Source organism: Miscanthus floridulus, chromosome 18 (assembly GCF_019320115.1).
Source record: "Miscanthus floridulus cultivar M001 chromosome 18, ASM1932011v1, whole genome shotgun sequence".
In the NCBI taxonomy this organism is placed as follows: domain Eukaryota; kingdom Viridiplantae; phylum Streptophyta; class Magnoliopsida; order Poales; family Poaceae; genus Miscanthus; species Miscanthus floridulus.
In genome coordinates, this window is record NC_089597.1 from 53607830 (window position 1) to 53668430 (window position 60601).

The 60601-nt window shown below is 46.7% G+C and overlaps 4 protein-coding genes and 1 pseudogene across 5 annotated transcripts; all 5 read left to right on the plus strand.

Annotated features, from left to right (window-relative positions):
* The first annotated feature begins 13886 nt into the window (after positions 1-13886).
* Positions 13887-14575, plus strand: LOC136523849 (glycosyltransferase family protein 64 C3-like; annotated as a pseudogene).
* Positions 14576-14901: 326 nt separating this feature from the next.
* On the plus strand, positions 14902-30621 carry LOC136521442 (uncharacterized). 2 transcript variants are annotated; one of them, XM_066515182.1, is made up of 33 exons: positions 14902-15244; positions 16117-16178; positions 16318-16410; positions 17804-17975; positions 19795-19910; positions 20013-20099; positions 20179-20295; positions 20382-20445; positions 20526-20668; positions 20783-20830; positions 20897-20965; positions 22581-22656; positions 23190-23320; positions 23572-23631; positions 25365-25434; positions 25505-25569; positions 25640-25701; positions 25788-25911; positions 25978-26035; positions 26137-26249; positions 26645-26722; positions 26825-26887; positions 26980-27075; positions 27387-27496; positions 27976-28165; positions 28300-28414; positions 28518-28630; positions 28704-28781; positions 29512-29589; positions 29671-29802; positions 29879-29932; positions 30007-30087; positions 30204-30621. In XM_066515182.1, the coding sequence occupies exons 1-33, from the start codon at positions 15127-15129 to the stop codon at positions 30252-30254; spliced, it is 3087 nt and encodes a 1028-aa protein (XP_066371279.1). In that variant the 5' UTR covers positions 14902-15126; the 3' UTR covers positions 30255-30621. The 2 variants fall into 2 exon arrangements, with proteins under 2 accessions (XP_066371279.1, XP_066371278.1); XM_066515181.1 differs by lacking the exons at positions 14902-15244; positions 16117-16178 and having other exon boundaries at positions 16266-16410; positions 25975-26035.
* Positions 30622-36561: 5940 nt separating this feature from the next.
* Positions 36562-37026, plus strand: LOC136523850 (uncharacterized). Its single transcript, XM_066517392.1, has one exon. It carries the CDS (start codon positions 36562-36564, stop codon positions 37024-37026), a length of 465 nt encoding a protein of 154 aa, XP_066373489.1.
* Positions 37027-37221: 195 nt separating this feature from the next.
* On the plus strand, positions 37222-38184 carry LOC136523852 (uncharacterized). Its single transcript, XM_066517393.1, has one exon. It carries the CDS (start codon positions 37222-37224, stop codon positions 38182-38184), a length of 963 nt encoding a protein of 320 aa, XP_066373490.1.
* Positions 38185-38499: 315 nt separating this feature from the next.
* LOC136523853 (uncharacterized mitochondrial protein AtMg00860-like) lies at positions 38500-39291 on the plus strand. The gene is made up of 2 exons (XM_066517394.1): positions 38500-38714; positions 38910-39291. The coding sequence occupies exons 1-2, from the start codon at positions 38500-38502 to the stop codon at positions 39289-39291; spliced, it is 597 nt and encodes a 198-aa protein (XP_066373491.1).
* Positions 39292-60601: the final 21310 nt, after the last annotated feature.

Below are 60601 nucleotides of genomic sequence, written 5' to 3' on the forward strand. Positions count from 1 at the left end.
AATCTATCCTAACCAAAATAGACGATCTATCTAGTGGTGTCCAGAAATTCCAGAGAACAAACATTTCGGGAGACTAACTTTAAACAGCTATAACTCTTAAACCTTTTGGCCTATTGCCCTAAAATTTTAACAAAAGATAGATGAAGATGTTCCCTACAACTTTGTTATTAACCATTTCTACAGCAAACATCATTTTGACTATGCAACATACCAAACCAGAATCTGTCCGAAAACCCATCTAACTTGAATTATAAAGCAACAATATTTTTACTACATGTAAGCATTCCAAATTTGACATCACCAAGTATACCAACAGTTCAATAACATCAAATACATTTAAGAAAACATAATGGTAAAGCCCAAATTATTTATTTAAAAGCCTTTATCAATTTAATTAGATAATTAGAGAAAATAACAAACATATAACAAATGTGCACAATAAATTCTCATAAAATTACAGTGGTTTTCAAGTGCTACCAATAGATTACTGTAGCATTTTCATGCCATTTGACCAAGTATAACATCCTTTACAAAAATGACAAGCTAGCAAGGCCTATTTTAGTGAAAATAGTAAACCCTATAGAAAAGTGTCAAACAATAGAATATATATTTTTTCTAGCTTCACATTAGTGCCATACTACTGTACAAAAATTTACATATCAATATGTTACATATTTTTATCCCTACAATTTTCCTCAGAAACTACCATTTATTAATAGATAAATAGAAAGACCCTACTTCAATTAAGTTTACAACAAGTTTATTATTTTTTCCTAGCTTGAGAATGTCAACACAAGTCCAACAAAATTGGAATCACAATTTTATGAGTTTTCTAGCTCAAGATATCTATTTTACAAGATTACTAACCTTTAAAAAGCACTTATTTAAATATATTTTAATGACCAAGAAAAATACCATAAACTATACATTTCATATTTTTACAAAACACTACACTTCATGAAGAGACGCTCCCTTTCTCAGTGGCATCATCAGAGCCCGCTGCTTCAGTCATACCAGCACAGCCTACAGCAGCTCTAGTTCCTGATCCGACCCAGACTGCTTCAGCATCGCTTCCAGCTACAGAGGGCCAGACAGCTCAGAGCTCAGGATCAGATGATGATGGCACCCAGTTCCACCTCGCTCCTTGTACCTCAGTGCCCAGCTCATCCGCTGCAGCCCCGCCGACCGACCCTTAGGTTTTGGTGTTTGACGCCAAAGGGAGAGAGGGATCGAGTATATTAGACTTAGGGGGAGCGACATATCTAGGGAGAGCTTAGTTATTATATGCTTATCTATTACATTTGGAGTTTTATGTGTGATACTTTATGCATTTATGTTTACTACTATATCTATGTGATAGTGATATCTACGTGATCATGATATGTGACATGTGTGCTCTCTACTTTGAATCATTTATATGTCATATCACTTGTGCTATGCTCATTTGCTTTTGCTTCCGCGTTTTACCACAATGCAAATGAGCTTCATTACTTGTACTCATGCTTATTTCATATCTTTTGAGTACATCAGGTTGGCTTGGGTCATATAAGCTTGTCTAACACTTTTATTCTTATTGCCAAAAGGTTATATGAACCAAGCATGTTAAAAACCTTATCTCTTTCACATACTCGAGGTAGTATTGTCATCAATCACAAAAAATGGGGAGATTGAAAGCATCTAGGCCCCTAGTTGAGTTTCGATGATTAATGACAATATGTGATTACTATGACTAACATGTGTTTTGTAGAGGCAAATAAGTTAGATCATGGTAATGGAGATCGATTGGGCTATCATGATGGTCATGCCCCTACGATGGAAATTGTTTTGGTTTTCAAAGGATGGACGACAAGGTTAAGGATGGACAAGTTCTAAGTGTCAAATGAAGTTGGAGTGACACATAGAGTAGTTTAGGACATTGTTTTTCCTTTAGCCATACTATTAAGGGGGGTACGGACGGGTAGCTTGACCTAGGTGAGTCTAGTGGGTTAGGTGTGGTGCACACTTGCTAAAACTAGCGCTAGGTAACTCCAAAATAGTCCTTAGATCCAATGGAGCAAACTTCATTCACATATGATCGAGAGTTGGAAGTGAATGGAGGGTCAAATACTGACCGGACGCTGGCTTTGGTGTGATCGGACGCTGGCTCAGAGTCCGGTCAGTTCATTTGACCAAGGTGAAAGCATCTGGAAGTGACCGGACGCTGAGACGTCAAGTGATCGGACGCTGAGGGCCAGCGTCCAGTCAACTCCAGTAAGGTCCCAGAGAGGGAGAATCCTGATCGGACGAGTCTGGTCAATGCTGACCGGACGCTGATCAGAGTCCGGCTACTAACCGAACGCTGCTCAGCAAGTGACCAGACGCCGACATCAGTAAGGTTCTAGTGAGGGGAAAACATGACCGGACACGTCCGGTCAACACTTAACCATTGGAGTTTGGGGTGTACTGACCGGAGCGTCCGGTCACCCCGTAGAGGCACATAACGGTTTGTTTTCTAGCCGGTGTTATAAATACAACCTCCACACGTGTGTGGGGGTACTTTTGCTCATTCCAACAGCTGAGAAACATATTTGAGAGTGCCAAGAAGAGCAAGGTCCTAGTGAGGTGATTGAGATTTGAGAATCCCAAAGAGAGCCCTCATTAGTGAGATCAAGAGTAGCAAAGTGTGCATCCACCCTTCTCATTAGGCTTGTCATGGTCAAGTAAGAGTTCGTGCTTGTTACTCTTGGTGATCGCCATCACCTAGACGGCTTAGTGGTGATTGGGAGTTTGGTGATCATCCGGCGGAGCTTGTGGGTGACCCAACTCAAGTTGTGAGCGGTTGTGGGTCATTCACCGCGATGGAGTGTCAAAGAATCAACCCATAGAGAGCACTTGATCCTTGCGCGGATCAAGGGGGAGCTACACCCTTGCATGGGTGCTCTAACGAGGACTAGTGGAGAGTGGCGACTCTCCGATACCTCAGCAAAACATCACCGCGTTCCTTCTCCTCTCTTTACTTTAAGAATTTACTTTGAGTAATTCAATACTTGTCTCTTACATTCCTCGAATTGCCATGCTAGAGTAGGATTAGAACTTAGGGTGCTAAACTTTTGTACGTTAGATCAATAGAAACACTTTCTAGGCACAAGAGGTTAATTGGGCTAACCATAGGATTTGATTATTGCAAAGAAATTTGTAATTAGCCCAATTCACCCCCTCTCTTAGGCATCTTGATCCTTTCAATTGGTATCAAAGCCTCGTGCTCACGTATTTAGGCTTAACTACCTAGAGCAAGATGTCTCACAGGGATGGACCTCCTCCTATCTTTGAGGGAGATGATTTTCCTTATTGGAAAATTCGCATGGAGGCGTATCTAGAAGCTCTAGATGTTGGTATTCTTAGAGTAGCCTCACATGGCTTCCCAAAACCTCGGGATGCTACTCACCTACAAGGCGATGAGGTGAACTATGAGAAGTGGAATGCAAAGGCTTGAAACACCATCTTTAGAGGCCTTTGCAAAGATGTGTTCAATCGGGTGAGGAACCACAAAGACGCCCGTGCACTATGGTCGGATGTTTGTGCGCTCCATGAGGGAACTAAGAGTGAGCGTGAGGAATACTATCACCTTGTCATGAAAAAGCTCAACTCTTTTGAAATGCTTCCTAAAGAATGTGCTAATGAGATGTATTCACATTTGAATGTTCTTGTAGATGAAGTCAATGGGCTTGGACTCACTCAAATGCAACCATCCAATGTTGTAAGAAAGATTTTGAGTGTCCTCCCCATTGATAAATATGGGCATATTGTGACCGTGCTTCATCAAGGTGATCTTTCCACCACTACACCGATACAAATCTTGGGAAAGATCAATGCTCATGAGATATACATGCATATCACGCTGTAAAATGGCTCATCCTCTACCAAGAAGAAAGATAAGGACTTAGCATTCAAAGCTAGCCAAGAGAAGGGTAAAGCAAGACTTGAGTATGAGAGCTCAAGTGATGATGAAGTTGATGATGAAAGTCTTGCTCTCATGGTGAAGAAGATCGCCAAGATGCTAAAGAAGCTCAACAAGAGTGGCATCAAGTTTGATGGCAAGAAGAAGAAGTTCTTCACTAGCTCTAGAAGGAAGCCAATCTCCGAGATGGATTGCTTCAATTATGGAGAACTTGGTCATTTAGCATACCAATGCACTAAGCCCAAGAAAGACAAGTTCAAGAACAAGTACAAGGGAAAGAAAGATGACTCAAGTAATGAAGAAGAAGAAGAGAAGAAGAAGAAGAAGCCATATAAGAAGAGAGATGGCAAGAAGAAGGACTTCCACAAAAAGAAGAAGAAGAGTGGAAATGCATACATTGTCGGTGATTGGCTCACGGACATTGATTCATCTAGTGCCTCATCCGATGATGATAGTGACAACGAGAAGGTGGCTGCAATTGTTATCAACTCTTCATCATCTTCATCGCCACCACCGCCATCATCCTCTACACACCTATGCCTTATGGCCAAGGGTGACCGCAAGGTATCTAACAATGATGATAGTAGTGATGATGAGCATGCTAGTGATGATGATAGCGATAGTGATGATGATGAATATGAATCACCTTCTTATGATGATCTTGCTAGATTGCTAAAACAATACACTAAGATCATTATAAAAACTAGAGCTAAAAATGATTCTCTTTTAGCCAAATGTGATATAGCGGAAAAGGCTAGTGTTGAGCTTAAAGAAGCAAATGATGCTATATCATCCAAACTCAAGGAGCTCAAATCTTCTAAGAAAGAGCTTAAGGAAAAACATGATAAACTTGAGAGGACACATAATGAGCTCATCACTAGCCACAACAAGCTAAGAGAAGAATACACCACTCTTAAGATTAATCATGATAATCTTGTCATTGCTCAAGAATTTTTATCCGATGAGCCACATGATGCTACTAACAATGTTGTCAAGATTGATATAGCTACATCATGTGATGATTTGATCATTGAGCAAAGTTCTAGTAGCAAGGGCAAGCAAGTGGTTGAAGCCGATGATTATAATGAGTTTGTCAAGCTCAAGAATGATAATGAAAAGCTCAAGAAAGATCTTGAAGAACTCAAAACCACCAAGTCTATTGTGCTAGAAACTATTGTTCATGATGATGGTTTGATCCTTGAGAATGAGAAGCTCAAAGATGAGAACAAGAAGCTCAAGGAAGAGAAAAACAATGATGCTCTCAAGGAAGAAAACAAGAAGCTCAAGTTGGAGAAAGAGCATCTTAAGATTGGATTAAGCAAGTTCACTAGAGGTAAGCATCTTCAAAGTGAGCTACTAATGAATACCATCATGAAGATGGATAGAAGTGGCATTGGGTACTTGGCAAACCAAGAAAAGAAGGCTCAAGCTCAACAACAACATAAGTCTAAGCCAAAGCTAAAGAGATGTTTTGAGTGTGGACAAGAAGGCCACTTTGCTCATGAGTGCCAAACTCCACCACCACAACCCTTGCCCTAGCATGCTAAACCTTTTGCCTTCAATGCTCACTACATGCTTAGAAAGGATTCTAGTGGAAAGATGAAAGTGATGTTCTTAGGACCTCCAAACAAGAATAGGCCTAAGAAAATTTGGGTTGCAAAGTCACTTGTTGAGAAGGTGAAGGGCCCTCAACAAGTTTGGGTTCCTAAAGCTTGATCTCTTATGTGTAGGTGAACTACAAGACCGGTGGAAGTCATTGGGTTATTGATAGTGGTTGCACACAATATATGACCGGTGATCCTTGTATGTTCACCTCACTAGATGAAGAAGTAGATGGACAAGAAAGAATCACATTTGGAGATAACTCAAAGGGCAAGGTCAAAGGATTGGGCAAAGTGGCTATATCAAATGATTATTCCATCTCCAATGTGCTATATGTTGCTTCATTGAGTTTCAACTTGCTATCCGTTGGACAATTGTGTGATCTTGGCTTCCAATGCTTGTTTATCGAGAAGGAGGTTGTTGTATCCAAGAAGGATGATGATCATGTGATATTCAAAGGATTTAGATACAACAGCCTATATCTAGTGGACTTCACCTCTGAAGATGCAAACTTGAAGACATGCCTATTCACCAAAACAACACTTGGGTGGCTATGGCATAGAAGACTTGCTCATGTTGGGATGGGCCCAATTCACCCCCCCCCTCTTGGGCATCTTGATCCTTTTAGTGGGCGCACAAATTGAAACAGTATGGAGAGAGTGGGGATGAGCGTGGCTTACTTGATTCATGGGCAACCATCGTTCTGTTGTCCCTCCGATCTCTTCACCTGCTCTATGAGGGTTTCCAGGAAGTTAGTAAATGTGAGTGGGTGCGCGCGTGCCTTGAGTATCCTTAGCGGCTACAAATATTCTAGGAGTAATGCGGCGAGGAGGCATTCGCCCTGAGAGGCCTACTCCATCACTTTCCTGTTCTCGCTCTAGCTCTTTCTAGAGTCACTTTCTTGCCAACGGGGATGAGTCATGGCAAGCGGCCGTTGGAGGAGTCGTCGGGTCCGTCCTTGCCTACGTGATCAAGGGTTAGTGCATTCGGATGATGCTCGAGTTTGAAGGTTCGACCTATGTTGATTGCATGAATTTTGTAGGGCTACCTACCTTGTCGTGCCTACCGGGGCCACCAGTGCTGCTTGCGTTGTGACCCGCCTTCCCGGGGGTCAAGCTCATCGTCATCGTCTTTGAAGGATCGGCGTGAGTTCCGTGAGCTCATCCGTGTGGCGGACAAGGCCCACCAGCACTACTCTGATGTCACCCGCAAGGTGAGCCGGTTGGAGCACTGTCTTGAGGCCATCTGGGTGGCCCTCAAGGTGTCAGAGAGGGAGATCACTGCCACACATGTGGTGGTCACTGACGCCCAGGCCCGTGTCATGGTTAAGGATGCTTTTGCGTCTTGTTGTCTCACTCGTCATTTGTCATTTCTTGATTTCCTTCTGATCTTCACGTCCCCTCTTTGCTAGCGTTGGAGGAGTAGCTGACAGCCTCCCACCATTAGATGGAGGAAGCTCGCCTATAGGAGGTTCTTCTGATGGAGGACTACGAACGCGCAGTTGTGGCCAGAATCCATCAAGGAGCCGGCGTTGCGCTCGCCGCCCTACAGCTCCACACCAGCCACGATTTTCGTTGGGTGGAGCTCGGGTTCTTGGACCATGCCAGCCAGGCGGAGCGAGCGAAGATGGTCGGTGGCTTCGCCACCGCTACTGCCGCCATCATGACCACTGTGAACGTGGAGGACATCCTCCATGCACGATGGCCAGAGGCCTTAGGTTGTACCTAGGGTCCTTTGATGAATAAGATTCTTCAGTTGGTGTCTCGTGCTTCATTTTCTTTCATGCGCCCATTGTTGATCCGTTCATCTAAATGCCATAGTCGCAACCTTGCCTGGGGATCGACCCATGTAGTTTGGCTTGGTGCGACTCCATTTTCATGACCGTGGTGTCGTAGGACAGGCCCGGCAGTAGCACACCTTGGGTCGTCCCCTTTTTCTTTGGATTGTGATGATCTTCTCGGTGGGCATCGGTGCGCAGTATGCTACAGTGAGCCCCTATGAGTGAATTGTGTCATTAGGCACACGTCGATCAATATAGGTTTCTTGGGCACACATGCATCGTTATAGCATCGCCTTGACGTGCGCTTATTAAGGCATGTCGCGATCTCTAGGCTCGAAAGAGATTCATTAATGGTAATGTACAAAATTTTTAGCGGGCTGAAAGAAGCCCTGACACGAATGTTTTGCACCCACGCCACTGGTCGCAGCTTTCATCGCTTGTGGTGTCCAACGTGGCTGGGCCTAGGATACAAGCTCACTATGTCGAGGAATGCTCTCTGTCGCAAACTCTCTAGCGCTCTTCGACCGCGTCGTCCCCGAGCCATGTCATCGCCTACCTTGCTACGTGCCGTGGCCGAGGTCACAAAGTGTGTCCTTCATGTGCTCCCCTACCGTGCAGGGAAATCATGTTTGGGATTAGCCTCTAGGGGCTGGCTCGCATCTGTCACAATGTCATAATTCTCTTGTTCATAGAGGTGAGCCTGCTGAAGGTCGCCACCTATAGTGATGACCCCATGTGGGCCAAGCATCTTGAGCTTTAGGTAGGTGTAGTTGGGAGCAGCCATGAACTTAGCGTAGCATGGCCAGCATAGTATGGCGTGATAGGCACCAGGGAAGTCCGCTATCTCGAAGGTGAGCATTTCTATGTGAAAGTTGGCTCGACCCTCGAACGTCATGGGTAAGTCGACCTGCCCAAGGGGGACGGCATGGAGCCTAGGTATGACTTCATGCAACGGAGCATCGAATGGTCTATAGCTAATTGTGAAAGTCCCATGGCATCGTAAGTCTCAGCATAGAGAAGGTTGAGGCCACTCCCGCCATCCATGAGGACTCAAGACAGGTGGGTCTTGCCGATAATTGGGTCAACAGCGAGGGGGAAGCATCCTAGTTGTGGAATGTGGTCGGGGTGATCCTTTCTATTGAAAGTGATCGTGGCTTTCGACCATTTTAGGAATACCAGGACAGCTTCGCCTAGGGTGGCCACATTGACCTCCCTGGCTATGAGCTTCTACCAACATCTAGACTCATACACCATTAGTCCACCAAAGATCATGAGGCACCCTCTCGGGTCAGGATACGCATCCCTTCTCTTCATTTTCAGCGGGTCCGGATGGCGTGTCCATGCCGATCGTCTTGTAATCACCACTGAAGTAGCGCTTGATAAGGTCACACTCTTTGAGGGTGTGCTTGACTAGATAGCCATGGTTGCAACATGGCATCTTGACTATCTTGTCGAAACTAGCGTGGTTGAGCTTGTCAGTTTTTTGCTTGTGGACCCAGTCGACGGTCACGATGAACTCACTGTCGTGGTGCCTCTAGCTATCCTTCTTACCTTTTATATGCCAGTTGTGGTCCCTATCCTTGTCCATGGGTTTGGCTTGCGCCTTGCACTTGTGCTTGCAAAAGATTGCACGGATGGCCTCCTCGCTAGAGGTGTGGCTTGTTGCGAGGTCGAGCAACTCCTGCGTCGTTGACGATTTGTAGTGCCTGAGCTCGTGGATGAGTGCTTCGTTGGTCATGTCGGAGATGAGCGCTCTGATCATGTCTGCATCTACGATGTCAGGAAGCTCGTTGCACTGCTTGGAAAAGCAGCAGATGGACTCGCGTAGAGTCTCTCCCGCCTTCTGCATGTAGACTTTGAGATCCTAGGAATTTTTAGGGCGCACGTACATGCCCTAAAAGTTTCCTATGAAGACGCGCTTGAAGTCTGCCCATGAATGGATGTTGTTCGTGGGGAGATGCTCGAGCCATGCTCAGGCGCTCTCTGTAAGGCAGAGTGACAAATACTGGATGATGAAGGCATCATCGTCTACTCCGCCTGCCTGACAGGCGAGGTGGAAGTCTTCCAACCATATGGCGGGCTTGGTGTCACCGGAGTACTTGATGATGTTCGGCGGCGTGCGGTAGCACACCGGGAAAGACGTCCACCGGATCCTTTTTCACGAATGCCTGTGGGCCGTAGGCGTCTGGGCTTAGGCTGCATCGAGCATCCCACACCCTAGGATGCTGGCCATGGTTGTCTAGGTCACTATCATCATAGTGCAGCTGATCTTTACTCGCCTAGTCTAGCCTAGGGCGCCTAGCCTTGAGTTGGTCGAGCGTTGTGGTTTTCGACGTAGTGGCTACGCACGGGGGAAGGTTCCCGCCTTCGTGCCGTGCCGTCATCGTCTGGTCAGAGCTCGCTTGGCGCGTGGTACCCCTTGGTGGCACCACATGTCGAGGAGATGTGTACGAAGCTGGCCTTGGGAAGTCGCCTCCCTGTGGAACTTTGAGCCTTCTATACTGTCACGGTCTCTAGCAGGTCTCGCAGTTCCTGATGGACGCACTTTCCCTCATCGGTCGAGGGCTTAGGGGCCATCCGCATGATCATGGTAGCTGCCGCAAAGTTCTAGCTAGCTTAAGGGAAGATTGGCATTTCCCTCTTACGCTGTTGGATTTGATCGTACATGCGACATGCCTGTGCCCGCGCGCACTCAGCGTCGTGGTGTTGTGGGCTAGGGCATCCATCATCGCGGCATGCGTTGGCCTAATCAGCTTCCTATGCCCTGGCTCGTTCTAGGTGCTCCTGGTCGTACTCATCCTATTCCCTAGGGGTATGGGGGATCGGATAGGCGTCGCCCTCTACATCCTCTGCCGATGCTACCCAACCTCCGAAGGGTGCAACATGTTGAATTCACTAAGCGGAGGGCGGCTCCCCTCGGAATTGGACTCAGACCATGCTCTCAGAGGTCGCTAGCAAGAGGTCATAGAGGGACTCTAGGTCCCGCTTAAGGATGGCAACGGATCGGGTTTGGTGCGGATATCCGCGGGTTTCGGGTTTTGCGGGTTCGGGTTTGGGGATGGTTTTTCACCCACGGTTTTCGGGTTCGGGCCCCGAAACCAATCGGGTTTGGTTTCGGGTTCGGTTTTCCACCCGTGGATATCCAATGGATATCCGAAATAAATCATTTGGAATTAAAACTCATGTTTTATAATATACTAATAATAATTTGTTTACTTAGATTATTAAATTTATTTAAAGTTGACTCATGAAAATATTTATTATTTGTTGCCTCTTGTTTATACATGTGAATATGTGTATATATATCCGCGGGTTTCGGGTATCCATTCGGGTTTCGGGTATCCGTTCGGGTTTCGGGTATCCGCGGGTTTGGTTTTGGTGATGGATTTCCACCCGAATCGGTTTTCGGGGCGGGTTCGGGTTTTGATTTCGGGTTTCGGTTTTGGGTGCACGGAGACTCCACCCGATCCGAACCCGACCCGTTGCCATCCTTAGTCCCGCTCCATCATCCCCATTAACCCGGGGGAATCTGGCATCGTCGTTCAGTTGTTGCACCTAGCCTGCTCTTGCTCAAAGAGCGTGATAGCATTCCTCATTTTGGAGGACAGTGGAGTGCTGAGGTTCTAGAATTTGGCCTCTAGCGGTAGGGCCCACCTTCGAAGAGTTGGGCAAAAGCGTTTGCCAACACGTAGAACATGCGTCGGCTCAACTTTGGCTCGGGGTTCACCCCGAGATAGGCGTCGACTAGGCATGCTAGCGTATCGGAGTCGATGATCACAGGATCAGCTCAGGCCAGTCCATGATCAGGTGTCAAGATGTGCGGTGGAGCCGCATTCTCTTCGCTCAGTCACAGCTGACCTAGGCGGTCGGCCACGAAGTCCAAGTCCCCGAAGCGCAAGGTTTGTCTAGGGAGAAGACCATCTACGGTTGCTGGCCCGTTGATGTCGACGAACTCGAGGCTTCTGAAGCGGATGTGGCCGTCGGGGGTCGCGCCAAGAGCAAGTCCGATGTAGGTGCAGGGAGCCATCGCTTTCTTCTCAATAATCGAGAGTGCGCGACTGTCCCCTACCTAGCGCGCCAACTATCAGTATTTTGTAAACCAGACTAGTAAACTTATATGATTGTCGCGCTGCTCTGGGAAGACGATGGTAGCATTCAATAGACATGGGGATTTATACTGGTTCAGGCCGGAGCCCTACGTCCAGTCTGAGAGATGATCGAGTGCATGTTCCTCGCTTGAATGCTCTGTAGCTCTTACAATGGGGGTGCAAGAATGGTGAAAAAGATAGAAGGACCTATGCTAGGCGAAGGGCTATCCGAAGAGAAGCCCCAGGAGCCCTACTACAATGGTGAATGAATGGAATTGTGGAGGATGTCGAACATGTTGTCCTGGCGGTCCTTATATAGAGTTCGGGGTGAGGGTTGATACAAAGAAGAGGTTCCCCCAACCGAAGGGTCGTGAGCTTGAGGAAGGTCCTAGCTAACATGGCTTGCAAGCTACGCCGTCTTCTAGGGCTTGTCTGGACGTGGATATCGTCATGGTCTTGTGGCCACATCGTGGCAGGGTGTGATGTAGTGCTATTGTGCTTGCCGTGGCGGCACTATAAACACTGTGGTGGTTCGTCAGCAATCCTGTGCGATGCGGTATCCGTCTTGGCCTTTGTTGCCATCTCCTAGTTTTTTGGGGCATCGCACGGGAGTTGGTAGCCGCCCCGGGTCGTCGATCACCTAGTCGCTTTATGGGGCTGAGGGCCACAACCCCGATCGCCGGGGTCGGGGCTTTCAGCCGGTCTGGATTGCCTCTGTGTTGTGTTGAGACCCTTGTCATGGATCCCATCCCGTAGTGGGTGGGACCGTATATCCGTATTGCGGGGCCGTATCTGGTCGGTGGTCTTTGTACCCGTTATCCCCGCTTTGAGGCGGTGTTGTCTTGTCTGTGCAACGTAGCACAAGGTTGGTATCTAACCGGGCTAAGGTGACTGTTGTCCCTTCGGTCCTTGCGGGGTCAGTGCAGCATGTTTGCTTTTGTCAGAGCAGGAGCGCTTGGCCAGACACGACCTCTCCCCATCTCTTCTGAGGGTCATAATGGGGAGATGTCGTGTGCTTTGTGAACGCCACGCGGCTAGGGCCGGAGAATGGGTCGTGACCGACCCCGGCCTTAGTTCCTGACCTGTGATGCTTGTCTTGGGCCTCTCCTCGCCGACGCGTTGCGAGCCACGCGGTCTTCTACCTAATCGGTGTCTTGAGATACACCGGAGTTATAACTCCGATAGGTAGGGAGAGAAAGAATAAATAAAGAGAAATATAAAAGGAGAGGAAAAAAGAAGAAAAAGGGTATTCTGGACCTTTCATCATTTTTCACGTGAAAGAGAAGCTATTTTGACAAACGGTCTAAAAACAGCTTTAGCTCTCCAAGTGAATCAATTCCACAAGCGAAGTCACAACTGAAATTGTTTTAGTTGGAGTTGGAGCTCTACCAAACAGACCCTAAATTCAGCATAGCCTCCCAGTTTATGTCCGGATGGCCTTGTATTTATTACCTATTTTAAATATCTAATCCTTGCCCCCTCTCTTTCGGTTGACGGATGCCATCGCAAGCCCTTTATGGAACGGATTTGGTAGTCTCGCCTTCTTGAATTCGAGCTACCAAAAATTCCAGACAATTACATATAGTGAAATGAGCAATGAGAGTTTTTGAGCAAAGTATATTAGCCATGCTACTATATACGAGAACGGATGTGAAGACAATGCTTATATAAGGCTTCATTTGGCACAGCTTAACTTCACTAATAAATTAGTTCTTTTTTTTGGCTTTAGCTCGGTGATCAGTTTTATCGGCAAAGCAGAGCTATTTTTGTGAACTGTTTAGCAAAACAACTCTATATATAGATTTATTTAAAACATGTAGAATACCATACATGACGCATAATTGTGAGGTGAAGTCGTAAAACTTACTATTTTCTAGCTTCATCACATCTCATTCTTATATGAGAGCATAATTTGAGGAGCTTTATTGGTGAAGTTGTTTGCAAAAAAAAAATATGTTTGACAAAAAAAAATGCTTCAAACATTTTATGAAGCTGGTGGTAAAGCTGGAGCGAACATGTCCTAAGTGAGACGAACGATGTAGCTTAGGGCCTCTTTGGATCATCGACTAAAGTTTAGTAGTAAGATAATAGGCTAAACATGGACTAATCAAAATTTTCTTTTTCCTTATGAGTTTTACTCATCAATTAGCCTATACTAGTTCATGTTAGACCATAATTAGTTCATGTTTAGGTCTTCTATTTGGCATCCAAAACGTGGACTAAAGTTTAGTTTAGTCCATCCAAACACCTCTTAGTTTGTTTGTTTTGACCATGACCAAATTTTAAAAATAAATAATAAGTAAATATAAACTCATAAGCTTTTTTTTACAACAACTTATAAGAGCATCTCCAAGAGTTTCCTAAATCACCTCATAATCCTTGATTTTTAGAAAGATTAGAAAAGCCCTCTCCAACAACTCCTAATACTTCTTCCTAAAATTTACGCACTTGGGAAATCTTCCCCCGTTCCGCGTAACTTTACGCGAACGCGACCTCGCGCTTCCTCCCGCGGCCCTCTGACGTGCGCACCGCCGCCGTGGCCGTGGGCAACGACGACGTGCTCCCCGACGCGGCGGCACTGTCCTTCGCCTTCGCCACCTGGCAACAGCACCAGCACCAGCGCCCGGGGCCCCTGGTCGACTTCTTCCTGCGGTCGCACCACCTAGACCGGGCCGCGGGAGGTGGGCGTACACGGCGGCGCGGCTGGGGCGGTACTCCATGGTGCTGACCAAGCTGATGCTCCTCGGGTCCGACCTCCTGCGCGCGTACTCCTGCTCGCCGGAGCTGATGCCCGCGCGCGCCGTGGTGGACCGTGAGCGCAACTGCGAGGACATCCTCACGAACTTCGTCGCCGCCGAGGCGACCGGCGCCGGGCCCGTGCTCGTGGAGGCCGGCGGTGTCAGGGACTGGGGCGACCCCGGGAACAACGCCGGCGCCGGCGAGGGGCCTCGAGGCGGGGTCAGGGATGTGGGGCTCAGCGCCACGGGCGGGCTGGGCCACTGGGAGAAGAGAGGGCGCTGCATCACCAAGTTCCACCGCCTGCTAGGAAGGATGTCGCTGTGGTACAGCTACGACAAGGTCGTGCGGGCCACCGTCGGCGAGCAGGGCCTCTGCAGCAAATGTGGCCGCCTCGTCCGCTGCGACAAAAAAAAGTTGGGAAAAAATTGATGTGGGACTCAAATTTAATTTTTTGGAAGTCATTTATTAGAAATTGTTGGAGATGCCCTTCTTTTTTTCCTCCCAATACATTTTTAGAAGTTTGAAAACTATATGTTTTTAGGAGGAAAAAAATAAAAAACTGTTGAAGATGCTCTAAGGTTCGTTCCTTTCCCGCCACTGGAAACCGGAGCGTGGCAGCTTCAAAATGCGAAACCTTTCGTTAGTCGGAACTAACCAGGCTGGCAGGTGGGGCCAGCCCAACATGAGCTCACACCGGGCCCATTCCCAAATCCCCGCTCTCGCCTCCCCGTGGCCCATCTCTATTTTCTCCCGATCCCACCTTCTTCCCCCTTCCCGGCCGCCATCTCTCTCGTCTCTTCTTCCATCTCCTCCGGCTTTTCCCCCTTCGTTATATAAACCCTAGACTAAAACCCCCGAGTCCCGCCCGATCCCTCTCGCCACAACCACCGTGCCGCGCGATCCCATTTCGAAAGTAAAAGGAGGAGCGCGCTCGTACTGAGCTCCGCGGAGCCCCAACCCTAGCGGCGCCGGCGGTTCAGATGGAGGCGCACGGCGACCAGCGGTGGCTGGTAGAGTGCCTGACGGCCACGCTCGACACCGCGCGCGACGTCCGCGCCTTCGCCGAGGAGTCGCTCTGCCAGGCCTCGCGTCTCCCTGGTTCGACACCTCCTACCTTTTCCCCCCTCTCTCGTCGACGATTGACTTGTAACTGATGAACAGAGCAATTCAGCTTCACGCGTTGGCCAGAAGCTGCTTTCTGCTCGAGTTTTTGGCTGCGCTCTAGTGACATTTCGACTGTAGATACTACGGGCGTGCAATTTACTAGTGAGAGCTGAGGGGTGAGCTGAGAGTTGATGGAGCTGAGGAGCGAGCTGAGAGTTGATGGGGATCCCCTAGGCGTGTGAGCCGTGACTTCAGGAATGATGATTGTTTTATTGTTGAAGCCTGGTTTGCTGCCGTAGCATTGCCCTGTTGGGGAGTGCTGAACATTAGTGCAGCATTGCTCTGGTTGCTAAGGCTCTGATTGGGATTGCTTTGCTCTATGTACACTCCTTCCCAGGAACACAACTTCTGTATGTTTTAATATGATAATAGCTGTGCGAGAACGTCTCTATCCATGTCCAAGTCTCTAGAGGGAACCTGGCCCCACTGTAGTTCACAGCGCAACTTGACAACAGGGAACCTGGCCCCACTGTAGTGCATGGCAGCTTCATTGATGCTGCTTTAAATTCTGTTAGAAGTGACACTCTTTCTAGCACTGAAAGTGTGATTGATCCGAGCACCATTCTTACAGGACCTCGTGTTGTAGTTAACTAAGGCGGTCATAGAATTAGCATGCTGTTGCAACTAGTAACCATACTTCGCATTCACATCCACGTATTCAATTTTGGTCTGTTGTTATATCTGTCAATTATTTGCCAATCAGGTTGAAACCTTTTGCTAGATTTGGGTTCATCACAATTCTTTGCCATATGAAGTACCATCAACTGATAATAGCCTATTTTTTTTCCTGTATTGTTTTTTCTCAGGATATGGAGCTGCCCTTACAAAAGTCACCATCAACAAAGAGATCCCGTTTGGTTTACGTCAGATATCCTTCCAGCCATTTATGTACATTGTTTTTTTTATCAAAATGTTGTGTTGAACGCTGTATTATTTTTCAGATTTCCTTTTTTCATGAGTTGGACTAGCTTTTGCTTTTTTTTTGTTGTTCCTTTACAACTTGCTACCTTGCTGCTGTCTTGCTAAAGCAGTTCATCAAGCAGCATTGGCAGGAAGATGAAGAGAATTTTGTGCCTCCTGTTGTTTCCGCTTCAGAAAAGGTACCAGCAAAATAGGACTTGAGTGAGAATGTGCCTTTGTTTCATTGCTTACTTGGCTTGCCCAACAATATGGTAGCAATTGCCATTTTGTTCTTTAATAAAAAAATGATTTAAAAAGTTACAGATTTGAAAAACTGCAAGAATGGGGAATGGTATCCACATTTTCAGAATAAATTTTAAAAATGATGCAACCTAGACTCATCATTGTTTGTCCAACACCTCTTTAGTCTTTACACTAGGCTAGACAGGTGCGGATGTTGGTGGGACCTGGCCGGGTCAGATCATTTGAGCTTCTAGGGAGAGAACTTCCATGGCTTGCATACTTAGAGTAAGCTCCAGGGGAGGCAGGCTGGCTGGCGGTGTGGCATGTCGCAGTGAGGTGGTAGGAACACTGCTGGCGGCGGACCGCGTCAGACAGCCAAATGGCTCGCGAGAGGGCATGGAAGGCACAATTTGCTGAGGGTGGGGGTGAGTGCTGTGGATTGTGGTGTTTATCTCGGGAAGCAGCAGCACACAGATGAATGAACATAGCTTGAAGTCATTTGATGCAAGATGGACAGCTGGGAGTGCCACCTGATGGAAAACAAAATCTCAGGTCCACTTTGGTAGAGCTTCACTTCTTGATTCTTGAACTTCACTTCCTGATTATCTGAACGAGTGATTCTGGTGGGGAGCAGGTGAGAATCAATTCTGAAGTGATTCCTGTGGCAAATGAATGGGGAGCAGTGGGAAGTGGTGGAGAGTGGGTTTTTATTTAGCTCCCAGCTCGTAGTGTTAATGGAGAAGTGATTCTCGTCAGCTTCCCACCAGAATCCAGTTGCATTTTAAGTGTTTGGCAGCGCTCTGCGGAAGCTGAGAGTGAAGTTGGGGCTGGGAGCTGTGCCAAAGGGGCCCTCAATTGCCTGATATATAGCATTCCCCTTTTTTCTAATGTGGGGACACTTCATTTTGATGTTTTATTCTTGGATTCTTGAATTGATGGTAGTTTTCTATGAGAAGAGCAGGGAAATAAGTTTTGAACATAATAAAATAGAAAGATGTATGTACAGTGAGATATTATGAGCCCAACTAGAGCCCGAAGGAAAAGAGAGGTGATGGCATCTAGGCGGTTCTGTGTTGATTTCTTGAGCAATGTTTTTTCTTTATGCGAAGCGAGATTGAACTTGTTACATTCCTTTCCGTTCATTTGTGAAGAGGATGTTTTCCAGTACATTCAAACAGACCAGAGGCCTTTATGATCTCGCTTGGGCATCCGTTATTGTAATTAATGCCATTGTTATGCTGTATGTATGTTATAAGAACAATAGACTACCACATGAAATTTTGAATTTTATGTTGTTAAATACATGTGTTGTATCTAATTTACATTCCTCCCAATGCTGTTTTGCTTCAGGTGGTCATACGGCAGCTCCTGCTTACCTCATTGGATGATTCTAATGGGAAAATTCGCACTGCTATTAGCATGGCTGTAGCAGCTATTGGGCAGCAAGATTGGCCTGAAGACTGGCCTGAGTTACTTCCAGTTCTCTTAAAGTTAATTGGCGATCAAAGCAATGGGAATGGAGGTAAATAACTTTTCTTGCTTTGTGGTATGTTGACGTACAGATATGCAGCTGTTTTAGGGGTATATTAATGGTCCTGGAGCTTAAACTCGATGCTGTCAATCTCCTAATAACGTAAGGTCCTCCAGTTGAGTTGTTTCTGTAATAATTCCTCGGACCAGAGTGCAAGATATCAAAGGAGTCCTCACTATCCAGGCTATAGTAGAATGCCTGCAAATTTGGGACTTTTGATGGTTTGATATTGCAGCATGATGTCCCTGATTAGCTTGTCTAGAAACTCACAAGGTTGGGCTGCTACTCCTGTAAGTAAGCATACAACACATATTTCTTTGGATCAATCAAATTTGTGCCTTCGAAGCGAGTTCGGAAAAAGCTGGATACCGCTGCAATGCAAGTTTTCCTTACGGTAGCTGTGAACAATCAATGTTTGATCGCCAACCGTCTTGCCAAATGGGGTCTGCCAGATCCTTGTGCCTGTGAGCCTGTCCCATATGTGACCAAGCCAATGAAATGATTCAGCATTTTACTTGTCTCTTGCTTATTCGCTCAGAAAGTCTGGAAGCTCATATTTCAGAAGTTGGGCTTGGTTAAATGGTCTCCACCAAAATTCAGCAACCCGTTTTTTGAGTTGGTGGTGCCAAATCCTAAAGATCAGCGAGATGGGCTGAACTCCTTGATAATCCTTGTGGCTTGGGAGCTTTGGAAGCACCAGTGCTTCTTAAATGGAGTCAATCCTAATGTTCTGATGGGTCCTTCAAGCAGTGGCAAATGAAAGTATCCTTTGGTACTCTGCGGGAGCCCATGCGCTCCAAGAGCTTCTCCTCGGTTGTTTACCCCGGATGCTTAGTCCATTTGTTGGTGTGTGTTTCTGGTCATGTTTCAAGCACAGTTATCCCTATTCCCTCCTGAAAAGGGTTTGTGTGTGTTTTGGGGAGGGGTTGTTTAAATCCCTCCTTGGTGTACCTTAATTTCATTTTTTTTCTCGAACATGCAAGAGAGTTGTGCGTCATTTCATTAAGGAAGAAAAGAGAGTATATGGGGAGAGTCCCCAAACGAAACACACACACAAACCTACAGCCCACACCAGGGATGATCTGGTTGCTAGATGTCTTTGATGAGCAAAGGTTGCGATTGCAGCCATGAGTACTACATTTTGCCATGGTATTTCATGTGAAAGAGGAGGGGAGGAGCACTGAGGAAAAGGAGAGGAGCACCAAGGAATAAAAGAGGCAGAGGTAGGGTCTGTAAAACAGCAGACCTATGGTGATGCAAGGAAGGCTGGAACGATGGGAGTTGTTTTGTTGGTGTGGACCGTTGTAGAGCTATTCTGGGAAGTGGGATTATTTGTTGACTTGGATCATCTGTGGCCGTGCTCTCAGAGTTGCTTGGGTTGCATAACAAGTTCATGTATGATTGATATTTCCTATTATGTTCACAGATAAATGGGCAAGTATCTGTGTCATCAGTCCATCCTGAGCAAGTTTCTTGAAGAGCTTGACCTATTTGGACACCTCGTTTTTACTGACTGGTTTACTTCCTGATACCTTTGCTTTGGACATCAGTGCACCCCAAATCTGAATAGCTTCATCTTAGGATGGTCTCATGGTTCAAGCACTGTGTTTATAACTGCATACTCCCTCCGTCCCAAAATAAATCAACTTCTGGCTATGTATGTCTAGATACATAGCCAAAAGTTGATTTATTTTGGGATGGAGGGAGTATATGATAATAATTATGATTGGATTTTTATACTAATGTCATTTCTTGAAGCAAGATTATGAGTTAAGTAATTTCATATTACAATCGAACTTCCGTTTTGCAGTTCGTGGAGCATTAAGATGCCTAGCCTTTCTATCGGATGATCTAGATGATACGTGTGTTCCAAAGCTAGTGCCAGAGCTATTCCCATCACTGTATAGAATAATATCATCTCCTCATGTATGTTCAGATTAATTCTTTTAGTATTTCTGTGTTCCTGTTGTCCATGTTTTCATGACAAATTGATAAGACAATTTCATTTGCTTTCGCCCATGAAAACAGCTGTATGAAAATTCTCTTCGCGCAAAGGCTTTTGCAATAGTCCATGCATGTATTTCCATGCTTGGATCAATGAGTGGTGTCTATAAGGTAGATTAACTGTTTGTTTACTATTGAGTTCCTTTTGCTGTTCTTCACATTGTGGGAACTGATGAGATTTTTGATGCAGAGAGATACAGCTAGTTTGATAACTTTGATGCTTGATCCACTAATAGAGCAATTCTCCATAGTTCTAAATTCCCCGGTGCAGTCCCAAAATTCTGATGACTGGAGCATGCAGATGGAGGTATATACATCATACAACCTATGTTGTGTCTGAATGCATGCATCACTTATATTTAGTAGTGATTCTTATACTTGTCTTATCCTCAGGTGCTCAAATGTTTACTTCAGCTTGTCCAGAACTTTCCTGGACTGCCCGAAGCTAAAATTTCTGGCAAGTATAGATACATCATATTTAAGCATTAGCTTGATCTTAGACCTTTGAATTTCTGATAAAATGGAGAATTTGTGCAGCCATTCTCCCTGCACTGTGGCAGACATTTGTTTCATCGTTCAAGACCTATCACCTGTCATACATTCAAGGTGCAGAAGATTTGGATTCTGTTAGTTATGATTCTGATGGCAGTGAAAGAAGTCTTGAGTCCTTCGAGATTCAGGTAGTTCTTTCTTTCCTTTTTTACTGATATGTCTTTTCTATTTTTTTGTCCTTTTAACTTCTATATATCTCACTCCATTTGCCACTATTTCTTTATGTTCTCATTTTTTTGCAGTTATTTGAGCTATGGACAACAATTGTGGGGAATTGTAGATTAGCAAAGGTTTGTCTTTCTAATGAATGTTTAGTGCATCATGTGTTTGTATTGATTTTCATGTTGTTCCACTAGGTCATTGGGGGGAACATTAAGGAGCTAGCATACTATACAATAGCCTTGCAACAAATAACTGAAGAACAGGTATGAACTGGCTGAAACACTATAACTGTACACATGTGATGCTTCCTTTGTTCTTTTTGAATCATTGTTTGGACTGCTGCACTTAATTAAGGATAAACAGAAGTGAACCACATACACATTAAATTATGGCTTCCGCAGCTATGTTTTGGTGTCCCCACTTAAATGGGGGAATTGTACAGTGCAGAGCACAGCCAACAAGTTAAAGAGTCGATTTAGAGTTAGTTTTCTTTTTTTTTTTCTCGAACACGCAGGAGAGCTGCGTATCATTATATTAAGAAGAAAAAAGGGGGGTTTAGGAACCCCTTACAGCACCATACACACCCCAACACACTTCACAAGACACAATCCGTCTCTCTCTAGACAAAGACCTGACCCTCGACCACTAGTAGTAGGAGAACTCACCCATTGGCTGGCTCTAGAGCAAGGAGATGGGAAACTCCTCGAGCTCCGGCCAGACTCCAGAGGTGAAGTTCGTCCTTAACTACAGCTAAAACTCCATTAAGACTAGGTTAAATCCCATCAAACACACATCTGTTACGGTGGTTCCAAATAGACCAAAGCTCCTAGAATGATGAGAGATTTCAGACCCTTTCTTGCCTGATCATCGATTCCCCTGTTTGTGCCTGCACACCAGTCATTAAGGAAGATGTCTTCGGGCTGGGGAGAAAGGCCCTGCAGGCCGACCCTCTGAAGAATATTGAACCACACTTGGCGGGAGAATACACATGATACTAGCAGGTGGTTAATTGTTTCTTCAGCCTGATCACACAGCGGGCAACGTTCAGGGTGAGGCAGCCCCCTTTTAGCAAGGCGGTCTGCTGTCCAGCACCTGTTATGTGCAACCAGCCACATGAAAAACTTGCATTTGCCCGGTGCCCAACTCTTCCACATTCTTTCCCCTGGCCTGAACTCAGCACCAATGAAGAACGCCTCATATGCTGATTTTGCTGAATAAGAACCTGAGGCAGAAAACTGCCAAACATGAGAGTCATCAACATCAGGTTGCAATACCACCTCTGAAAGGAGATCCCACAGCCTGAAATATTCTGCCAAAACTGCCACTGTAATAGCCCCCCTGATATCTCGAACCCATCTCAGCTCTGTCATTGCTTCAAAAACTGTTCTCTTCCTTGCTCTTTTAGGCACTGAACCATAGAGGTTTAGAGGTTAGGCACAAGTTAGGCTAAGCTCTGACCATGCAACCATCGGCCAGTCCAGAACAGAGTGTTCCTGCCATTGCCAACTTCTGAAATTATGGCCACCGCAAAGAAAGCCTTTACTGAGGGGTGGACTTGAATCTGGAAGGCCTCCCTTGGCCGATCAGGTTCAGTTTTTTGCAGCCACAACCATCGCATACGGAGAGCCCATCCTAGCTGCTGCAAACTAGAAATCCCAAGTCCTCCAAGTTCAGGTGGCCGGGTAACCTTAGGCCAAGCCACCAAGCAATGGCCACCGCTCGCATCTTTAGTTATGTTTCTTCTTGACATGCTATTTAAGAAAGCAAATGGAATATACTTTTTGCAAATAGTTTGTCTATTAGTCACTCTTCACATTTCTTTTTTCTTTTTATTTGTTATCCATGTAATGGTTATGCATTAATGTTTTGTTTTTCTAGGTGCAAAGCTGGTCACGTGATGCTAACCAGTATGTAGCTGATGAGGATGACCTAACCTATAGCTGCCGTGTGTCTGGTACAAACTGCAGTACTGATATATATTTTTGTTTACTTGGTAGGCTTATTAAGAGCGCAATTCTGTTTTTTTTTCTCTCGAACAACGCAGGAGAGCTGCGTGTCATCATTTCATTAAGAAGAAGAAAAGGGGGCTACAAGGGAGAGGTCAAAGACCAATCCTGAACCCCCCACCAGAATGTTACAAAGGGAGGGTCGAGAGAGTGAGAGACCAATCCCAAAAACCCCACACAGCACCAAAACTAAAAGAAGAAACGAGTAAACCAGCAAACACACACAACCCAGCGCAATTCTGTTTACCAGTGTATTGCTTTTTCTCTAAGAACCATAAAATTGGCAGAACCGCAGAAGCTAGTATCAATGAACTAAATTTCTGCTACTACTGTTACTGACTGCCTTGAAGCCTAAGTGTTCAAAGATGTCTTTCTTTGAGTTCTGCTTTTGTTTATAAGAGAGACCCTTGTAATCTACCCTTGAATTGGAACTTGTTAGTCGCTTGGTTGCAATACTTCCTCACTTCTTACTGGTTTTCAGGGTCTCTTTTGCTGGAAGAGATAGTAACGGTTTATGAAGATTATGGAATTGACTCAATTTTGGAAGCTTCACAAATGCATTTTCATGAATCACGAGAATTGAAGGAAGCGGGTTCTGCTGAGTGGTGGAGAGTGAGTTCTTTGGTTTTGTTATATTAGATATAAAAGAGCTTGAGTTTCTTCTTACCTCTTACGAATGATGTTTCATTGCTTATCATATTCATCGCTGTTGCTTTAAGTCTAAGTATTGTTTAGCATTAACCCATATTTATACTTTAAATATTATAATTAGTATCACCCCAAACATTCTATTTAACTTTGCTGATATTATGTTCATGATGGTTTCTGGTCTGATATCTAATGCAACATTTTCTTTGTGGCAGCTGCATGAAGCATCACTTTTTGCTCTAGGTTCACTGTCAGAACAGTTGTCTGAATCGCAGGTTGGTATATACTTGTTTTGCTTCTGCTGAGCAGTTCGTTACATCAACTGATTTTCTATTGGTATATAGTGCAAGATTTTACTCCCCTTGTTTAGGGAAGTCTTTTTGAACCCTTTTTAAGGTTTTCTTCAACCTGCATACAAGTTCGACTATTAATTTTTATTGTGATATATTTTCGACACAGAACAGAATAATGATGGCATGAATTTATTGACAAAGAATTGGCTGATATAATTTGCCCATATATCATTAAACAACGACAAAAATAATTTGATCTAACTGTTGACCCCATGTGCCTACTGTGGTGCTTTTTTTGTTGACTAGGAGTAGCATTTGAACATGTGACTTTGAATGCGGAAAGCCTCATGCTACTTGTTTAGCAGCCTTGATGTTGTGTTGCTGCAGTCTGCACAGCTGGGCACCTGGGACTCACCATGGTTCAACTTGCGATGTCCTTGTGAGAGATTCCCATTTCTGTGCATGGGCTAGTGATGGGATTGCTGGGTTTACAATGGATATGGTAGGGACTAAGGGAGTGGGGAATATATGTGTTTTTGAGATGGTTATATGACAGTTATGGATATGGGCCAGAGCTGAGAACCTGGGATCTCAGAGTATGAGTATGTAATGTTTTTTGTTAGAAAAACTCCAGCAGGGCCCTTAAACAGGCCCCTAAACTAAAATTTGAGGGCCCATGTTAAAAACACCATGTCCAACATGGCCCTTATTTGAGCCCTCAAAATGAGCAGGCCCTCAAATCTACTTCCATGGCCCTCGTTTCTGCGGGCGTCTCCCCTGCTCCCCGTACAGTAGTTGACAGGTTTCCACCCCACACGCACTTTTTCCCAGTTCTGGTGCCTGGACCGCGCCACCGCCGCCGCCGTCGTCTGCCCATCTCCAAGTCCAGCACTGCCCTTCCCCACCTCCAAAGACGCCTAGACTGACCTCCCCCACTTCCCCTCCCTGATTAGCCACGGTGGATCGGCGGCCTCTTCCTCGTCTGGGCTACCCTCCCCCTCCCTGATGAGCCCTGATGGATCCTCGTCCTCCCCTGACGAGCCATGGCGGATCCTCATCGTCCTCCTCCCGTCGTGGGTCAGGTCCCGTCTGGGCTACCCTCGGCGGATCCTCATCCTCCTCCCGGCAAGGGTAGTTTGTCTTGTCCGCATCTAGCTCAGTAGATAGAGTGAGGAGGAAGAACAGGGAATGACGAGTGGGTCCTATATGTCAGTTTATATTGGAATGGATTTGAGGAGCGAGGAAGAACAGGGAATGACGAGTGGGTCCTATATGTCAGTTTCTATTGGAATGGATTTGAGGGCTCCTGTTGGAGCAGATACAACAATAATAATAAAAAAAACAGGCCCTGAAATGTAGGGGGAGTCCTCAAATCAAAAGTAGGGACCTTGATTTGAGGGCTCCTGCTGGAGTTGCTCTTAACATATGTCAATTATGTTATATTATCTCGCATGGATGTTGCAGTTGGCAGATTTAACAGTTCATGCTAACTGTCCAACTGCCCAACTCTCTGTCTGTAAAGCTGAAGGAATTGCCTAACAGTTATCTTCAATAATGTAAGATCTAATAATGTTTTTTTTTTTGTAAATGAAGCGGTGTATTACTCTAAGAGGCAAAGTAGAGAGTCGTTCATTATGATTTTATTTTCTTTTGAAATGACTAAAACAAACTATGGAAGTTGTGCTCTTATTTATAATGTGCTTTTTGCTGTTTAGGATTCTGGTTTGACAAAATACAATGTGCGGGATTTACTTGAGCAAATGCTAATTGACATTATGGGAACAGGTATATTTCTCTACTCTAGGGTGGTGAATTCTTGTGTGGCCTGTTTTATGACTAATCTTGTGATTTTTAGGGGTGCATCAGTACCCATTTCTCCATGCACGTGCATTTTCTAATGTGGCTAAGTTTTCTTCAGTGGTAAGTTTCCTTTCTTTCCTGCTTTTGTTTTCCTTTATTTTTAGCAAGCTTAATTCAAAAAACATGACAGATAAGTAAAGGGATCAGTGAACAATATCTATGCAATGTGGCTCATGCGATTGCCTCAGATGTGTAAGACCTATATTCTTGTTTTGTAATTTTCTTTCTAAATGCACAAGGAAAATGTTGCATTTATCTGTGAATTATTTATGTCGCAGGCCGCCCCTAGTTAAAGTTGGTGCCTGTAGGGCACTGGCCCAACTTTTACCAGAATCTAATCAGAATCTGATTCAACCAAACATTATGGGCATACTCTCATCTCTTGTTGATCTTTTGCGGCAGGTAGTTATTGTTGTAAATATTGCCTTTCTTGACTCAAATGACATAACTAATGTGGAGTTTTAGCAGGCATCTGATGAAACACTGCATCTTGTTCTAGAAACCCTGCAATCAGCAATCAAATCTGGTATGCCAGCATGTTTGTGTATCCACTCTGTAGCAAAAAGATGTTATATATACTGTATTGACACTAGAATTGTGTGCTGTTTTTTTCATCTGATAATGTAGGTGGAGAACAATCAACTTTAATTGAGCCTGTCATTTCCCCCATCATACTGGATGTTTGGGCACAACACATTGCTGACCCGTTCATCAGCATTGATGCTGTCGAAGTGTTAGAGGTATGTTTTCGTCAGAACTGGAAAGCTCCAGTGCTGTACATATACTTAGTTTTTTTTTAGAACCACTATGTACAGAATTCTTTTTGATTGCATTATGGAGCTGACCAGAAGAAGAATTGTTAGATGAATTAACGTTGATGTATACTAAGTATTTGGTAGTGATATACTTTTTTTCGAAGCACTTAATGTCATCGTTGAGCATTTTAGTACGGCCTCAAAGCAAATCCTTTACTTTCATTATGGTTATGTGGTTTGTTTCTCTATGCAGTATTTTATGTCATTCTATAACATTTCCCTGTGCACCTGTTATCATTTGTTAGCAGAAAGCAAAAATTATTTTTTTCTGGCTTTTGAGCTCCTTAAAGTTACATTTAACATAATTCCTTAGTTTTTAGGCCATCAAGAATGCTCCTGGATGCTTACAGCCGCTTGTGTCTCGAATCCTCCCAACAATTGGATCCATTTTAGCAAAAGTAAGATGCCAATGCCAGTTTACACATCACTGCCATTGTTCTTTCTTTCTGCGTCTGCCTACATTATGCAATTTAATTTCTGGTCGATTTGCTACTTGCTAGCCCAAGGTCCAGCCAGATGGACTGGTTGCAGGTTCACTGGACCTTTTGACGATGGTACTCAAAGTATGTCTTGCATATCTCAGAAGTCCTATGAAGCTAAATGCAAAACATTTCTTTTAAAGTGGTTATTTCTAAAGCTGCTCTGCACATTTCAGAATGCTCCAGCTGCTGTGGTTAAAGCAGTCTTCGACACTTGCTTTGTTTCTACTGTTCAAATTGTTCTTGAAAGTGATGACCATGGAGAGATGCAGGTACATGCTAAAACACGGTTCATTTGCACATTTGGGCTATCCATCTGTATCACAGTAGTTGTCTGGTACACATGTATGAGGCATATTATTAAGTAATATTTAAAATAATTGCACTGAACTTGTACTTATCAGCTAAAATTACTTGTATGCGTATATCTATAAGGTCAAGAATGATCCAATTCTGTAAAGTTTTACTCAGCTGTTGCCTCTAGCCTCTAGGTGTATGTACCAGATGAAAATTGTGAAACAGAGGTTGTTGCTAACCTACTTTGTTTTGAAATGTATCCCTAATAGTAGCTATTCTCAACTAGAATGCGACAGAATGCTTGGCAGCATTCATATCAGGTGGCCGGCAGGAGTTGCTTGTCTGGGGTGGTGAACAAGGACACTCACTCAAGATGCTACTTGATGCAGCTTCAAGGTAATGTCAGAATCAGTCTTATAGAAGATACCACAGTACCTACAATCCTAGATGATCATCTTAGTGACCTGAGAAATATCCAAAAGCAACACAATGCTGGACCCATCTTGATTTGATGCTGGGAACTCATATTTGTTTCCTCTTGCAACAGCAAACTATATTTTTGAAATGGGACTTTCTGTTGAAATTGAAGCATAATGCTTTGTGGTGGATTAAAAGATTCACCAGAATCTGCATATTCTCTGTGCCTTCTGTTGTTTAAATCCAAATTGTAAGTAGTTCTCGCTTTTCTAGGTACATAGATTTTGCTACACACCTAGTAAAGCTATGTATATCTTGAAAAGCCAGAACAACTTACGATTTGGAATGGAGGGAGTACATTTCTTCTATACAATGCACCAGCCTACACCTTATCCAGATGTTCTAAGTGTTTTTTTTTTGTCTGTTTACTGCTTTCATGGTTCTTAATGGTTGTGCAGGCTTTTAGATCCAGCGTTAGAAAGTTCAGTATCACTCTTTGTTGGAAGCTTTGTCTTGCAACTCATTTTACAAATACCTCTACACCTGTCTCCCCACATACCGGATCTTATTGCTGCTATTGTGAGACGTATGCAAACGAGCAGCATCACAGGATTGAAAAGCTCGCTTATTGTTATAATAGCCAGATTAGTAAGTCTCTCTCTCTCTCTCTCTCTCTCATACCTAAGGTGTGTTAACTGTTAACTCTCTGGCATTTGTGGTGAAAGATTACTCTAGTTACTTAAGCTTGTCCAAGATGTGTCCTCAGTTCACTCTGCCTGCAGGTACATATGAGTGCACGAAATGTTGATGGGTTCATCAATCTATTGCTTTCTATCCCTGCACAGGGGTATGGCAATTCACTTGTTTATATTATGTCAGAATGGTCACAACTACAAGGCAAGTGTTGACCGGATCATATCATCGTATATTGAATTTTGAAACCAATTTGCCTTCTCACCTGTTTCACTGAATATGCTTCCATGTTAAATATCCTTCATAGGTGAAATTCAGGGAGCCTACCAGATAAAGGTAACAACGACTGCATTAGCTCTTCTCATATCAACTCGTCACCCTGAGCTATCCAAGGTTGAAGTTCAAGGGCATCTTATTAAGGTACCGTTGGTAAGAATTGGTGTTCTACAGCTAGTACCTTGCCTGATTCGGAGCCTGACCCAGAAACATGCAGACTAGTGCAGGTATAACGACACGTTCAAAAGCTCGAGTGACTCCTGATCAATGGACCAAGATTCCACTCCCAGCTAAGGTAACAGTTGATTATTCACATTTCCATTCCCGTCAATGTTTCAAATCTAGGTAGGAAGCACTCTGTATTTGGTATGTAGCCATGCATTACCCAATTTTTCCACACATGTGACAAGATTCTTTTTTTTTCCAACCTGGTCTTATGCACCAGCAGTTCAGCACCCAGCAAAGTAGAAAACTGTGGTGAGCTTCTCTTGAGGTAGCCAAAGTGTGTTTGTGAATTTAATTGCTTAATTTGAAACAAGTGTGGCAAGAATGTGGTAACACACACCAAAAAAAAAAAAAAAAAACTCGACCGGGGGGTTAAGACTGCCCCCGCAGCATTACAAATAAGGACCTTCTCACCCAGGCGAGAAAACCCCCGAACCCCCACCCCCACCCTTACACGGTGGCTTTCCGTCGCCCAAGTGAGAATTGGGCCGGTGCCCCCCCAGTGCTTTGGTTATGGGGACGGACGAGGGGATTTTTTTAACCTCAGCCTGAAATTCGCTCCCACGGGGAGTCGAACCCAGGACCTGAGGAGTGCCGCTGGGTCACCTAACCGTTTGAGCTAGGCGCTCTTTGGCAGAATGTGGTAACATGATAACAACCTTGTTAGTATACAAACCAAATGGCCATTATATGTCTAATATATTCTGTTAAGTGTTAACTAATGTTTAATGTGACATTAATCATCAAGTAGCCTTTTCTTAGCAATTGCTACTTAATATTCTTGAATTTGTATTATGCAGATCTTCTCATTGTTAGCAGATACTTTAGCTGAAATTCTGGAACAAATTGGTGCTGGTGATGACGATGACTGCGAAGAGGTTTCTACACATCTCATCATTTCAAATTATTAACTGCAGTGCTTGTTTGATCCGAAAGTTCCAACTTTTTTTGCCTTTTAGGATAGTGACTGGGAAGAAGTGCAGAATGGTGACGCTAGCATATCAGATGATATCATACACTCAGCATCTGTTCCTTCAATCGCTAATCCATCAGTTGAACATTTAAATGCAATGGCAAAAGTTTTTGATGAGGTTTGTTAGCAACCAGGTTTGCTCCTTTGGTAGTTCTGTCATATTTATGCCATATTTACCTGGAGCTGTACAACAGGATGATGATGATAGTTATGACGATGATCTGACAAAAACTGACCCTCTTAATGAGGTTTGTTTCCACTGCAGAAAAGATCTTCGATTTGAATTAGATGATGTCAGTCAAATAATCCGTCTCCTGTGCAGGTGAAGTTAGCGGACTTCCTGACAAACATCTTTGCCAACTTGTGGGAGAATGATCAACCAATGTTTGAATATCTTTGCCAGGTAAAATGTCATTTGACCAGTTGCTTTGCATTATCAATCGTTCAACAGATATGAATATGGCCTAGGTAAAACGAACAAATCCACATCAACATTGTCCTCTAATAAATCCTTTGCAGGGCCTATCGGATTCACAGAGGTCAGCTGTTGAAAAGGTTTTGAGGAGGTGAAGAGTTAACATGATTGGGATCCCGTCTTGCATCTTTTGGGATATATATTTCTTCATATTAGTTAGCGAGTCTTGTAGGCTTACCTATGGATTGGTTGTCATGCTTGTTATATGTTTATTGGTGTAAAACTGATACATCCCTGAAGCCGGTGTAGTGAGGTTTTGTTAGTGTAGGTTTCTTGATGTTCTTTGTATTTTTTCTTTGGGGAACATATGTTCTTTGTATTTAAAATCTACAAGATGTGTGTATTTGTTGTAACGGGTGTGGTGATGTTGGGTATTCATGTCTTAAGAATTCCCGGCTTCAGGTGTTCTTGACGTTGAATTTCTCCGGGGGGGCCTTGTTTCTTTATTCATCAGTTTATTCATGTATGGTGTATGGGGTAGCTGAGCTCCAGTGGCCAACTGAAATGTTATTTATAGAATGTTTGCCTAGTGGACACATCTTGGCACGCTTGAAGCTAGGCAAATTAGATGGAGTTAGTAGACTTCAAACAATGTTAAGAATTTGATCAATTAGCTTTAGGGTTGGTTTGACAAATGTGGTATATGCTAGCAGCTTCAGGATATGTGCCAATTGGGCCTTTAATTAGTTAATAGCTCCTGGTGTCTGGTGAAAGAGAAACATGTAGCTCCTCGAGAGGAGGCACCATGCCCCATCCCCCACTTCCATGTTGTTGGTGTCTGCATGTCGACATCCTCGGTTTTTGATCTATTGACAACTGGTTGCCGATTCTAACTGATATAGGTTCTCATCATGAAAAAATAAAATGAGGGACCATGGCATCTTCCTCACCACGGAAGTTTGGTTAATTAGTTAATATTAGTATATGTGTCCGTGTGTTGCAAAGGAATCTAATATGTATAGTAGTCCGATATTATTGTTAGACGTGTTTTGTTTTAACTTATATAAGCATGAATCATGAGTTCGCGTCATATATGAGATATGGAGAGCGCGATCCAATATGAATTGGAATCAGACCCTGGATCAATCATCGTTAGATGCTACTTGTTCTAACTTGTTTGAATATGAGTCATAAATACAGATCAAATAAAAAAAACTAGGAGAAAATAACTATTCACTGTCCGGGTAATTAGAGAGGTGGATAAAAAAAACTCGGCCTACAGTGGGCAGACAGACCCCGCAGTTTTTGCGTTAAGAAGAAGACCTCTCACGCAGGTCGAGAAACCTCACGAACCCCATACACCGCCCTCACACAAGGGCCCGTAACCCTGTGAGTGGGTCGGAACCTTTTTACCTGTGCTTTGGGACGTGGGACGTGCGATGTGTTTTTTTTTTTCTGCACAAACTGCGCATTACCGCAGCTGTGCCCTTGTTTAACAAAGGCCACATAACAATGTATTGGATTCATTCAGTTCAAAAAAACTGTATTAGATTTTGTCACTTTGCCTATTTCAACATGTTTGAGTTTGTAAGGAACTTTAGGTAGCCTTCACCATTTTTACAAACAAGAGTTCACTGTCAAATTCAGAGTGCTGCCCAAGCGGGGCACGAGCAGTTAATACATTCTTTTTCTTGTAATCTGTTAGTGCTGTGCCAGTTGATCTCTCAACAGAAGTTTCAACTACAGTCGATTTGTTTGATAAGTTTTAGATAATGATTGCAAGGCTGTAACTATCGTGTTGATGATTCCTAAGGCCCAAACTATTCCATTTTCTTTTATCTTTTACAAAAACTAAAGTCAGAACTCAGAAAGATACGGTTGGTGCTATAGCAGTTCCTTTGGAGTCTGACTTTATATGTGAAATTGTGAATTCACAACTCCAAAGGTGGCTTTGGCTACCACGGTCTTCTTTTTCTCTGGGGCTTTGGGCAGCAGAAGACTGGCCATTTTTTGAGGCGTGGCGGGGGCCTAATTTTTTCGCTACCTCAATTAGTTTTTTTTCATGAGAGATCTTGATATTTAACACCCAATATGCTTGACTCACTTAGGGTGTGTTTGTTTTGAGGAATGATGTGATCCATCATCTTCTCACTCCTCACTTTTTATATTTGGTTCGTGGAATGAAATAAGTTGATCCATCACCACCTCATTCCTCATAAGCTAATAATTAGTATATGCCTGAGGAATGGATTGATTCCACCAAAATTCATGGAATAAATTCATGATGCATTGCCTCAGGAAGCATGGGGTGACTCCACAAAACAAACACACCATTGGATTGACACCTAATCCACATGACTTTCAAAACTTACGAATTACTTCGATTCAAGTGTTTTCCTCTCCTTTTTCTTTTTGTTTTTGCAGCCGTTGTGAAATGCTATATTTTTTGCGACGTTGTGAAATGCTATTTATGCCCTGCCACACTCTCTCTTATGCACGCACACCCTAGACAGATTACTCTAAGCAACTACTCCGTACTTTCATCAGGACCTCCGTGCCCTATAAATTACTCGTATGCACGCACACCCTAGACAGATTGCTGCAATGGCAAAGTGTGATAACTAAACTAATTTCATCAGGACCTCCGTGCGCTATAAATTAAATGAAATAGATAGCATATAGGATATTCATAACGGATTCCAGCATTTTAAACAAGCCTTAAAATGCATGTAACAAACAGTTTAGTACTTGCAAAAAGACGAGAGCCTCAAGGCTCACCCCTTTCTTGAGCGATGGTGTTCTAGGACAAATTGAAACCAGGCATACGGCGTCCAGTTGGCTGCGTCTTCCTGGAGTAGTTCCCGGGTACGGAAGTTTTTCCAACGACATATTCGAATCCAAATGGAACACATATATCCAGTGCAGTATATGTGAGATGTGGAGTGTCTCCTTCACCTTCTGATTTCAGAGGCCTTGTGGCTTCAGCCTTCACATGACTGAATTCTGTCAGGGCTATGCCAACACATTGGCTACTTGTTCAAGGTGTGCAGGTCTACAAACTTGAATTCAGTCTGCTAAAATCATCGTTCCCACAAGTATTTTTTTCGTTGCCACGAGTATTTCAACTGCTAGCAAGCAATTCGATTTCCAGAGACAGAAGAGAAGTATCTAGCTATGAAACCAGGCACAAGTTCCACGCGAAATTTATAGCATTTTGACAAGGTCAAAAATAATTATCAGTAATTAAATAAGATAATAGTCTGATACAAGGGGCATAGTCCATCTGATACTGTTGTGTTATCGAAATGCCCAGCACCCCATCAATAACATCAATCAAGTAATCCTAAAAAAGAATAACATCAACTCGGCAAGCATGAGCGACAAAGTTGATCATAGTGGAGTTTCAACAAACCTAAAAGCTAATTTGAGTAACATAAGCAGCATCTTCAAAGCTCCCACTCCCCTAGAATTTACCAGTACTTACGCAAACACAAGCAACACCATCCCAACAAGGTGAAATGTGCAAGAACAATATCATCCTCTGCTTTCAGTTTTTTTTTTTCAGCGGGCGCCTAAGGGACAAACCTCGAGGAACCAACCTGATGAAACAATCTAGTTGCCCCCCCTCTCAATCTGAAGACTGAAGAGGCTCACCAAGGGCAGCATCGTTGTTCTGCGACTGCTTTCTTTCTTTCCTTTTTTTTAATGAAAGCGGAGGGGAAAGAGTATTCCCCACCTGCTATATTGCTCTTGAACAGCAAAGCACTTGCTGTTCAAACATGATAGGAGGTTTACATGGAGGAATTACATATTCAACAGATTCAAGCCAGAATGGAAACAAAGGCGTTACACCAATATGTGACTACATATCTATCACCACTAGGAAAGCGAAATTGCCACAGGGCAGCAGCTTCTTTCAAGGCCGCACCAAGGCGAGCAAAGGATGGCTCCATATGTTGAAAAACCACGTCATTTCTATGCTTCCAGATCTTCCAGGACAGCAGCAGCAAAAACACATGATACTGTTTGGCAGGAATTGATTCTGGTCTTCTCACATCCCATAGTAGTCCTACCAAGGCGTCGTCCACTGAAAAACCCTTTTTTGTCCAGACATTTTCAGCAAAGGGACACCTAAATATCAAGTGATCGGCACTTTCTGATGCTTGCTTGCACAGCTCGCAGTTGTCATCTTCTACAATTGATTTCTTCTTCTTCAGGTTTGCTCGGCACTGGATTCTTTCTTGGATCAAAAGCCAGGCAAAGAACTGGACCCGAGGGGGGCACAATTGGACCAAGCTAGCAAGAGAAGGCTCTGGCTGATGCCATGTGTTTTGATAGCTTTGTATACAGGTCCAGCCTGAAGCACACCATCAGCAGCGGCAAATGGGCAGATACGGTTATCCGGCCTGTCTTCAAGCACTATCTCAGTGATAATACCTAACACCTGTTCCAACTCTCCTGCAGACATTCTCGAAAGGCGTGGTACCAAGAATTCATGAATTCCATTATCTACCACTTTTTGAAGCTGATTTTTTTTTTACGTTCAAAAAGAAGCTGAATTTCTTTAACCTTTGCATGACTGAAGAGGTTAGAGAATCAAGCAGCTAGCGGCACCTTCCCTGTCCAGCAGTCATTCCAAAAGTCTGTTGCTCGGCCATCACCAACGTCTACAAAGGTGATACTCTGGTACAGTGGAAGAAGTGAGCGCAACGCCTCCCAATGAGGACCAACAGCATTTTTACCTTTCAAAATGCTCAAATCCACTTCTTCACGTGCCCACTGAGCCCAAGCCGAGTTGGCGGGGTGATGCAGCCTATGGAGAAGTTTCAGCAGCAAGCATTGGTTTTGAACGGCAACGTCCTTCACTCCGAGCCCCCCTTTTTCTTTCGGCATGCACACCTGATTCCATGCAACTAGGCATCTGGCCCCATTGGTGCGGTCCTTCCCTGACCAAATAAAGGTTCTTCTTTTCTGGTCTAAGGATTCAATAGTTTCTGCAGGAAGAAGCATAGCAGCCATGAGGTAAGAGATGGCACTGTCCACAACTGAGTTCACAAGAACTTGTTTTCCTTTGGGGTTCAGGAACATCGCTTGCCATCCCGCGAGCTGTTTATCTGCTCTTGCAATCAATGGAGTAAATGCTGACAAATTGAGCTTGACATCAGAGAGGGGGAGCCCCAGGTACACCTGAGGGAAACTGTCAACTTTGCACTGCAGAACTGCTTTGAACTGGCTGCACTCTGCTTCAGAACTGTGCCACCAAGGTGCTTTTGTGGTAGTTGATCTTCATCAGGGCTGTAGCAGCTGAGAATTGGTCCAGGAGGGATTTGAGTGTCTGAACTGCACCTAGCTCTGCAGGGATAAGTAGCAGTGTGCCATCCGCATATTGAAGAATGGGGCAGCTCCTATCCGGTGCAAGAGTCTGGGAGATAGAGCCGTCGTGATTGATCAGAGCCTGAAGCACATCAGCCACAAGCAAGAACAGGTATGGGGAAATGGGGTCCCCTTGTCGCAGCCCTCGTTTGGGTCCTGGCACTCCGTTTACTAATACTGCTGACATGGACGTCCTGAGAAGGGACCTGATCCACAAACACCATTTTTTGAGAACCCTCAATACTCCATAATCGCCATGAGGCTCTGCCAGTTCACTGAGTCATAAGCCTTCGCAAAATCTAGTTTAATTACCAAGCTAGGAATTTTCCTCTTATAGCAGCACTGAACCAGTTCCGTGGCAAGGATGAAATTTTCAGAGATCGATCTCCCTTTTATAAATCCAGTTTGGTCAAGAGCTACCAGACTTTGAATTTGATTTTGTAACCTACTTGTGAGGACCTTCGAGATGAGCTTCACAGAGAAATTTTGCAGGTGAGATCACACCTGGCTTTTTGGGCAGCAGGACAATGTAGGCTCTATTTATCCTCTCCATTTCTGCCTCATTGTTGTTGAAGGCACACAGAAGTTGTTCCAATTCTGGCTTGATAAAGTCCCAAGCAGCAGTATAGAAGGAAGCACCAAACTGTTGTGGACTCCTTTATAGGACGCCACTATAGGCGCAGGATGAGGAGGGCCACGGCCAGCAGTGGCTAAGGCCTTTTCAGTTTTAGTAAGAGAATAATCAGGGAGGATTTTTAGGATCTAGATCATTGTTTGTTAGGAAGGAAATGCACCTGGACTATAAATGATGCACTTAGGAATGTAATCAATCTTATCGAAGAAGAATAGAACCACCCAGGCGGGTGGTGTTCCTCTTCGACGGTGGCTGCGCGCGGTTCTGCCGCTGCCGCCGGTGATCTTCCCACCGCGCCATTGCCCCGCTATCCTCTCCGTTCCAATCTCCAGTCCCAGCTCCTTCTCCGTTCTCCCCTGCATACTCCACGACGGCAACGCCGTATCAATTTGGTATCAGAGACCATCTCTGGTGCATCGACTTCCATGTCCGGCACCATTCTTGATCCTACGGCCATGGACGCAAAGCTTGATCGCATCTTGGGCCAACTCACCACCATCAACAACCGTCTCAATTCCCACGACTCTCGTCTAGCGCACGTGGAGACCGGCAAGACCAACGATGACAAGGGCACCGGCGGGAACGACGACCACAGTGGCGATGACGAGGTGGAGGACGACGCGCACGACATCGAGCGCAACCGCGCCTGGGCCTCGTTTCGTGACCGCGCCCTTCGCGACCGGGACCGCTTCGCCCGCGGCGCATTCGATCGCGACTTCTCCAGCCGCGGCTACGACGATCGTGGCGGCCGCGGCCACGATGATCGCGGTGGGCGGGGTTACGACAACCGCGGTGAGCGCGGCTACGAAGACCGGGGCGGCCGCGGCTACATTGACCGCAGCGGGCGCGGCTACACCGACCGCGGCTTCGACGACTACGACGCCCGCGACTTCAGCCGGGGCGCCCGCGACTACGGATGAGAAGGTCGCGACCGTGACCAGGATCGCAACTACGACTGCGGTGGAGGCCGTTTCCTCGATCGACGTCGTGATCCGCACAGGACACCCAAAATTCCGTTTCCCACCTTCAATGGGGAGTCGGATCCATTGACCTGGCTCAATAAATGCGACAATTTCTTCCGCGGCCATCGTGTTCCAGAAGATGAGAAGGTGTGGATGGCCTCCCTGCACCTCGACGGTACCGCGGCGGAGTGGTACTACCAGATGGAGCGCAACTTCGGCATGGTTCCGTGGCCGTGTTTCGTGGATTTCGTCAACCTTCGCTTCGGGCCACCGATCCGCACCAACTCGATCACGGAGATCAAGGCATTGATCCGCACAGGCACCGTGGAGGACTATTCGCGGCGCTTCCTGGCCCTGCTTGCGCGCTGCGACGACCTCGCCACGCAGACGGTGATTGACCTCTACACGGGAGGTTTGGGTCAGCCACTGGCCCATGACGTCGAGATGCAGCACCCCGCCAATCTTCAGAAGGCCATGAGCCTTGCGCGGGCGTTCGAGCAACGCCAAGCGGAGTCCTCTGTTGTCAACAGTTCAGCGGCGCCTAAGGGCTCTAGCCGTCGGGCAATTGCGTCAGCCACCACTGCTGCCCCTGGCGCCATGGTGCAGGATGGCAAGACGGAGGGGCCACGGCCACGCTTTCGCCGCCTTACGCCGGTGGAGATGCAGGAGAAACGCCAAAGTGGGCAGTGCTATTTCTGCCTGGAGTCGTACAATAAGGATCATAAGTGCGCCGCCAAGGGCGTCTTCCTCATGGACTTGGCGGACGGCGAGGACGACCCCCTCAGCGAGATCAATGACTTGGAGATATCCCTCTCCGCGCTGACTGGCCTCAGCTCCGCTGATTCTATGCTGCTGCAGGTCACAGTGAGCGGCGTCCAACTGCGGGCGTTGGTGGACACGGGCTCCACCCACACGTTCATCCACTCCACGCTCGTGGAGCGCCTGGGTCTCACCGTCACGCCGCGCGTCGGCCTCAACGTCATGGTGGCCAACGGCGACCGGGTGCGCAACCCGGGCGTCTGCCTCGCTACTCCGGTCACCATTGGTGGGGAGGCCTTCTCCATCGACTGTTTCACGCTTGACTTGGGCGGCTTCGATCTGGTCCTTGGCGTCTAGTGGCTCCGGACGCTGGGGCCCATCGTCTGGGACTTCGGCGCCCTAGCGATGTCTTTCTGGTACAACGGCAGCTCCCATCACTAGACCGGCATGCACAGTCAGGGCGTGGCCACCCACATCATCGCCGACCTTCGTGCGGTGCTAGAGGAGCTACTGTAGTCGTACCACGACATCTTCGAGGAGCCCCGTGGGCTGCCGTCACCACGCCACCACGACCACAGGATCCACCTCCTGCCGAGCACCCCACCTGTGGTGGTGCGGCCGTACCGGTACCCGTAGCTCCTCAAGGATGAAATCGAGCGACAGTGCGAGGACATGCTCGGCCAAGGGATCATCCGGGAGTCGACCTCACCATTTTCCTCCCTGGTGTTCCTTGTCCGCAAGCACGACGACAGTTGGCACTTCTGTGTCGACTACCGCGCCCTCAACGACGCCACCGTGAAAGATAAGTTCCCGATCCCAGTGGTCGACGAGCTCTTGGACAAGCTGAAAGGTGCCCACTTCTTCACCAAGATTGACTTACGCAATGGGTACCACCAGGTGCGCATGCATCCGGACGACGTCGCCAAGACTGCCTTCTAGACCCACCGTGGGCAATTCGAGTTCCTCGTCATGCCCTTTGGCCTCACCAATGCACCGGCGACATTTCAGGTGCTCATGAACGATGTGCTCAAACCTTCATCCGTCGCTTTGTTCTAGTTTTTTTATGATATTCTAATCTACAGCCACTCGTGGGCTGAGCGCTTACAACATGTCAAGGCTATGCTACAGCAGATGCGCGACCATCATCTCTTCGCCAAGCGCTCCAAATGTTCCTTCGATGTGCCATCTATGGCCTACCTCGGTCACATTATCACAGCCGAGGGGGTCGCCATGGATCCTGACAAGGTCGTTGCGGTGGAGGCGTGGCCACAACCCCGCTCAGTCCAGGCGCTGCGCGGATTCCTCGGCCTCACCGGTTATTACCGAAAGTTTATCGCTGGGTACGGTGGTGTCGCAGCGCCACTTACTGCTCTCCTCAAGCAGGAAGCCTTCACCTGGACAGCGGAGGCCGAAGTGGCTTTCCTCGCCCTCAAGACTACGCTGATCACTGCGCCTCTCCTCTAGCTTCCAGACTTCACCCAGCGGTTCGTGGTGGACTACGATGCGTCTGGCGCAGGGCTTGGCACTATGCTGCACCAAGGTGATGGCGCCATTGCCTTCTTCAGCCAGCTAGTTGCTCCTCACCATGCGAAGCTGCCAGCTTATGAGCGCGAGCTCATTGGGTTGGTCAAGGTTATCCGTCATTAGTGCCCTTACCTCTAGGGTCAGGCGTTCACCATCCAAACCGACCACTAGAGCCTCAAGTTCCTCCTTGACCAGCGCCTGACGATGATCCCTCAGCACATGTGGGTGTCCAAGCTATTCGGCTATGACCTCACAGTTGAGAACCGCGCTGGGAAGCTCAACACCATCGCAGACGCGCTGTCGTGCCGTGACGAGGTGGCGGCGGTCCTAGCTCCCTTCGGGCCCCTCTTCACCGACTTTGATATCCTACATGCTGAGCTGTAGGATGACATAGCGGCCTGGAACCTTCGCCACCAGCTTGCTGCAGGAACAGCACCGGACGGCTGGCAACTCGTCGATGGCTTGCGGCTCTACAAGGGCCGTGTCTTAGTTCCAGAGACCTCCAGCTTGTGGCCGTAGCTGCTCTGAGATGCTCATGAGGCCGGCCATGAGGGTGTCCAAAAAACTCTCCATCGGCTGCGGGCTTCCTTCTACAACAGCCGTGCCCATCGGCTGGTCCGCGACTTTGTTCGGGGGTGCGCCATTGAAAGCATCTAGGCCCCTAGTTGGATTTTGGTGATTAATGTCAATACAAGATTACTATGACTAACGGGTGTTTTGCAGAGGCAATTAAGTTAGGTCATGGTAATGGAGATCGATTAGGCAATCGAAGTTGTCATGCCCCTACGATGGAAACCGTTTCGGTTTTCAAAGGATGGACGACAAGGTTAAGGATAACTAGTTCTAAGTGTCGATTGGAGTTGGAGAGACACTTAGAGTAGTTTAGGACTTTGTTTTTCCTTTGGCCGTACTATGAAGGGGGGTATGAACGGGTAGCTTGACCTAGTTGAGTCTAGTGAATTAGGTGTGGTGCACACTTGTTAAAACTAGCTCTAGGTAGCTCCTATGAATGCCTAAGATCTTTTGGAGCAAACTTCATTCACATATGTTCGGAAGTTGGAAGTGAATGGAGGGTCAAACACTGACCGGACGCTGGCTCCGGTGCGACCGGACGCTGGCCGCAGGGTCCGGTCAGTTCATTTGACCAAGGGGATCAAGTCTAGTGTGACCGGACGCTGGGAAGTCATGTGACCGGACGCTGAGGGCTAGCGTCCGGTCGACTCCAGTAAGGGTCCAAACTTGGGAAAGAGTGACCGGACGCGTCCGGTCAGTGTGACCGGACCCTGAGTATCCAGCGTCCGGTCGTTTATAGTAAGCATCCAAGAGCGACCAGACGTGTCCGGTCGGTACTGACCGGACCCTGACAGCGTCCGGTCATCACTTGAAAACTGTACGCGGGTTGAACTGATCGGAGCGTCCGGTCAAAACGATCGGAGCGTCCGGTCATCTCGCAGAAGCTCATAACGGTTCGTTTTTCAGGCTAGCTTATAAATAGAAGCTCCACTCGTGAGTGGAGTATCTTTTGCTCATTCCAACAGCTGAGGAACACGTTTGTGAGTGCCAAGAAGAGCAAGGTCCTAGTGAGGTGTTTGTGATTTGAGAATCCAAGAGAGTAGCCTCACTAGCAAATCAAGAGTAGCAAAGTGTGCATCCATCTTCTCATTAGGCTTCGCGTGGTCAAGTGAGAGTTCGTGCTTGTTACTCTTGGTGATTGCCATCACCTAGACGGCTTGGTGGTGATTGGGAGTTTGGTGTTCACCCGGCAGAGCTTGTGGGTGACCCAACTCAAGTTGTGAGCGGCTTTGGGTGATTCGCCGCGACGGAGTGTCGAAGAATCAACTCGTAGAGAGCACTTGATCCTTGCACGGATCAAGGGGGAGCTACACCCTTGCGCGGGTGCTCCAACGAGGACTAGTGGGGAGTGGCGACTCTCCGATACCTCGGCAAAACATCGCCGCGTTCCTTTCTCTCTCTATTTACTTTGAGCACTTACTTTGAGCATTTACTTTGAGCAATTCAATACTTGTTTTTACATCCATAGAATTGCTTGCTAGAGTAAGTTTGGAACTTAGGTTGCGAGGTTGTTGTGCATTAGTTTGATATAAACACTTTTCTAGGCACAAGGGGTTAATTGGGCTATCCGTAGGATTTGATTATTGCAAGAGAATTTAGAATTAGCTCAATTCACCCCCCCTCTTGGGCATCTTGATCCTTTCAATTGGTATCAGAGCCTCGTGCTCACGTTTTTAAGCTTAATCGCTTAGAGCAAGATGTCTCACGGGGATGGACCTCCTCCTATCTTTGAGGGAGATGATTTTCCATATTGGAAAATCCGCATGGAGGCTTACTTAGAAGCTCTAGATGTTGGAATTCTTAAAGCCGCCTCTCAAGGGTTCCCAGCACCTAGGAATGCCGCACAACTTCAAGGCGATGAAGTGAATTATGAAAAATGGAATGCAAAGGCTCACAACACCATCTTTAGAGGCCTTTGCAAAGATGTGTTTAATCGTGTAAGGAACCACAAAGACGCCCATGCACTATGGTTGGACATTTGTGCACTCCATGAGGGAACCAAGAGTGAGCGTGAGGAACGCTATCATCTTGTGATTAAAAAGCTAAATTCTTTTGAGATGTTTCCCAAAGAAAGTGCTAATGAGATGTATTCTCGATTAAATGTTCTTGTAGAGGAAGTCAATGGGCTTGGACTCACTCAAATGTCACCATCCGACGTTGTGAGAAAAATCTTGAGTGTCCTCCCCATTGATAAATATGGGCACATTGTGACCGTGCTACATCAAGGTGATCTTTCCGCCACTACACCGACACAAATCTTGGGAAAGATCAATGCTCATGAGATGTACATGCACATCACACCACAAGATGGCTCATCCTCTACAAAGAAGAAAGAGAAGGACTTAGCATTCAAAGCTAGCCAAGACAAGGGCAAAGCAAGACTTGAGTATGAGAGCTCAAGTGATGAAGATGATGAAGAAAGCCTTGCCCTCATGGTGAAGAAGACCACCAAGATGCTAAAAAGGCTAAACAAGAGTGGCATCAAGTTTGATGGCAAGAAGAAGAAGTTCTTCACTAGCTCAAGAAGAAAGCCAATCTCCAAGATGGATTGCTACAATTGTGGCGAACTTGGTCATCTAGCTCATCAATGCACAAAGCCCAAGAAAGACAAGTTCAAGAACAAGGGCAAGAAAGATGATTCAAGTGATGAAGATGAAAAGAAGAAGAACAAGCCATATAAGAAGAGAGATGGCAAAAAGAGGGAGTTCTATAAGAAGAAGAAGAGTGGCAAGGCCTATATTGTCGGTGATTGGCTCACGGACATTGATTCATCAAGTGGATCATCCGATGATGATAGTGACGATGAAAAGGTGGCCGCCATTGCTATTGATCTTGCATCTTCACCGCCACCATCGCCATCATCCTCTACACACCTATGCCTTATGGCCAAAGGTGAACGCAAGGTAACTAAGAGTGATGATAGTAGTGATGATGAACATGCTAGTGATGATGATAGTGATAGCGATGATGATGACTCACCTACATATGATGATCTTGTCAAAATACTAAGAAAATATACTAAGATCATTAGAAAAAGTAGAGCTACAAATGAAAAACTTGATGCTAAAAATGATTCACTCTTAGCTAAGTGTGATACATTAGAAAAGGCTAATGATGAGCTCAAAGAAACAAATGATTCTATATCATCCAAACTCAAGGAGCTCAAATCTTCTAAGAAAGAGCTTAAAGATAAAAATGATAAACTTGAGTGGGTGCACAATGAGCTTATCACTAGTCACAATAAGCTAAAAGATGAATATACAACTCTAAAGATCAATTATGATACCCTTATTATTGCACAAGAATTCTTACCAAATGAGCCACATGATGCTACTAACCATGTTGTTAAGATTGATATAGCTACCTCATGTGATGATTTAATTGATGAAAGCATTGAGCATGGATCTAGTAGCAAGGGCAAGCAAGTGGTTGAGTGCAATGACTATGATGAGTATGTCAAGCTCAAGAGTAACAATGAGAAGCTCATGAAAGATCTTGAAGAGATGAAAAGTCACAACACCATTGTGCTAGAAACTCTTGATCATGACAAAGAGGTGATCCTTGAGAATGAGAAGTTAAAAGAAGAAATCAAGAAACTCAAGGAGGAGAAGAACAATGATATTCTCAAGGAAGAGAACAAGAAGCTCAAGATGGAGAAAGAGCATCTCAAGGTGGGATTGAGCAAGTTTGCTAGAGGCAAGCATCTCCAAAGTGAGCTACTCATGAATACCGTCATGAAGATGGATAGAAGTGGCATTGGATATATGGCAAGTGTAGAGAAGAAGAAGGCTCAAGCTCAACACCAACAATCAAAGCCAAAGCCAAAGCCAAAGAGATGTTTTGAGTGTGGACAAGAAGGCCACTTTGCTCATGAGTGTCAAACTCCACCACCACAACCCTTGCCCAAGCATGCTAGACCCTTTGCTTTCAATGCTCACTACATGCTTAGAAAAGATTCGAGTGGAAAGATGAAAGTCATGTTCTTAGGTCCCCCCAACAAGAGTAGGCCTAAGAAAATTTGGGTGGCTAAGTCACTTGTTGAGAAGGTGAAGGGCCCTCAACAAGCTTGGATCCCTAAAGCTTGAATCTCTTGTGTGTAGGTGAACTACAAGACCGGTGGAAGTCATTGGGTTATTGATAGTGGTTGCACTCAACATATGACCAGTGATCCTCATATGTTCACCTCACTAGATGAAGAGGTAGATGGACAAGAGAAAATAACATTTGGAGATAATTCAAAGGGCAAGGTCAAAGGATTGGGCAAAGTGGCAATATCAAATGATCATTCCATCTCCAATGTGCTCTATGTTGCTTCATTGAGTTTCAACTTGCTATCCGTTGGATAATTGTGTGATCTTGGCTTCCAATGCTTGTTCATCGAGAAGGAGGTGGTTGTATCTAAGGTAGATGACAATCAAGTGATATTCAATGGATTTAGATACAACAATTTATATCTAGTTGACTTTACCTCCGAAGATGCAAACTTGAAGATTTGCCTATTCACCAAAACAACACTTGGGTGGCTATGGCATAGAAGGCTTGCTCATGTTGGGATGAGCTCACTCAAGAAGCTTATGAAGAATGATTTGGTGAGAGGATTGAAGGATGTGAAGTTTGAGAAGGACAAGCTTTGTAGTGCATGTCAAGCCGGCAAGCAAGTTGCAAACACTCATCCAACCAAAGCTTTCATGTCAACCACAAGAGTGCTAGAACTCCTACACATGGATTTATTTGGACCAACAACATACAAGAGTTTGGGAGGAAATCTCTATTGTCTTGTGATTATGGATGACTATTCAAGATATACATGGGTGTTCTTCCTTCATGACAAATCCGAAGTTGCATCTTGTTTCAAGAAGTTTGCTAAGAGAGCTCAAAATGAATTTGAAGTGAAGCTCAAGAAGATAAGAAGTGACAATGGCAAAGAGTTTGACAACACAAACATAGAAGCTTATTGTGATGAAGTTGGAATCAAACATGAAGTCTCCGCAACCTATACTCCTCAACAAAATGGTGTAGTTGAGAGGAAGAACCGGACTTTGATCACTCTTGCAAGGACAATGCTAGATGAGTACAACACCCCCGAAGCTCTATGGGCGGAAGCAATCAACACCGCATGTTATGCATCCAACCGCCTATTTCTTCAAAAGTTCCTTGTCAAGACACCATATGAGTTGCTCAATGGGAAGAAGCCGGACGTCTCCTTCTTTAGGGTGTTTGGTTGCAAGTGCTACATCTACAAGAAGCGGCAACACCTAGGGAAGTTTCAAAGGCGTTGTGATATAGGTTTTCTTGTTGGTTACTCATTGAAGTCCAAAGCATATAGAGTATTTAATCATGCCACCGGCTTGGTTGAAGAAACATATGATGTGAAATTTGATGAATCTAACGGCTCCCAAGGAGCACATGAGAATCTTGATGATGTAGGTGATGAACCATTGAGGGAGGCTATGAAGAATATTCCGGTGGGAGACATCAAGCCAAAAGATGATGAAGATGATGTACAAGTCATTAACCAACCCTCTTCATCAAATGTACCACAAGATGGTGAAAAAGTTGGGAGAGTAGAATGAAGATACTCATATCTCCCATGAGCAAATGGTGGTACAAGCACAAGATGTTGATGCTCCACAACCTCCTCCTCAAGTGGTCAATAGAAGAAATACACCTCTCCTACAAGATCATCCACAAGATCTCATCATAGGGAGTCCAACAAAGGGGGTGATGACTCGATCTTAAAAACTTACCTCATTTATTGCTCATCACTCTTTTGTCTCTTGCTATGAGCCTACCAAGGTAGAAGAAGCTCTAAAAGATCTGGATTGGATCAATGCCATGCATGAAGAGTTGAACAACTTCACTCGCAATGAAGTTTGGAATCTTGAAGAGCGACCAAAAGGTGCAAGAGTGATTGGAACAAAGTGGGTGTTCCGCAACAAGCAAGATGATCAAGGTGTTGTTGTGAGGAACAAGGCAAGACTAGTGGCAAAGGGGTTCTCTCAAGTTGAAGGTTTAGATTTTGGAGAAACCTTTGCACCGGTTGCAAGATTAGAAGCCATCCGTATCCTTCTTGCATATGCATCACATCATGAAATGAAACTATATCAAATGGATGTGAAAAGTGCATTCTTAAATGGCTTTATTAATGAACTAGTCTATGTTGATCAACCTCCCGGGTTTAAAGACCCTAGATATCCTAATCATGTTTATAGGTTGTCCAAGGCACTATATGGGCTTAAGCAAGCCCCAAGAGCTTGGTATGAGCGCCTTCGTGATTTCCTTATTGAGAAGGGCTTCACCATTGGGAAGGTCGACACCACACTATTCACCAAGAAGCTTGATGGGCAAATCTTCATTTGTCAAGTATATGTTGATGATATCATCTTTGGATCATCAAATGAAGACTCATGCAAAGAATTTGGTGAATTGATGTCTAAGGAGTTTGAGATGTCAATGATTGGTGAGCTTACATTCTTTCTTGGTTTTCAAGTCAAGCAAATGAAAGAAGGCATCTTCATCTCTCAAGAGAAATACACAAAAGATCTTCTCAAGAGATTCAAGATGGATGAATGTAAGCCAATCAAGACCCCAATGCCTACCAATGGACATCTCGACCTAGATGAGGGAGGTAACTCGGTTGATCAAACTCTCTACCGTTCTATGATTGGTAGCTTGTTATATCTAACCGCATCTAGGCCCGACATCATGTTTAGTGTGTGTATGTGTGCTAGGTTTCAAGCTAGTCCTAAGGAAACACATTTAATTGCTGTAAAAAGAATCCTTAGGTATCTTAAGCACACGCCAAGCATTGGCCTTTGGTATCCCAAAGGAGCTTTATTTGAATTAATTGGCTATTCCGATTCGGATTACGCCGGATGCAAAGTTGATAGAAAGAGCACATCCGGAGGGTGCCATTTGCTTGGTAGATCACTTGTGTCTTGGTCCTCCAAGAAACAAAATAGTGTGGCTTTGTCCACCGCCGAAGCGGAATACATTGCCGTGGGTGCTTGTTGTGCACAAATATTATACATGAAACAAACTTTACTAGACTATGGAGTAGTTCTAGAGAAAGTACCTCTTTTGTGCGACAATGAAAGTGCGGTAAAACTTGCAAATAATCCGGTTCAACACTCTCGCACCAAGCATATAGATATCCGCCATCACTTTCTAAGAGATCATGTAGCTAAAAATGATATATCACTAGAAGGTGTAAGATCCGAAGATCAATTAGCGGATATCTTCACTAAACCGCTAGATGAGGCTACATTTTGTAAATTGCGGAATGAGCTCAATGTACTTGATTTTAGTAACTTCACTAAAAATTGAGCTTGTGTTGTCCCTTGCATTCATTGTAATATACAACATGTTTAATTTATGGCAATGCATATAGGGCTTGTCTAACATGGTTAAGATAACCGCCGAAAAGCGTGTGAAAAAGCTTAACCTTGGATCAAACTTGACAAGCAACTAGATTTACTTACAAGTATTACATATGCATGAATGTTGTTTTTGTCGTTTTGTTCCATTTGCCCTCTTGTTGCCTATTTTCTTAAAAAGAATTATAGCCTAAGGCAAAATATTTTGAAAAATATGAGGGTTTGAGAGAGGTCACTCACATCAGTCCCAATTGGTGTTTATTTGGATCTTATTCAAGTTGGGACTTGATTGGGAACAGGCAGCGCGAAGGAAGTTTGAAGATTTGCTGGAAAAGGTGCACCGGACGTTGCACCGGACGCTGCTGTCCAGTGTCCGGTCAGTTCACAGGAGGTGAACTGCTGTTGAAGGAGTGACCGGACGCTGCATCTATGCGTTCGGTCAGAAAGGGTTCAGCGTCCGGTCGATCGAAGGATGATCAAGTTGTACTGACCGGACCCTGCCTGCGTCTGGTCATGGACCACCGGACGCGTCCGGTCACGATTCTAGAGGATTTGGACCTCTCTGGAATCGACCGGACGCTGGCTGGTAGCGTCCGGTCGCTACCACCGGAGCGTCCGGTCAGTGGATCTCGCACGACTTTAGGACTCTTTTCGGTTTCCTTTTCTATCGCGTTTGGGGGATTATTTATCCAAGCCGTGTTCCTCTTCCTTGACCTAACCAGCACCGCCGTGCCCTAGCCCGAGCAGCCGCGCCGCCGTAGCCTCGCCGAGTCGCTGCCGTTCCTCGTGCCACCGCGCTCGGCCCCCCCTCGCCAGCCATGCGCCACCTCCTGCGCCTCCTCCGCTCGATAGCCGCCACGCGCCGCCATCCCACGTGCCACCGCGCTCGGCCCCCTCGCCAGCCAAGCGCCACCGAGCTCTAGCCCTGCCTCGCCTCTGCAGCACCACGCCTGCCACCTCACGCCCAAGCTCACCGCTCCACCGTCGCCAAGGCGGCCAATCTTCACGCCGGAGTGACCTTGCCCTATCCTCCCATTGATTGGTAAGGCAAGTTTTGTGTTTCAATCTTGATCTCCAATTGTGACCTAGATCAAAGTCTAAATACACTGATTCCCCATTGCATTCAGGGCGTTTGACCTAACCCTAGCCGATTCCGAGATCCCCCACGTGACATCTTATCTATTCTCGGATCGCTGATCGTCAGGTAGAAAGCCACTCGATTCAAGTTCGCATCTAAAATTGCTTTCTCTATTAGGATTTCGCATCTATTAGACATATGGTATTTATTTGTATATCCATCTATTCTATCGTGCAGCGAGTCAGTTCCGTTGTGTTTTGTCTGGCAGTTGGCAGTCAACTCGGAGCCAAGCTCGCGAGTAAGGATCGAGGCCAAGCCTCGAAAGCGGCAGTTTGATAGTTGATCTTCATCAGCGGCAGTTCACCATCTTGTCAGTTCAGATGGCTCGCACCAAGAATGTTGGTGGTGGCCCAGGTGATGATGATCGGAGGCCCCCGCCTCGTCAGCCAGCCGGATCTAAGGGCAAGTCAACCAAGCAGGTAACATCCAAGAAGCGGAAGTACCCTGACGCAGAGACAGCGAGAGCTGCAGCTGTTGCAGAGGCCGCAGAGCGTGCCGAGAGAGGTGGCACCCACAGCGGAGTTGTCATTGCAGATCAGCCAGTTTCACCCGCAATCAGAGCTACGATTGAGGATGTTGAGCGTCATCACGGTAGTCCAGCTGGGACTGCTACGCTTGTAGGACGATAGGTTGCCATTGAGGAGGGTCCATCAGCACAGCAGCAGCCCCCACCAGCAGAGCCTCAGCCAGCCTAGGAGACTTAGGAGAGTCAGGAGACCGAGCCGGCACCTCAGCTATGTTGCTCGAGTCATACCAGTGCTGCAGTTCCACCGAGGCCAGTTACACAGCGCAAGGGTTCACGCCCTCTGCCCAGACCACAGGGTCCGCCTCTAGTGGTACACCTCGACTTGAGGGCCGCTATAGCCAGGCTGGTTTAGCAGCTGCGGTTTGTTGAGTTTGAGGTTTGGTTTCCTCCGAGGAGGGATGAGAGAGCAGCTGAGGGGTTCTACACGCCACTGTAGGAGGATTTCTACAATGCATATCTTAACAATGGGGCAGTGTTCAGATATCAGAGGATCTGTCAGATAGAGTCTATTGTGGCAGTAGCCGGAGAGAGCATTCGGCCATACTTGTCATATTTGCCAGGACTGTTAGATCTGATTGGACGGACAGGGATATATGTACCTTCTTGGGTCCATCAGTTTTATGCCTCACTCTTCATCGATCCACATCACAGATTCATTCACTTTGCTTTCAGAGGCAAAGACTATAGAGTGACGAGTAGTAGGGCTAGAGAGATACTGAGGCTATAGGAGCAGCCTATAAAGATGCATGAGGTCTGTTATGGATAGCAGGGACCTCCCAGGCGTCCCCATGGAGGGTTGGTACCCCCTACAGATTTAGTGCGCCATTGCTTCAAGGAGCCCTTTGGTGAGGGGTCGAGCAAGAACCCCAGTGACTTGACTCCTACAGCGAGAGTACTAGAGGCCATTATCAGGAGGACACTGCTTCCCAGGTTGGGATATAGGGAGGGCCTGACTCGCTTACAGCTATGGCTTCTCAATACCATTCTGCAGAGGACAATCTTTGACATCTGGGACCTCCTTCTTTCAGAGATGGAGGATACTATAGCTGAGGGATTCAAGGGTCACAGGCAGCTTCCCTATGCTCATTGGATCACGTTCCTCATCCGCAGAATAGTGCTTGATAAGCCCCCTGGTATGATGGATGAGTATACAGGTGCCACCACAGAGTTCCCGGCTTACAACCTATCACAGAGGATCAGACACGCCACTCCTCAGGCACCCAGTTAGCCTAGCCGTTGCCCCGACGTGCTAGAGTCTGCAGCTCAGCAGGATGAGATCATCAGAGGGATTGCAGCCACTGAGGAGGAGGAGCTAGAGGCACAGCAGGAGGTGAGTGAGTACAGTGACAACTCTGACGATGACTACCAGCCTATACCTCAGATGCCTCCACGCAGACACGATGCAGAGGCAGGTAGCTCTAGTTCTGCTCCACCTGCTCCACAGACAGACCCCGCTCTCATTGCTATTCTTGAGCGGATGCAGCAGGATCAGACACGACAGGCACAGGAGACAGCTGCCAACTTCACACAGTTTCAGGCTCATCAGGATGAGTTTCAGCGGCAGCAGCAGCTTCTTCAGCACCAGCAGTTACTTATGCAGCAGCAGCTCATGGGATTCATGCAGCATATAGTGACAGCCATTGGGATCCCACTACCATAGACTTCGCCCCAGCTTGCACAGTCGCCTACCACTTCGACGACTCCAGCAGTACAGCCCATCGGGCTTTAGAGTCAGGGACAGCCTCCAGCTCAGTTTCCTTCACCTCCTATATAGGTGTCCCAGTGGTTAGCCTCACCTGGTGTAGCCCCGCAGTTCACTCCTTATCACATGGGTTTCTCACCAGAGCAGACTTCCTCACTATTCGTGCCTGAGTCGTCAGTCTCTAGGAGTCTTGGAGCATCATTCAGCGAGTTGACCGGCATGCCTACTCCACCTCACATGCATACTGCCGGTCCGTCTATAGCAGCTCCAGCTATCATGACTACTCAGAGGCTCCCCTCATCTATCGCCTCGTCAGATCCTACGACAGACATGCTTGCAGCTTCACAGGCAGCACCAGCCCTAGCTCAGACCCAGACCGCTTCAGCGACACTTCCTGCTTCAGAGGGTCAGTCAGTTCAGAGCTTAGGGTTAGATGATGATGGTGCCCAGTTCCATCTTGCTCCACGTACTTCCGCGCCTGACTCGTCCGCTGCAGCCCTGCCGTCTGACCCTTAGGTTTTGGTGTTTGACGCCAAAGGAGGAGAGGGTTTGAGTATGTAGACTTAGGGGGAGCGAGTTTTAGGGGGAGCTAGTTATCTAGTATTAGCTTATTATATACATTTGGAGTTTTATTTGTGTGATACACTATTACTTATGCATTCGTGTGTTTACTTTCATGCATACTATTATATATATGTGATAGTGCTATCTACGTGATTGTGATATTTGACATGTGTGACTTCTACTTTGCTTTATCTATATGTCATATCACTTGTGTAATGCTCATTTGTTTTTGCTTCCGCGTTTATACTTCGAAGCAAATGAGCTTTGTTATTTGTACTCATGCTTAATTCATATCCCTTGAGTACATTGTGTTGGCTTGGGTCATATAAGCTTGACTAACTCTTCTGTTCTTATTGACAAAAGCTTATATGAACCAAGCCCGTCAAAAACCTCACTCCACAACATACTCAAGGAAGTATTGTCATCAATCACCAAAAAGGGGGAGATTGAAAGCATCTAGGCCCCTAGTTGGATTTCGGTGATTAATGTCAATACAAGATTACTATGACTAACAGGTGTTTTGCAGAGGCAATTAAGTTAGGTCATGGTAATGGAGATCGATTAGGCAATCGAAGTTGTCATGCCCCTACGATGGAAACTGTTTCAGTTTTCAAAGGATGGACGACAAGGTTAAGGATAACTAGTTCTAAGTGTCGATTGGAGTTGGAGAGACACTTAGAGTAGTTTAGGACTTTGTTTTTCCTTTGGCCGTACTATGAAGGGGGGTATGAATGGGTAGCTTGACCTAGTTGATTCTAGTGAATTAGGTGTGGTGCACACTTGTTAAAACTAGCTCTAGGTAGCTCCTATGAATGCCTAAGATCTTTTGGAGCAAACTTCATTCACATATGTTTGGAAGTTGGAAGTGAATGGAGGGTCAAACACTTACCGGACGCTGGCTCCGGTGCGACCGGACGCTGGCCGCAGGGTCCGGTCAGTTCATTTGACCAAGGGGATCAAGTCTGGTGTGACCGGACGCTGGGAAGTCATGTGACCGGACGCTGAGGGCCAGCGTCCGGTCGACTCCAGTAAGGGTCCAGACTTGGGAAAGAGTGACCGGACGCGTCCGGTCAGTGTGACCGGACCCTGAGTATCCAGCGTTCGATCGTTTATAGTAAGCATCCAAGAGCGACCGGATGCGTCTGGTCGGTACTGACCGGACCCTGACAGCGTCCGGTCATCACTTGAAAACTGTACGCGGGTTGAACTGATCGGAGCGTCCGGTCAAAATGATCGGAGCGTCCGGTCATCTCGCAGAAGCTCATAACGGTTCATTTTTAGGCTGGCTTATAAATAGAAGCTCCACTCGTGAGTGGAGTATCTTTTGCTCATTCCAACAGCTGAGGAACACGTTTGTGAGTGCCAAGAAGAGCAAGGTCCTAGTGAGGTGTTTGTGATTTGAGAATCCAAGAGAGTAGCCTCACTAGCAAATCAAGAGTAGCAAAGTGTGCATCCATCTTCTCATTAGGCTTCGCGTGGTCAAGTGAGAGTTCGTGCTTGTTACTCTTGGTGATTGCCATCACCTAGACGGCTTGGTGGTGATTGGGAGTTTGGTGTTCACCCGGCGGAGCTTGTGGGTGACCCAACTCAAGTTGTGAGCGGCTTTGGGTGATTCGCCACGATGAAGTGTCGAAGAATCAACCTGTAGAGAGCACTTGATCCTTGCGCGGATCAAGGGGGAGCTACACCCTTGCGTGGGTGCTCCAACGAGGACTAGTGGGGAGTGGCGACTCTCCGATACCTCGGCAAAACATCGCCGCGTTCCTTTCTCTCTCTATTTACTTTGAGCACTTACTTTGAGCATTTACTTTGAGCAATTCAATACTTGTTTTTACATCCATAGAATTGCTTGCTAGAGTAAGTTTGGAACTTAGGTTGCGAGGTTGTTGTGCATTAGTTTGATATAAACACTTTTCTAGGCACAAGGGGTTAATTGGGCTATCCGTAGGATTTGATTATTGCAAGAGAATTTAGAATTAGCCCAATTCACCCCCCCCTCTTGGGCATCTTGATCCTTTCAGCCATCTGTCAGTGCAACAAGATGGACCATCTCCACCTGGCTAGTCTACTACAGCCCCTGCCGGTGCCGACCCATGTCTGGAGCGACATTGCCATGGATTTTGTCGAAGGCTTTCCACGGGTCACCAGGAAGTCGGTCATCTTGACCATCGTCGACCGCTTCTCCAAGATGGCTCATTTTGTGGCTTTGAGCCATCCCTACTCCGCGTAGTCCATTGCTCGGGCCTTCTTCGACAACATCATCTGGCTACATGACTTTCCATGCTCAATTGTTAGTGATCATGACACGGTCTTCACCAGCCACTTCTAGGAGGAACTGTTCAAGCTGGTCGGTGCAAGCTCCTACGGAGCTCGACCTTTCATCCCCAGACGGACGGTCAATCGGAAGTCACCAACCGAATCATTGTCATGTACCTGCGGTGCCTAGCTAGTGACCGCCCTCGTTCGTGGCTGTAGTGGCTGTCTTGGGTGGAGTACTGCTTCAACACTTTGTACCAATCAGCGCTTCAGGCTACGCCATTTGAGGTGGTCTATGGCAGGGCACCACTGGCCCTTGTGTCCTACAGTCCAAGCATGGCTCGGGTGGCTGCTGTGGATCGTCAGCTCCATGACCATGACACCTTCCTGACAGAGATTCATGAACACCTCACCTTGGCTCAGGACACCATGCGGGAGCACCAAAACAAGAAGCGCCGCCATGTGGAGTTCGCTGTTGGTGATTGGGTACTGCTTCATCTCCATCAGAGGATAGCTGTGGGCATTACATCCGCCTCCCCTTCCAAGCTTGCACCATGCTATTTTGGGCCCTATCAGGTGGTTGCACGGCTAGGCGCTGTGGCTTATCTTCTGCCGCTTCCTCCAAAGGCGCGCATACATGATGTCTTTCACGTCGCCTTGTTGAAGAAGTATGAAGGTGATCCACCTGCTGCCATTATGCCATTACCAATCATTCTTTGTGGTCATGTGGTGCCTACTCCTTCTCAGGTGGTTCGAGCTCATCTCAACCGTGGTACCTGGGAGCTGTTGGTGTAGTGGATAGGTTGTTCTCTTGCTGATGCCACTTGGGAGCCGATCGCTGATTTCAAGGAACGTTACCCAGAGTTTCAGCTCGTGGATGAGCTGTTTGTTGGGGAGGAGGGAAATGTTGTGGACTCCTTTATAGGACGCCACTATAGGCGCAGGATGAGGAGGGCCGCGGCCAGCAGTGGCTAAGGCCTTTTCAGTTTTAGTAAGAGAATAATCAGGGAGGATTTTTAGGATCTAGACCATTGTTTGTTAGGAAGGAAATGCACCTGGACTATAAAGGATGCACTTAGGAATGTAATCAATCTTATCGAAGAAGAATAGAACCTCCTAGGCGGGTGGGGTCCCTCTTCGACGGTGGCTGCACACGGTTTTGCCGCTGCCGTCGGTGATCTTCCCACCACGCCATTGCCTCGCTATCCTCTCCGTTCCAATCTCTAGTCCTAGCTCCTTCTCTGTTCTCCCTTGCATACTCCACGATGGCAATGTCGTATCACAAACCCATCAAGTGCTATTCCTACCCATGCCATGCAACACAGATTTGGCCTCCTGGATTGTGATGGGAGCTGACAGGGTGGAGTCATCAAAAGGGGCTTGGTCACCACAGACTTCCTATAAACTAAAATCCCATCTTGTATCCACTACTACACCAAGCAGCTCAGTGTAGGAAGTGAAAGCTTGGGTCTTAGCAGCATGATCACTGACAACTGCACAGTCCACCTCAATTTCTTTGATCTGACTTTTTTTTTCTCGAACCACGTAGGAGGCTGCACATCATTTCATTAAGGTAGAAAAAAACAAGTACACGGGTCTGGGAGACCCAACCCGAGCACTAGGACACACACACACACACACACACACTAAGGAGACCAGCACATCAGCGTGCCATAAACTAACTAACAGACGACCAACAACTCCCAGGACTTAAACTCCAGAGGGGAGCGACCTGGATAAAAGCTGTGTGAGCTTAGAGGCCCCGGCCATACACCAAAGACCACCCTCCATGCACACAGCACTGATAACCTCCTAAACACTCGGCCTTAAGTTCTGGAAGACACAATCATCATGATGCTTCTAGACCTCCCAAGCTACTAAGATTATCAAAGTGTTCAAACCCTTTCTAATTTCCTTTGGAGCCACTGCATTAGTTTTCCTCCACCATCCCAAGAAGCGACTCACAGTTGGATCAGGCACCAGAAACAGTAGGCCAAGCTTCTAGAATATCAAGGCCCACACTTGGTGAGTGAATACACATTCAACCAGCAAGTGATGTATGGTCTCCTCAGCCTAATCACAAAAGAGACAAGCATCTGGATGGGGAGGCCTCTTTTAGCCAACCTATCGGCTGTCTAGACCCTATTGTGGAATACCAGCCAAATGAAGAATTTACAGCGTGGGGGTGCCCAAGTTTTCTAGACCCTTCACCATGGTCCAAACTTGATGGTTCCCACGAAGAAGGCTCCATACGTAGATTTTCTACTATATGTCCCATCCTAGGATAACTTCCAAGTGTAATGGTCCTGCACATCCGGCTGCAAGAGTAAGCCATCCACAATATCCCAAATATGCAGGTATTCAATCAAAACCTCTATTGTGCGAGCTCCTTTTATGTCACCAACCCATCTTCTGTTCTGGAATGCTTGAGCCACCGTCCATCGCTTGGCTGTTCATTTTGTCAATGTTTTGACCAAATTAGGGACTATTGCAGCCATGGTGTGACCATCTAGCCACCTGTCAGTCCAAAACAGGATTTGTTCCCCATTTCCAACAATGGCATCCACTATGACATCAAAAAGGGCCTAAGCCTTACGAGGTATAGCTACCGGGAGCCCTACTATCGATAGAGTATCATCGGCAGTCCTCCGAGGGGTATCCTATGAAGGTAGAATGATCGGTAGAGATGCGTGTAATCGAGAACAAGAAGGCAACAGAGACAAACGAGTTAGATAGGTTTAGGCCGTCAGTATGATGTAATACCCTACTTCTATGGTCTATTGGATTGTATTGGCTATCGTATGATATTGCATGAGTTTGGAGGGGGTCCCTGCCCGCCTTATATAGTCCGGGGGGTAGGGTTACAAGTCAGTTAGATCTAGGAGATAACCGGAAAGTAATAACAGATTACAGGAATCATGGGATCATACGTATCCTAACAGATCTCATACTATCTTTAGGATATCTTCCCAGTGTCTTGCGGGAGGCACCGAGCAGCGTCGTGCCCCGTAAGGCTTTGTCTTGTGGGCTAGGCCACCCCTAGGGGCATAGCCCATGTGGTCTGCCATGGGTATCCGGGGTCGTACCCCCCACAGCTAGTCCCCGAGCGCCTTGTATCCATTGTGCAACGCTGTTTTGAGCTTGTCTGAGCAGGTGCGAACAAAGCCGAGCAGTCAAACTCATGGTCCGACCACCGTGATGAGTCGCCGAGCAATTGTGAACCATCATCGGGCAGCGTGAACCATCGCCGAGCAGCGTGAACCGTTGTCGAGCAGCGTGAACCATTGCTGAGCAGCGTAACCTAAGTATGGCTTGCCATAAGGGTGTAAGGAGCTCAAGTTCAAAATAAAAAATTTCCTCGTAGTGGACCAAGTGTGCCCACTTAGAGTCCGACCACGAGAAAGGGAGATAGTCTACTTCAACTTCAGGAGGGGCGGAGTCTTCCAGATTAAAGCAAACACACTCACTGCAAGGTAAAGTGTGCCCACTTAGTCCCCGAGCCTGATAGTAGGTGACGTGGTCACGTGGTGCCAGGGTCCAAAATAGAAAAAAAGTAGAAGACCAGCCGAGCAGGCAGCTAGTCCTCGGGCGTAGCCTCGAGATGAGAAAAGAACATTCACCGCAAGGTGAAGTGTGCCCACTTAGTCCCTGAGCCTAACAGCAGGTGACATGGTCACATGGTGCTAGGGTCAGGAACAGTAGTCAATAGAAGAAAGTTCCTAGTGCAGTGAGGAACTAGGTCGTAGTGCTGACGCAGTCCCCGAGCCACAAGAGGAAATCTTGGAGAAAACAAATCCTAGAGAAAAAACCAGAGTAATGGCTGGTAATAATTACTGAGTCGTAACAGATGGCGGAGAAATTGATGAATATTCCGTGAGTAGTAACAAATTACAGCGATAAATGGGCGATACGGGCTGCAGTTGCGCGAAAGCCCAGTTAATGGCCAACCACGCTGGAACCATGAAGATCTGGCCGTTAATGCTGACGGGATGGCGGGCGAGTACATCACTGTACCGCTGAACACCTCGTGAAAGCCTAGTTAATGGCCCACCACGCTATTGTGAAGAATTCAAAGTAGCACAAATCATGGGAGCGGTTTCCCAAAAACCCTCGAATGCGAAAGGTGGGGAGAGTGCTTTATAACTGTGCCGCCGCACCCTGCGCTCCCACCTTTGCCATTTTGTCGTTTCATCTTCCTCCTAAGCCCTCGCACTTCCAGATTCACATGCGTGCCCACTGCCAATCCCAAAACAGATCTGAGAGATGGCGCCGAAGAAGGGAGCTAGAAACCTAAAGAAGGCGGCTGTCGGAGCCAGTCGCGACAAGTGGGTGCCATCGGTCATGGGGGAGGCAGAGATCAATAGGATGGTGGAAGCGGGCATTCTCCCAGACCGCGTCACCGCCAGATGGCGGCCAGCCAGTGGTGAGCCCTTTCCAATGCCCCAAACCGACGAAGCCGTAGTTTTTGTGAATTATTTCTGGTGCGGGTTAGGTTTTCCCATTCATCCTTTCCTGAGGGTCTACTAGAGTTCTAGGTCATTAGCCTATGCAACCTCCACCCAAACATCATCTTGCACATCTCCATCTTCATCCATTTCTGTGAGGAATATCTCAGAGTTCTTGCCCACTTCAACCTCTTCCATCGTCTATTCTGGCTGAAGAAGAAGGGTGGCGGCAGTTCGAAGGTGGTCGGCGGCGTGTATCTTCAACTTCGCGATGGGATGGCAGGCGAGTACATCACTGCACCACTGAACACCTCGCTAAAGGGGTGGAACGCCAGGTGGTTCTACATGAAGCAGAGCCATCCCGCCATCCGTTGCGACGTCGACCATGTTCTGGAGAACCAGAGGAGCTGGTCGAAGAAGCCGAGCAGTGCCAACACGGAGCAGGTGAGGGAGCTCCTCGACCTAATAAAGGGTGTGAAAATTAACAGTGGATTGGTGGCAGTGAGCTTCATAGTGCGCTATGTCTAGCCCTGCAAGGAGAGGGCCCACGCGGGCTATGACTTCAAGGGTGACAATGATGGTACCCAGGAGAGCACGGGGAGGCTGATGAAGGATGAAGTGCCAAAGCGGGCCATAGAGCTATTTGCTCCAAATGCCTTGTTTAGCGTGTCAAAGCAGACGAGGACCTTCAACTGCACAAACCCGCCTCCTCAAGTAAACATCTAAACTGTGTGTTCCTGATCCGTTTTTATTCTGTACCATTGCCGAGCAGTGAACTGATGCACTTATGGAAAGATCCATTCGTAGGAACGAGCAGTGTACTTCTCGGGTGTGCCGAGGGGCGATTGGCCACAGGCGGTAGATGCTCGGCCACTAGCTCAGCCTGAGAAGGGTGCCATCAGCGCGTCGTCGGAATCCGGAGGCGTCGACACTGGTCGGACGGAGAGTACCCCCAGTGTCGAAGAAAGTCCGGGGGAAGAGGGCAGCGGCAAATGAGCCAGCCCAGAAGAAGAGGAAGACGGCAGGTGTTGTTCCCCGCAAGCTGGGCGACATCTCACTTGGCGGTGACTAGACCCCTCGAATGCGGAGTGCGGTGATGTCTGAGTGGTCGGATGACGACGAGGCTCAAGTAGCTCCTCCTTCGAGCACTGAAGCGGCTCTACGTAACACGCGCATAGAGGAGTAATCAAAAGGAGGGGAGGGAGTCCCCGAGCAGCCGATGAAGGGAGTCCCCGATCAGTAGACGAAGGGAGTCTCCGAGCAGTAGGCGAAGGGAGTCCTAGAGCAGTAGGCGGAGGAGAGGCCGATGGTGGAGACCATGAGGCCTCCATCCTAGGGCGCGGGAGTCGACCCTAGGGCTGTGTCTAGGGGCTCAGGTAGGCAGCGCCAGTTCAGAAAAGTATACCGGCAAGCCAACATGTAAGTATCATTGTCTTGGAGTTAATTTGATATCAGACCCTTATCACGGTAGCAATTGATGAACTAATTTGATGTAGAGCGAGGCGCATGGAGGAGTTGAACCCGTCCGTCCAAACCGGCAAGCAGCCGGGGGCTGGTCCCGGGGCAGAGGTGACGCTGGCAGATCCCGTCCTGGAGTCCTAGGGTGCTCGGCGGCATGCAGAGGAGTCAATAGCCCCTGCTGGTGGACTTGGCAGCGGCAAAAGGTTAGCGTAGACAGCGGATGAGTCGGCAGCAGTGCCTGGGGCAACAGCGGAAGCTGCTAGGTTCTCAGGAGCGAAGGCTAGAGTATCGCACGCCGCGCCGGAGTCCAGATCAGAGGAGCCTGTAGTGCTAGGGGAGCAGACAGTGCTCTATGAAGTGTCAGAGGGCGTGGTCAAACATGCTGTCCAGCCACCGAGCCCCCAGGTGGTGCCTCCAGCTATGGAGGAGGACAAAGTGGAAGAGATTGAGCATGAGAAATCACGACCTCAAGCTGTCCGAATCCTCCGTAGGAGGGGTGATGAAGTGGTGGTTGTTGAAGAGGGGGACACCACCAAGGAGCTCAGGAGATTGGAGTCTGCTCTTGCCATAGTGATGAAGCAGATCAAGGTCAGTACTGCGTCTACAATGCTCATCTTTGACGTTGGAGATCAGAGTTCTTCATAGTCTCGGTGTGTTAGCAGGGGATAGCTCAGACTACCAAGCAACGGTGCCAGCTAATCAAGAGGATGGAGCCCCTTGCTGAAGAAAACAAAAAGCTATAGGAGGCGATGAAACTCATGGAGAAAAATGTCCAGAGGGCCCAATGCGAGTGGAATCTTGCTGAATGCAACGCGCGGGATCTGGAATACCAAAAGGGCGTCCTATCCAAGCAGCTGGCAACCGTGTCTGAGCAGCTGCAGGGCAAGTCCGAGTAGCTAGAACGCAGCTCTGAGCAGGTGACGAGTCTTTCTGTGTAGCTAGAGCAGAAGTCCGAGCAGCTCAGGATCATCTCCGAGCAGAGAAAAGGTATGGCGTATCGGTGATTTTGCTTTACATTGTTGAACAGTCATATTGTTTCTGATGATGGTTATGCTTGTAGAGCAAGATGTGGAGCTCGGCCAGCTGCACCAAACTATCAGGCAACTCCAGGAGGAGGAGAAGAAGACGGCTGGGTGGGCGGAGAAGCTGCCGAGGAGCTGAAAGGTGAGTTCTTTATTGTCGGAGTTACTGCTGGAGTAATTTCTTGGC

What these genes read in the sequence shown, in the direction of transcription:
- LOC136523850 (XM_066517392.1), top strand. Translation starts at nt 36,562, where the DNA reads ATGGACGCAAAGCTTGATCGCATCTTGGGCCAACTCACCACCATCAAC.
- LOC136523852 (XM_066517393.1), top strand. Translation starts at nt 37,222, where the DNA reads ATGGCCTCCCTGCACCTCGACGGTACCGCGGCGGAGTGGTACTACCAG.
- LOC136523853 (XM_066517394.1), top strand. Translation starts at nt 38,500, where the DNA reads ATGCTCGGCCAAGGGATCATCCGGGAGTCGACCTCACCATTTTCCTCC. An exon ending in AAGATTGACTTACGCAATGG is followed by an intron (nt 38,715 to 38,909) that starts GTACCACCAGGT and finishes TCTAATCTACAG; the next exon opens with CCACTCGTGGGCTGAGCGCT.
- LOC136521442 (XM_066515182.1), top strand. Translation starts at nt 15,127, where the DNA reads ATGGAGGCGCACGGCGACCAGCGGTGGCTGGTAGAGTGCCTGACGGCC. An exon ending in TTCAAGGGCATCTTATTAAG is followed by an intron (nt 28,631 to 28,703) that starts GTACCGTTGGTA and finishes AGAAACATGCAG; the next exon opens with ACTAGTGCAGGTATAACGAC. An exon ending in AAACTGACCCTCTTAATGAG is followed by an intron (nt 29,933 to 30,006) that starts GTTTGTTTCCAC and finishes TCTCCTGTGCAG; the next exon opens with GTGAAGTTAGCGGACTTCCT.